Source organism: Arachis ipaensis, chromosome B3, assembly GCF_059453495.1.
Source record: "Arachis ipaensis isolate K30076 ecotype BB chromosome B3, ASM5945349v1, whole genome shotgun sequence".
Classification (NCBI taxonomy): domain Eukaryota; kingdom Viridiplantae; phylum Streptophyta; class Magnoliopsida; order Fabales; family Fabaceae; genus Arachis; species Arachis ipaensis.
Window position 1 is genome coordinate 38,271,627 of NC_142438.1, and position 60,948 is coordinate 38,332,574.

Below are 60,948 nucleotides of genomic sequence, written 5' to 3' on the forward strand. Positions count from 1 at the left end.
TACATGATTTTATGATGAATTAGAAAATGGAGGCCTAGGTTTCTGGCGTGCTGAGAATGGTTTGACGTTAGGTGAAGGATGATTGATCTATGAGATGAGGAATGATGAACTTTTGATATTTGGAAACTGAGTTATGAATGGACAGTGGTTGAGATGAGTCGAGGACTTGGATTGAGATGATGGATCTCTGTATACTGAAAATGTTTTTTAAAAAAAACCACTGAAATAATGTTTTTACTAAGATTATGAGACGCTATGCGCCCGGCAAGGACGGTGGTTAATCCCGCCTGTCGAGGTAGCGGCGGCGGCGTAAGGATGGTGGTTAATCCCGTTTACGTTGAGATGTGAGGTCTGAGGCAAGAGTATCCCGCTCGCATCCCTTCGGATCTATAGAGCGTGCAGGTGCCGATACTTGGACAATGATCCGAGCACTATATCTCGGGGGTTCCCATATGAGAAATCCGAAGGGTGACATCTCCATGGAGATGTGTCGGGTTGGCAGTTGAACCGATAATGTGATGTCACAGCCAGTAGGGCAGGCATTCATCATATGCATTTTCTACCTGTTTGTTTGCTTTGCCGACTTATAATTGTATGCCTAAATGCATAATATGCCTATTTGCTTACTTGACCTACTTGCTTTGTATGCTTTTACTTGTGAATTACTTGCATTGTTATTAATTGTGCTTTCTACTGGGATTGAGGAGGTTCGGAAGGCGGTGGCGATGGGATCGCACGGAGGATAGGTTGGTGAAGGCTATGGGACAACGGTGTTTGGTTAGAGTAGAAATCCCCTAAGATAGACTGTCCGATTTTAAGTTAATGTTGTTATAATTATGCTTATTTGTTTTAGAATGCTTAAGTTTGAATCTTGTGATGGATATGGAGCTTAGGATTGCCTTTGGCATTCCGGGGTCTTATATCCTACATCACTGGGCACTGTTACCATACTGAGAACCCCCGGTTCTCATACCATATCTTTATTGTATTTTTCAGATGCAGGTCGCAACCCACCTCGATGAGTTGTTTTGGATGGTGACAGAAGTGGAGGATCTTAGATTCTTTTGGAGTCTTTTTGGGTTTATCTTGTTTATACATCTCTCCTTTTGTATTTTGTCTTTGCCTAGAGGCTTATATTACGAGAGAAAAACTTGTATAAACTGTTTTTAAACTGTCATGTTTCTGTATGATTCTGTATACTTGTATATGGCTAGCCGGCTTAAACTCCGCGAGCCGTGGCTAGATTCTTATGATATTACACTACTATCTTTTGATATATCTTATCCATACCTTGTGTTTCAAGCTAGTAGCTTCGTTAGTACGTTTTGCGCTTTTCAAATCCAAAATTTGAGCTATATCCTTCATCGGGCTTCTAGATTATACTATTCCTTCTATATATATATTATGTATGAGCTTAGAACTGTTGTAATCTCTGATTAACCTTCGCTTTACAATGCGAGGTAAAGCTTAGGCTAATTAGGGTGTTACACTCAGCATTAAAAGCTTTACATCTCTTCTCTATCTTAAGGAAGGAGTTTGACTTCGGGTGGACAGAGGACTGCGAAAAGTTTTTCCGACAATTTAAAGAACACTTGGCATGACTTTCGATCCTCTCGAAGCCCAAGGAAGGAGAATAACTTATCCTTTATCTAGTTGTGGTAGAAAAAGCAGTAGCCCCAGCTTTGATAAGGGAAGATGAAGAAGGTAGGCACCCTTTGTACTTTTTGAACAAGGTACTACAGAGGTCTGAACTTAATTATTATAAGATTGATAAGTTGCATATGCCTTAGATCTATCCTCTAGGAAATTATGACCTTTTTTCTAAGCTCACATTATACGAGTTCATACCAACCAACCGATGAAGAGCATACTGCAGAAAACCGACATAGCAGGAAGAATGTTATAATGTGCCATAAAACTGTCTGATTTGATTTAATATACAAAACTTGAACTGCCATCAAATCCCAATGTTTAACTGATTCTCTAGAAAAATTTGCAGGCGAGCTTAATAAAGAAGACTTGACCACTTGGCCAAGGGTGGATACTCTTAATGATGAAGGGTTTTTATAGAGATAACCCCTCTCCGACTCTCCCCCTCTCCCAAATTATATTATACAACCCCTTCTCCAAAAAAAAAAAAATCAGCCTCCTTTTAAAATTATAAATACAATCCATTAATAATTTAGAGTAAGTCCATAAAAGAAAAAGTCCAAATCGTCTCATTATGAACGAACAGAATGCATACCCCGTAACACCTCTTACAGCACCCCAATTGTAACCAACAAGGACTGATTTTTTAAAACCAATATTGAACCCCTCTTGAGATGAAGCTTCCTTTCCTGCTATAAGACCTTCCCGATACCCAATCTATTAAAAATAAGCCAGAGAATGAAAAAAGGGAGTTGTTCACTTTTTAAAGTTAAGCAAATAGGAATAAAATAGGCACAGTTTAGTCAAATTATCATTAGAACCACCCCAAAAATCATCATTCTAAAAGCATAATAGACAATTAGTACAAAGCATCAACACCATGAGTTTATGCACAAACAAAATAAAGACAACAGAAAAACAAAACATTAGCATATCAGAATCAAGAATATCATCAACAAATCAATAATCCTAAACCACAGTAATGGCAACAATAATTGAAGAAGAAAAATCACAAATTAAAAATTCTAAACGAATTAAAACAACAATTACAGCAAAAAATACCTTTTAGAGCACAAAGGTGATGGAGCAGGACAAACAAGAGGTGGCATGGACCATCGTGGAACTAGAGCTGAGGAGGGTGGAACGTGGCAGAACTGGAGCAGAGAAAGTCTGGAGGCGCGGCGGAACAACGGCCTCCGTCGCGAGATGAGTTGCAGTAGGGACGGCGGCTTCGAGCAGTGGCAGAGATGACCGTAGTGGGGCAGTGGCTTTGAGCAGTTGCGACGGCAGTAGTGACATGGCGGTGACTAAGGGAGCGAGGGAGGAGCACGAGTCGAAGGAGATACTGCTGCTGGTGACTGGTCACTGAATGCTGAGCTTGGGGGATTAGGCCATTAGGGTTACCGTTTTCCTTTTTTTATTAATAAATGAAACGGCGTCCTTCAAGCTTCAAATGTAAAAATCGGCTGAGTCTCAGTTCGGTTTGACTGAACAGTTTCCGGCCAGTTCAGCAGTTTGAAAGCGATTTCTAAAACGGGCGGTTATACCTATTGACACTTTTCTTGTCGGTTCTCAGTTTGATCGAACTTCGAACCGATTTTTAAAACCTTGCTCAAAACATCACTTTTACTTTTGCAGCAGTAACGTTTTCTATTTTTCTTCTCTATCTCTTTAATTTTTTTATCTTCTACATATTTTAACTCTTTTTTTTATAGATTAAAAAAAGATTCTAGTTCAATCAGTGGTCCTGCACTTTTCTTTCACAAAAAAGATTCTAGTTTTGCTCTCCTTTCTGCTACAAGAGAATTATTGAAATTGAACTAAAAACCAAGACACATAGTCATATATTACTTATAGGTAAATAATAGAACAGATAAAGCATATTTTCATTTTTTCTTGATTTAAATAAAATAATTTTATCTTTTGGTTGGTCTTGCTTGCTTGTTTTTTTTATATTTTATATATTTGGTTATTTATTATTATTTGTGATGTTTGTATGTTATTATATGTTAGTTTGTTTATTTAGTTTTTTTAATTAACTATTTAATTATAATTTTGTATTATTGATGCTAAACTGTTAGTATTATTATTCTAAATTTTAAATATTTTATTTTAAATTGAAATATAATTGTTATATTTTGTAAAGAATATAGATTGTAATATGCACTTTTTGTTAAGTACCTTTTTAATTATGGAACTTATTTAGCTATTTGAATTACGGGTAAATTTAAAATTATTGATAGTTTTTTTTTTTAAAAAGAGAGATCAATGTAATGAAGATACTTCTACTATTACTACTCTAACACTTGAGGGGCCATCAAATTTCATTACTTTAAGTTCTCTGTTGAATAGCTCAAAGCATGCACGACTTCTTCCTAATCAACTGGATGTGTTTCATTTGGAAAGAGACCATAGAATGCAACCAATAATTTGGAAGTTTCCTCCAAATCAAAGAGATGAAATTCGTTGGGTTTATATTAAAATTTGGCCAAATCAACCAATTCTTGATAACTATCCATTTTCTGGTGATAAAAATTATCGTTGCTTTTAAGCTTTAAATTATTCCTATCTTAGTTAGAATATTCTATAGAAAATTATGCCATATCTTATTTTTCATGCTTTCTTTTTGCTAAAGAATTTTCAATCAACGAGCTATGACTCAAATGGCATAGTCTCCCCATACTCACCTAAGAGGTTGTGGGTTCGAGTCTTCCTATCTTCGATTAAAAAAAAAATTTTCAATCAACTCGGGTTCAAATATTTTTATTGAGAATGATTTCAGGAATTGAAAGAAAGTAAATAGTGGAAAAGAATGTTCTCTTTAAATCACATTGGCAAAGATCCAACTCTTTCCATCATAAGGCGTTAAAATTGTGTGATTATTTGATGAAATAATTATAACAAACAGACAAAATTCTTCGTAAGCAAATATTAGAAGAGATTGAAAATAATCAAATTCGACTATAAGCATCTATAGATTGCCTTAAATGGTTGATAATTCGACTATAAGCATCTATAGATTGCCTTAAATGGTTGATATTTTAAGATTGCGCATACAGAGGACATGATGAAAGTCAAATTAAAGTTCAAGCAACTGGTGTAACTTTATGAAAAATGTTAAAATTTTTGGGATCTTACAATGAAAGAGTGAAAAAGAATATCTTAAAAAATACTCCAAAAATTACTAAGTATACTTCAAATAATATCCAAATATTGCTACATATTCTTGCTACTAAGATGAGAAATTCAATTAAAGAAGAGATTGGAGATGCCAAATTTTATATTATTGTTAATGAAGTTAGAGATGAATCTAAAAAAGAGCAAATGACCATTGTTTTGAGCTAGCTTTATTACCCTAGATGGTTTTATTAAAGAGAGATTCTTTGATCTTATGTATGTCGTTGATACTAGTACAATAACTTTAAGACAAATTCTTTAGTGTAGATACAGAAATTCTATCTACATGTGTAGATGAGTGTTGCACGTGTATGAGTGTTACAAGTATTTACATGATGAAGACATGTTCTGCAAAGTTGCAAGTTGTTGCAGTTGGTGTACTGGTCTAGTCAAATACAAACATAGTAATTACTAATTAGTATCATGTTAATCACGGATTGGTAATGTGGGCTTTTTTTTTTTGTAATTTTTATTATATGAAATGCATGGATATTGAACTCATGGATATTGGGCTTACTAATAAAATGGATACAATTAGTACTAGTAAATAATAACAAAAAACAAAAAAGTAGTACTACTAAGGGAAAAGAAAAAGACAGTACTGCTATGAATACAATTAGTACCATACCGTTTCACAATATAGAATAAGAAAAACAAATTAGAAAACATGCTGCCCCAGTAATACTCCACTACAGGTACAAATAATAATAATAATAATAATAAATAATAAGTAAGAGTAGTAAATAATTACATTATAAACTAATAATAAATAAATTTAATGCTAATTTTACTTAGTAGTGATATTGTTCATATGTATCATATTAGTAACATTAATTTTTACTATAGTAGTAATACTAATGTTATTAGTAACTAATAGTAATTTTAATTCATTATAATATTATTGTTAGTAATAAAAGTCATAAGATTATTAACAATATTAATGTTAATAATACAACGTAATAGAATAATAATATAACCACTATTTTTTTTATACTATTGACACATAAATTTTTTATTTTATATTTTTTAGTTTTATCAGAATTCAATTTGTAAAAAATATTTGATCCAACAACTTAATCTTGAACAAATTTTAATCACTAAATTAGTGTATTACCCTTTATTTTGTTACACAACTTAATTCTCAATTTATTATTAGAATATTTTGCTAGGACGTAATTTTCAATTTAGTATTAGAATTTTTTTGTCTATATTGATAGAAGTAAATATTTTTTTATAACAAATTTTTAATAATTTTTTGGTCTTTAGTTATTTTTTTTGGTATAGTGTAAAAATATTTTTAAATAACTTATTTATAAATTAAAACTTTATAAAAAAGAATTAATATTCGTGATTTAAATGATATAAACAATTTCATCAAAATATTATTTTAAGCATACAAATTTTAGTAGTTATTCATAGTTATATTTTTTCTTTTTTTTTTCATTTATATCATATCTTAATAATAGTATGTTTAAATTTTATATTCAAAAAATATTTTTGTATTTATTTACAATTATGTGTTTTTTTTTTATCTTCTTTCACTTATGCTATGTGTATGATAATGTGTTCAAATGATATTTAATAATATATAGAATCTACAGTCCTATAAGTTTGCCTTATTTTTTTTATAAATTTTATATACTTGGGTTTTTTAGATCCAAATAAATATAATAGAAATCACACTTTATTGTTTGACTGTGCTTTAAAAAGATTTGTTAAATTAACATAATTAAAATTAAGTATAAATTATTTTATGGTCAAATTACGTAGATAAATTAATTAAGGATCAAAATTACATAGATATCCTAAATTGAATTTGATTACATACATGTTTTGTTTGATCTTTTATGAAAATTGGATCAATTACCTTTTTCTCTTTCTTTAGCAGTACCATTTTTTTGGTTTTTGTTACTATTTACTAGTACTAGTTGTATCCATTTTAGCAGAGAGCCCAATATCCATGAGCCCAATATCCATGCATCTCATACAATAAAAATTACAAAAAAGGTCCACATTACCAAACCGTGATTAACATGACACTAATTAGTAATTACTATGTTTGTACTTGACGGACCAGTACACCAACTGCAACAACTTGCAACTCTGCAGAACATGTCTCCATCATGTGAACACTTGTAGCACAAATACACGCCCAATACTCATCCACACATGTAGATAGAATTTCTATATCTATATTGGAGAATTTGCCTAACTTTAAAGAAAGAATTGATTTCTGTCCTTTTTCATTATAATTTTTAAGTTAAAAATATTAGGGGTCAAGGGTATGATGGTGCTAGCAACATGCAGGGTGAGTGAAACAATTTGCATGCTTTGTTTCTAAAAGATTTTCCACAAACATATTATATACATTGTTTACTCATAGATTACAATTAGCACTGATGGCAACTTCAAGAGAGGTACTTGATAAACTCATATTTTATGATATATTTTGTGCTTAATTTGAGTGATTTATTCAATCCTTCACCCACTTATTCATATTAATTGCATGGTTTTATTTCTCCTTCCTTATTATGTGATGTATGTGAAAAACATGTTTCTTATGCTTTAAAATTAATTATTTTAATTACCTTTATTTCCATTTGATGTCGTGATTAATGTGTTGAGTAGTTTCAGATCTTCTAAGGCAGGAATGACTCAAAGGATGGAAAGGAAACATACAAAAATGGAAGGAAAGCACAAAACGGAGTTCTTGAAGAAACTGGCATCCACGCAATCGCATGGACGACGCGATCGCATGCCAAGCGCGAAGAAGCAGCAACGCGGCCACATGACTGACGCGACCGCGCGCCTTAAGCATAACACATATGACGCGGCCGCATGACTGACGCGACCGCGTGACAAGAAAAGCTCCGAATGACACGACCGCATGACCCACGCGGACGCGTGACAGAGGCCACGCACCAGAAATTGCAGAAAACGCTCATAGCAAATTCTGAAGCCCTTTTTGTCCCAAATCCAAGTCTAGAAGGCATAGGCCAGAGGTTATGAAGTGAGGGAATGCATCTATTCAAATGGGAGCTCGCCAATTTTTACTTTCCATGATTTAGATTTAGTTTTGAGGGAGGCTCTCTCCTCTCTCTTTAGGATTAGGATTTAGATTTAGGATTTTTATTCGCTTTCAGGATTACCTCTTTTGATCAGGTTCAATATTCCTTTTATTTACTCTTGCAAGCTATTCTATGAATTCTTCTATGTTCCAGATTATTTGAATTAATGTTATTTGAGGTATTTCAGTTTAATATTGCTTTCTTTCAATTATGTTACCATTGCTTCCCATCTGAATGCATTTTTATTCCAGCAGATTTACTTTTCCCCTTTTGACCTTGGTTAAGAAATCAGTAACTCTGGAGTTATCAAACTCAAACAAGATTGATAATTGTTATCTTTGTTAATTGAATTGAACTTCAATAATCCCAACCTTTTCTTAGGAAATAAATAGGATCCGAAGATCAAACCAATTAATCCCTTGACCTTCCTTTATCTTAGTAAAGGTTAACAAAGTGGAATTAAGATTCAACCATCATCATCATTGATAAGGATAGCTAGGATAGGACCTCCAATTTCTCATACCTTGCCAAAAAATTATTTACAGTATTTGTTTATTTTAATTTCCATTTAAATTATTTGTCATATTTATTCCTCACTCTCAACCCCGAATTACAACCTTTATAGCCAATAATAAGAACATACTTCCCTGTAGTTCCTTGAGAAGACGACCCGAGGTTTAAATACTCGGTTATCAATTTTAAAGGGGTTTGTTACTTGTGACAACCAAAACGTTTGTACGAAGAGATTTTTGTTGGTTTAGAAACTATATCTACAACGCGACTGTTTTATTAAAAATCTTTACTGGCAAAAATCCTAACGTCAGTACTTCAGATTCATAATTATTTACTTAGTTAAACTCTATTATTATTATTGTTAGTGCTTCTTCTAAAAGACATGATCAATTATAAGAAGCTTAAACAATTAAAAATGAAAACTTGGTTGTTCAAAATGAATTAGAAATAGACAAAGGTGCGAATTAAATAAACACTTTACAAAGAGTTAGAGATACTCAATGGAGCTCTCACTTTAATTCTATTTGTAACTTGGTAAAAATATTCACTGCTATTAACATTGTTCTCAATAATATCATTAAAGAATGAATAACTTATGCACAAAGAGGTGAGACTTATAGTATTAGTAAAATATTATTGTCATTTGAATTTGTTTTCACTTTGCACTTGATGAAGAAGATATGGGAATCACTAATGTTCTTTGTCAAGCACTACAACAATAATCTCAAGACATTCTTAATGCAATTCATATTGTTTCTACATCAAAATTACTTCTTCAACAATTAAGAGATGGTGGATGGTGCAACTTTCTTGCGAATATTAAAGATTTCTATGAAAAGCATGAAATTGAAGTCCCTAATATAAGTGCACAATATATTTTTGGAAGAGGTCGATCTCGTCAACCAAGTGTGACAGTTGAGCATTATTATCGAATAGATGTATTCTTGACAACAATTGACTCTTATATACAAAAGTTGAATAGTAGATTTAATGAGCAAACAATAGAGCTTTTGATTTGGATTGTGCTTTGGATCCTAAGGACAATTTCAAATCATTTAAAATTGAAGAAATTAGTAAGTTAGAAGAAAAATTTTATCCCCTTAATTTTTCTTCTAATAAACTAAATATTTTCAAATTTCAGTTGCAACATTATCAGCATGATATACAAATCATTTGAAAGGCATTGGTACATTTTTTGAGTTGTGCAACAAGTTGTAAGAAATAGGAAAATCAAGAACTTATCACATGGTTGATAGATTAATACGTCTTGTTTTGACTCTATTAGTGTCTATAACAACAATAGAAAGAGTTTTTCAGCAGTGAAAATCGTTAAGACAAGACTCCAAAGTAAGATGGCCGATAAATTTCTTGCAAACAATTTAGTCATTTACATGAAAAAAGAATTAGCAACTATTTTTGACAAATAAATGATTTTGAAAATAGATAAAAGTGTCGAATAACTTTTTATGATATAAAATTATAAGTGGTAAGTGGTAACTTTTATATATTGTTATCTTACTTTATTCATGATATGTATTGTTATTTACTTATAGATTATTTTGTTATTTTGCAGAAAAAAAGTGTAATATATAAGTATTGTATATACATGTCAATAAAGACAAAATTAGTAGTTTGTCTTTTATTTAATTAGATATTAGATACATATATGTGTATCTTTGTATAAATATTTGATTAAAATTATATATTTAGCTTTTATTTAAAATTTATCATTAGAAATAACAATATAAAATATTTTTAGTAAATCATTAAATATGGCCTCTCTAAATAATTAGTCTAACACTGCCTCTGCACTTGGCACATCTATGTCAATAGGTCTTCGAATAAGGTTGGTAGCAGAGCTGGAATTATCCTCGAAAACTCAAGAGGAACAGGTTAGAATTATCCTTGAAATTTAATTTATAATCTTCTAACAATCAAGCAAAGTATGAAGCTATGTTGGTCGGACTGACTTGCTAGGGAAGCAGGGGCTAAAAAAGTTGTGATCCACAATGACTCATAAGTTATTACCTCACAGATCAATAATAGTTACGAAGCCAAGGATCCTTGCATGAAAAGGTATTTATAGGTAACTTTAATTTCTGGAAGTCGAAGTCCAACATATATCCCGAGAAGAAAACAACAAAGCAGGCACCTTATCAAAATTGGCGAGTATTGATCCCGAAGGCAATAATAGAAACCTGATAAAGGAGACACTACAGGAATCTTGCATAAAAAAAGAGAAGCTGACTCAGAAGTCTTTGCAGTATCAAGACAAGAGTTGGGATAGATGACGCCATATATTAACTTTCTCAAGTTTGACATAGTCCCAAATGACTCAAAGAAAGCTAGTAGACTCATTCGAGAAGCACAACACTGCACAATGATTAAAGAAACTCTCTACAGACAAGGTATTTTGCACTCCTTTACTTAAATGTGTCTCGACTTGCAAAATAGGTGAAGTTTTGGAATAAGTGCACACTAGAATGTGTAAAAATTACCTAGGTGCCCATTCTTCAACAAAGATGGTCTTGAGAGCAGGATTTTACTAGCCAACTATGAAAAAGTTGCTACCTATAACACACAAAAATGTCCACCATGCCAGAAGCATGCAAACTTTTCCATGGCCATTCTCAAAGTGGAGGATGGATCTACTCGGACTTTTTCCATAAGCGTCGGGCATGTAAATACTTAATAGTCGGGACCGATTACTTCACAAAGTGGATAAAAGCAGAACCGCTAGCATCCATTAAGCTAGGTGAAGTCGGAGATTTCTATGGTAGAACTTTATAACCCGATTTGAAATTTCTCATTTGATCACCGTGGATAACGGAACCCAATTCACCGACTCATGCTTTTATATTCTGGTGTCTGAGTTAAAAATGAGGCAATAGTTCACCTTAGTTGAGTGCCTGCAGGCGAATTGGCAGGTCGAGGCGCCCAACAAAGTCATCCTTAATGGACTCAAGCGACAGCTCGACTCGGCGAAAGGGACATGGGTAGAACAGTTTTTGCATGTACTCTGGACATATCAGACAACACCTCAGTCCACCACTTGGGAGTCACCTTACCGACTTGCATATGGAGTAAAGGCCATGATCCCAGTCGAAGTCGGAGAAGAAATTCCAAGGGTGATTTCTACAATGGAGCGGGAAATATGAAGATCCTCTAAGAAGAACTTGACTTACTCCCTAAAGCTAGAGACAAGGCTTAGATACGAGAAGACACCCTTAAGCAGCGAATGGCAGCCAAATACAACAAAAAAATAATCAAAAGAAGCTTCTGCGAGAACGACCTCGTCCTCATAAGGAATGACATCGGATTACCACCTCCAAAAAAAAGTAAACATGCTGCTAATTAGAAGGATCCATACAAAGTCAATCAAGTATTAGGGAAAGGCTACTACAAGATTGCAACCTTAAAAAGCCATGACATGCCAATATCATGGCATGGAAGTAACCTTATAAGATTTTATAGCTAAATAGCGAACTTCACTTCCTGATGTATTTTTTTTCCTACTTCAAAGTTTTTTCCACTAGGTTTTGATGAAGGAAAATCGTCGGTTAGGAATTTTCACAAAATAATCTCGTCGAAGTATAGATCCAAACCAATAGACAACCCTCAATCAAAGTTTAATTTATTTGTCACTTAAGCAAACCAATAAAAATCGAGTATTTAAACCTCGGGTCGTCTCTCAAGGAATTGCAGGGAAGTGTGCATATTATTGGTTATGGGTGTATATTTTGGGATTTTGGATTTGATAAAAAAGAAATATAAATTGCAAGAAAGTAAAGCTAATAACTTAGAAAAGTCTTGGCAAGGGATGAGAATTAGACTTCCTATCCTCATTATCATCCTTAATTGTGACGGTAACTGGAAATCGCTCTCACTTAGTTAACCTCTAACAATTGAAGGAAAGTCAAGTGAGTAAAATTGACTCTAATTCACAAGTCCCAATCAAAGATTAGCTTTAGTGGAATTCAAGCCAACTAGCAATCCTTAATCACCAATCCACAAAAGAGTTTGATAACTCAAGAGTCTCCAATCACTCAACCCAAGCCAAGAGCACAAAATTCTATACTAAAATCCAACCAAGCATTTTATTAAATACTTAGAAGGTATAAAAATAGAGCATGGTAAATTAACAAGAAATATAAAATCTAATAACTACCAATGCAAGAAAACAATAATAACAATTCAATTAAATAATAAGAAACATAGAACATAAATTGTATTAATGGAAATTAAAATCAACAAAGAGTCATGAACATAAAGGCAACAAAATAAAGGAAATAACAAATGCAACTAAGAGAACAAAGATGTAAGAACAAGGAATTGAAAAGAAAATTAAATTAAAGCAACAATTAAAGCCTAAACCTAAGAGAAATCTATCCTAAATCTACCCTAATTCTAGAGAGAATAGAGAGCTTCTCTCTCTAGAATATTATCGGGAATAAGGAATATGACCACAATCCAATCAATCATGTGTCAAATAATTTGTTATTGTTATTATATTAAAATATTAATATAATAAGGTCCTTGATTAAATTTAGAGATTTATCATTGTGATAGTGATAATAATATTGAGAGATAAATCTTTTATAATTTAATCTAAATTGTTCTTGGTCATAGGATTATTAAAAAGGACAGATCTCATTTATTAAATTATATATATATATATATATATATATATATATATAGATGGTGCATATATAGATATGACCATTGAACTGACTCACTTTGAGAATTCCTAATGGTTATAATTACCGTATATTTGTCAATAGGATATTCTCAAGATGAATATAGTAATAGAGTTTCCTTTGACCTGTGATTGTCATAGTAATTAACAATGTATTTATTATACTTTGATTCCGGACACCTAATATCCTAGGATGCTAGTTGAATAGATATTGGGTATGATTTAAATACTTGTAGAATTAATGATTAGTCAATAAGGAATCCGTCAACTCTCGGTAAAGAGTTTGAGCTCTATGATTATAATGACTGAGATGAATAAAACTTTGGCCAAGGGGATTGAATGAATGAAGAAATGAGTTTCTTAGGTCATTCACAGTTCATTATAATAATGTTAACATGCTAGAGTTTGACAATTAAAACCATACTCTAAAGGTTAACCAAGAGTTGGAAAGATGGAAGGAATTATACCTTATTCTTCTAAGGTTCTTAGTAAAAATATATTACTTCATACTATCGGGTTGTTGAGGAGTGTTGCTAGACGCCAACCTTGATTAGTAAATTTAGTATGACTAATTTACTACCCACTTAGTATTGAACCTATGGGGTCACACACTAACGAGTGTTCTAATCTTTGCTATAGAATTATTTAATTATTATTTTGATTTGATCAAATAAATAATTATATTAATTGAAAAGGGAATATTATTATATTCTTTGCTAGTACCAAGAATATAATAATTGTAACACCCTAACTACCAAAGCTCACGCTTCCGGCTGCGCGACTCTGATAGGTCGGACATTACGACGACACTTATCTTATTTAATACTAAAATATGAGCCTGTTTGAAACTTTAAACCGCAATACCGCTCCCAAAAACTTTCATCCGATAACATCGTCCATAAATACCATACAACTTACAAAACTCATAAAGAGTACATCCATATATATACATAAATATATATAAATAATATTACAAACATAATCCAATACAATTCTTATCCCTCTTACAGAATATCTCAAGATAAAGGCGAGGGTACAAATAATAGTCTAAAGCAATACAGAGCATTTCAACCACAACTAAAAGAACTCTTCGTAACTTCTGCGTCCATATCCTGAAAGGGGAAAAATGTAGGGGGGTGAGAACATCATCCTCGAAAGGGTTCTCAGTAGAGGGTTTTTGGGAATTACTGTAATAGGATACATGAAGATAAACCGTACCAGTGATTAATAACCTTCTTATGCCTCTTTTCAAAAACACGGTTTTCAATAAAAGTAAAGTAAAAAATCTTTACTGAAAGAGGAACCATTCAATTCTCAAAACTCAAAAGCCTTTCAAAACGGTTTATCTATGCGGAACCAAAATAGCCTTTCATAATTTTATTCCAAACCAGAAGTACAAAACCGAAATCAACCATCAGTTCATCTCTTTCCAACCACGGCCCTAGGCCCAAACAATCCAACCACAACCAGTCACCACAAATCCAACAGAGTCCCAGATGCAAACACAGATAGGAAGTTCAAGCACAAACAAACATTTATTACAAGTAGAACAGTTAGCAATTAATCACATAGGCAAACCAAGTATAATATGCACACCCAACCAATGTCACACAAATGCATATGATGCATGCCTGTCCCTAGTGGCTGATGATATCATCTGTCGGTTATAGAGCCAACCCGACAAGTCCTGGTAGCTAACCATTGGACTGTCCCTCTGTCGTGCATCCCCAACTCGAGTTATACTCATCATAAACTTGATCATAATCATGATCCATATCCATCACCCTCACTGGTGAATATTTACGGGGGCGAGCTCATCCGGGCCTTTCACAGTGCCCGGCCACACTTACGACATAGGGTCAACAGAGTATCAAGTCTCGACCCGGAGCACGTGGTGGCTAGCCACTGCTACTACCCAGGGAAACTCGTATCTCAGATAGTGGAAGTGCAACATTCACATTTATCAATGATTCAGCATAAACATGCATTCAATCTCATCCATGGATCAACATCCATCCCATCCGGCTCGCGGTTCAGTCTAGAACCAGCCAATATTCATATCATACACAGTCATTTCGGCTCACGGTTCAATCCAGAACCAACCAATATGTATAATCATACACAGCCATTCCGGCTCACAACAAAACAGCACTTCCACCATTCAACATCATTAAATTCATAAAGTCGGCATTTAAGCCATAAATCATTTTCTCAATTCATTTCACTTTGAAATCGAGTTTCAACTCTTTTCAGCCCTGGCTTTAGAAATCTCATTTCTCAAATCATCTCATGCTCATAAGCCGAATTTACTCAAAGTGAGTTCCCTTTTTAAAACAAAGCCACTCTCGGCATTCTCTTTCCAAAACTTCCAAAACCATGGCAAGTTAAGGATTTGTTTCACAGTATTCAAAATCATCCATCCAACGATGGGATTTTATAACAAAAGTTTTTCGGTAGAGTCCCAAGTCTTTAGGGGAGAATAATAAAACTCAATTTTGCCAAGTTCATTTAAATTCATTAAAAACCTTGGCTTCCTGATTTGAGTAATAAAATAGAATCTAAGCCAAACCGAGTCACATAATCATTTACTTCTTTCAAAGGCTTTTCCTTTTACTTAAACAAAAACCAGCTTCAACCCCATGAGGGATTCTAAAGCATTTCAACTGCTCAGAAACTGTTTTAGTCTTGCTAAAATTCAAAACTCGAGGAGTACTTAAACCTTTCCGAAAACACTTTAAAATGAGACTTGTCAATAGACACTCGGGTCCTTTCAAAACCATTGAAACTTCTTTAATTGAAAACCCCAAGTCAAATTCGAAGGCATAAACCTTTTTCACATTCCAACGGCCTTAAGGCATAAGTTTCGTTTAAATAAATTGTTCACAAAGGAAATGTAATACCTTTCTTGAGAAACAAGACTAAATCACAGTTTCCTTTTTAATAACTCATTTCAAAGGCATGAATCATCCTTTTCTTGATAATTCAAATAGAATAGTAGAAGTCTTTAACTCATCATTATTTCAGACAATATTTCAATAAAGACTCGGATTTTATAAAAATTTCGACAGCATCTCCCCTAAAACTTGGACTTTTGCCACCCGGTTCGGGTCCCCACTAAACCGTTTCTCATTTCTTTTCAACAGCTCAAAACCAGAAATCAATTCAAAGCAAGCTAAATCCAACAGTCGCCTCAATGGCATATCTCAAGGAAACCATTTCAAAATCAGCTCAATATCAACTGATTTAACTCATTTCCAAAGCTTTAAAGAAACGGCTCACTAACAAATCATTTGTCCAAAACCGAGTCGATTAAAGTAAACCAGGCTAAATTCAAAAGTGCATTCGACTTCTCCAATCATCAAAATAATTAACTCAAATCAAATCAATCCTCAACGGATTAAACTTAGATTTCAAATCTTTAAAGAATCAACTTCAAACATTACAATTCACAAAGCCGCACAACAATTCAGCCAAACCAACATCCATAATCATTCGAGTCAACCAAATAATACATAAAGCAGATACAATCACCAAATACTCAATATCTCACATCAGTATCCATATGTAATAATTCCAATACATAAAACATAGTTTTTGGAAAGCGCCCCTACCTCAAAACGCAAATCCATAACTCAAACGCGCCAAAAAGTCCTTTCCGCCTCGACCCGAAATCCATAACCACAATTCCGGCAGCCAAAACCTCAGCTTCCAGTCACGTTCGCAATAACCATAGCAACACTAATCGTAACATACAATAATCAGGACTCTACCCCACGTTATCAAAACTCGTATTCATTAACCGAACACAACAGAATACTAACGCGAGATCATTCGAAACATAATTTCTTACCGAAACAACACAATGAGGCAACTACGATTTCGAACCGGCCCGGCAACAGCTCCGGCGGCGGCCAGAAGCTCCGGCGGATCAACTGGAAGAGCCGTACAGCATCAAAACCTTCTCGAAACTCAAAATGACCGAAGCCACAAATTTAAAACCCTTACCGGCAAAGTTCTCCAGCGACGGCAGTGAAGTTTTGGGCGGTAGGAGCGGCGACTTGAACGGCACCCAGGAGCTGGCAGCAGCGGCAAAGCCTTGGAACAACCCCAACCAGCTCCATTAACGGCGAACTGAACCATTTCTGATGGCGGCGCTCAAGAATGTCAGCGACGACAATGACAGCACAGGCAGCGGCGGCGGCACGGTGCTTCTGGCAGCGTCCACCTCCCTCGCGCGTCTCTGCTTTGGTGATGGCTGAAGGACGACGACACGGCTCCACGGCGAGGAGCAACCGCGGCCACAGATAAGCCCCGCGAAGACGGCGGCGGATGCAAGGCTACCTCGCGACGGCGCCTGCACGAGGGTGACAGCAACTGGAGTCTGAACGGCGGCGAGTTGAACGCGGATTCTGGGTCGCGCAGCAGCTTCTCCGGCGCTTCTCCTGGACGACCGTGGTGGCGCGATCCTCTCCCTCTCGTATCTGTTTGCTCGCTCACTCGCCCTCCCTGATGCAACATGGCGGCGCGGCGGCAGTGACGCCCGCCGGCGCCGTGCTTCCTCCCTTTCCCTCATCTCTCTCAGAAGTTCTCCTCCCCTGTTTTGTGTGCGTGCTTTTCATTTTGGGGGGGGGGGGGAAGAAGGGGCTTGCGGCTGCTACTGCAGCTTCTGATGGGAAACGGTAATGGGTTAGGGTTTTTAGGGTTAGGATTTTATTTTCAAAAATTAGGGTTAGGGGCATTTTAGTAATTTCACTTAAAAATAGGGATAATATAGTAATTAGAAATAAATTCTAATCCATTAATAATAATGTATAAAAATACTATTTGCTCATCAATTTCATAAATTATTTTCAATAAAATGTCCCCACCAAATAATAAGAAATAATATACTTATTTTCTTCATTTTCCAAAATAGTAATATCAATATTCTAAAATATTAATCATTTAGTCCAAAATCATATAAAAAAATCCTTTTTATTTCACAACTACCAACTATATGATTTAAATATATAAAAATAATCCAATAATTGTAAAATTGGATAATACCCATAACTTATCTCAAATTCAATAAATCAAAACTTGCCTTAATTATTTTTAATAAAATAATCTCTGAAATTAAGGCTATAAATAACTGTAGGATTTGAGACTTGATCATAATAAGACTTTTCAAAGATTCTGGGTCTTACATTCTACCCACCTTATAAAAATTTTTGCCCTCGAAAATTGATACAAAATGAAAGAAATTCCATAACAGTTCACCCTTGAACACATTCAAGGAAGAAGCAAAATATCTCAAAATATAATCATATATACGATTTTCAAATATTTTGATTGTCATAAACATAAGGATGTAAAGGTAGGAGTGTGATTGCAAAGCAAACGTTACAAGGTAGGCTCAATGCAAAAGATAACATGGGTCAATCATGTGATAGAAGGGCAAGGTATCAAAGGCTATAAAACAGGATGGAGTTAAAACGACGTGCCCAACATCCGCACACTAATCTCATATCAACCTCAAAGCTTCAACTTTCCAACTCCATCAAGCACTTTACAATCCTCATATCCGATCATAAGCCAGACAACTGCAAGCCCGTTCGCAAGGAACGAAACACCCAAAATTCATAACGTTGCACACCTACCGCTTCAACTTCCGTATACACATATCACGTCTTAAAGAACTAACGCATCGCGTTACTACGTCTACAAGTCGCACGTGATATCAAAACAATTCTCGAGTCTACTCAAAAGAATACAAGACTCAGAAAGGAGAGACAAATGTCAAAGATATTACCCATATGTTTGAAAGAGCGTATGCAATACCAGGTAAGCCAAGATGCTCAAGCAGCGAAGTTTGCCAAAAGTAAATCAATTGACAACTTCGAAGACAACCTTGGATCAAAAAAAGTCCAATAGGATCAATAAGAAGAAAATCAGCGCATTATTTTGAAACAAATTCAAGCTGAGTCGAAAAAGTATGAGGTCTACAGAAAAGAATATCCCAGACCCAAGACAAAACTCATAGAACTCAAGAGCACGATTAGAAATACTCCCGAACACATTGTTCATAAAAGAATCGAAAACTTGCGGAAAAATCACTTCGCGGTTTAGAAGAAAGTTAAGTAATAAACATTCTTCAACAGAGTAACAAAAGCATAAACGTGGCTTTGCTGTAATACAATTTCATGTCGAAACAGATCATGTAGAATTTTTTTTTTAAAAAAACAAACCCTACGCAGGTTTGGTTAAGAGCAGAAATATTTCCTCAAATATTTTAGAAAGATAGTCAGGCGCACAATCTTAACCAAAAGTAGTTCAGAAAACCCGGAAGAAAAATCAAATGCTTGTTCATAACTTATCAAAGTCCATATTCAAACAAGCGTGCATAACATTTATAGCAAGGACAAAAGAGAAAGTTAAACTCTATTTAAAAGGAAAATCCGAGGTAGAAGTTTGCTTATAAATTGGTAAAGAAAACAAGTGGTGCATTACATACGAACCGGTTTCCACTAAACAAGGAAGCGTTTCCAAAACCTCATTTAAAATAGCGCACGCCAACTTTAAATTAACTTCGTCAAAATTGAACAATGGTTTCAATCTCAATCAAGCAACAGAAAATAAATTCCGTTTAATAATTCTTCAAAGAGAATTCAAAACTTCTTTAAAAGTTCAAAACAAGACTCACAAGTGTTCTTGAAATCACCATCTTAAAGGGGTATTCAAGAAAATTAGAATGTACTTAAAAAGAATCAAGCCATACAAGAAAGGATCTTAGACCAAAGTAGTTCAAACAATATTCACTAGGCATGAGTCATCAAACAAGCTTTCAATTGATCCAAAAGAATAGAAAAGTCATAGGAAAAGACAACTCAATTATTAGTAATTCCTCAAGGATAAATCTTTGGCTAAAAACTCTTGTAGAGACAATAAGAGGATAAACGATGCACAAATTTTGAAATGAATTAAACTGACTCATATAAGAATTAGATCTACACGAGAGAAAAAACCAAGATCAATGGCATTATTCACAAGATGTAAAAGATCAGTTAAAAACAAGGTCAAACATGACATTCATAGAGATGGAAGATTTAATAGAGAATTTAGTCCGTCCATAGGAAGAAAGCTATGAGTCCAACACTTTCAAAAGAACAACAATGGCATAAACCATGTAGTATGCTAAATCAAACTCCAATCAAAATGAATTAAGTGAAGTTTACCAAACGAAACTCAACCTAAGTAAAAGCAAAAAATTCTTTCTTTCCGGAATCTTGAAGAATAACCAAATACATAATCAAATGAAGATGTCCATTGAAACTATAGTAAAGTTACTAGAAAGTCAAATTGTATTTTAAGTAGGTGCAATTCTATAAACCAGTAAAAGTACGGTCGAAGTATTAGGAGTAAATAATTGTTAAACTGTATAAGAAATCTTCAAAGTTCATATATAGATAAGTATGTATCTAATCAACAGCAATTTTTATAAAAATCTCAAAATCAGCCGTAATCACTGTCAAATAAGAGGAAAACTGAATCAACAAGTTCTCTAAGAATGAACACGGAACCCGGAGTTAAAAGTCACAGCACATTAAGACAAGTTCAAGACTATATCAAAGAATACTTGAATCAAGAAGAACTCAAACAGAGAAAGATAGATACAACAAGGAGTTCAACCAAGCATATGCACTTAAGATCAAACAAGAATGCATATGAATAGGGGAATAGAGTTGAGAAAATCAAACTAATTTTCAAGAAGATTAGCAAACAAGAACTTCAGGTTAGGATATAAAAGAATAGATCGACTCGAATAAAATTCAAGACACACAACTGAATAGCCTCGAGAAATAGTTTTTAACGTTCCCAAAGCCCGCGATTCGCTTTACTCAACTCGTATTTCATCTATGATAACCCATCAGTGCTTTCATATACATAATTCACTAGTATTAAGCCGGCCAAACTTAATACCAAGAATTATGCAATGCAAGACTAACAGCATTAATCAATAGATCGTCATGTGCATAAAGCTCTAATTCTCGTCATTCAAAAAGGCCTAATACATGACAAACACTCAGAGTATGCAACTGAAGCATAGTCAGTCCATTCCTCAGGCTCTACAGAAAGAACTGCTCTGATACCATAATGTAACACCCTAACTACCAAAGCTCACGCTTCCGGCTGTGCGACTCTGATAGGTCGGACATTACGACGACACTTATATTATTTAATACTAAAATATGAGCCTGTTTGAAACTTTAAACCGCAATACCGCTCCCAAAAACTTTCATCCGATAATATACGTCCATAAATACCATACAACTTACAAAACTCATAAAGAGTACATCCATATATATACATAAATATATATAAATAATATTACAAACATAATCCAATACAATTCCTATCCCTCTTACAGAATATTTCAAGATAAAGGCGAGGGTACAAATAATAGTCTAAAGCAATACAGAGCATTTCAACCACAACTAAAAGAACTATTCGTAACTTCTGCGCCCATATCCTGAAAGGGGAAAAATGTAGGGGGGTGAGAACATCATCCTCGAAAGGGTTCTTAGTAGAGGGTTTTTGGGAATTACTGTAATAGGATACATGAAGATAAACCGTACCAGTGATTAATAACCTTCTTATGCCTCTTTTCAAAAACACGGTTTTCAATAAAAGTAAAGTCAAAAATCTTTACTGAAAGAGGAACCATTCAATTCTCAAAACTCAAAAGCCTTTCAAAACGGTTTATCTATGCGGAACCAAAATAGCCTTTCATAATTTTATTCCAAACCAGAAGTACAAAACCGAAATCAACCATCAGTTCATCTCTTTCCAACCACGGCCCTAGGCCCAAACAATCCAACCAACAACCAGTCACCACAAATCCAACAGAGTCCCAGATGCAAACACAGATAGGAAGTTCAAGCACAAACAAACAGTTATTACAAGTAGAACAGTTAGCAATTAATCACATAGGCAAACCAAGTATAATATGCACACCCAACCAATGTCACACAAATGCATATGATGCATGCCTGTCCCTAGTGGCTGATGATATCATCTGTCGGTTATAGAGCCAACCCGACAAGTCCTGGTAGCTAACCATTGGACTGCCCTCTGTCGTGCATCCCCAACTCGAGTTATACTCATCATAAACTTGATCATAATCATGATCCATATCCATCACCCTCACTGGTGAATATTTACGGGGGCGAGCTCATCCGGGCCTTTCACAGTGCCCGGCCACACTTACGACATAGGGTCAACAGAGTATCAAGTCTCGACCCGGAGCACGTGGTGGCTAGCCACTGCTACTACCCAGGGAAACTCGTATCTCAGATAGTGGAAGTGCAACATTCACATTTATCAATGATTCAGCATAAACATGCATTCAATCTCATCCATGGATCAACATCCATCTCAGCCATCCGGCTCGCGGTTCAGTCTAGAACCAGCCAATATTCATATCATACACAGTCATTTCGGCTCACGGTTCAATCCAGAACCAACCAATATGTATAATCATACACAGCCATTCCGGCTCACAACAAAACAGCACTTCCACCATTCAACATCATTAAATTCATAAAGTCGGCATTTAAGCCATAAATCATTTTCTCAATTCATTTCACTTTGAAATCGAGTTTCAACTCTTTTCAGCCCTGGCTTTAGAAATCTCATTTCTCAAATCATCTCATGCTTATAAGCCGAATTTACTCAAAGTGAGTTCCCTTTTTAAAACAAAGCCACTCTCGGCATTCTCTTTCCAAAACTTCCAAAACCATGGCAAGTTAAGGATTTGTTTCACAGTATTCAAAATCATCCATCCAACGATGGGATTTTATAACAAAAGTTTTTCGGCAGAGTCCCAAGTCTTTAGGGGAGAATAATAAAACTCAATTTTGCCAAGTTCATTTAAATTCATTAAAAACTTTGGCTTCCTGATTTGAGTAATAAAATAGAATCTAAGCCAAACCGAGTCACATAATCATTTACTTCTTTCAAAGGCTTTTCCTTTTACTTAAACAAAAACCAGCTTCAACCCCATGAGGGATTCTAAAGCATTTCAACTGCTCAGAAACTGTTTTAGTCTTGCTAAAATTCAAAACTCGAGGAGTACTTAAACCTTTCCGAAAACACTTTAAAATGAGACTTGTCAATAGACACTCGGGTCCTTTCAAAACCATTGAAACTTCTTTAATTGAAAACCCCAAGTCAAATTCGAAGGCATAAACCTTTTTCACATTCCAACGGCCTTAAGGCATAAGTTTCGTTTAAATAAATTGTTCACAAAGGAAATGTAATACCTTTCTTGAGAAACAAGACTAAATCACAGTTTTCTTTTTAATAACTCATTTCAAAGGCATGAATCTTCCTTTTCTTGATAATTCAAATAGAATAGTAGAAGTCTTTAACTCATCATTATTTCAGACAATATTTCAATAAAGACTCGGATTTTATAAAAATTTCGACAGCATCTCCCCTAAAACTTGGACTTTTGCCACCCAGTTCGGGTCCCCACTAAACTGTTTCTCATTTCTTTTCAACAGCTCAAAACCAGAAATCAATTCAAAGCAAGCTAAATCCAACAGTCGCCTCAATGGCATATCTCAAGGAAACCATTTCAAAATCAGCTCAATATCAACTGATTTAACTCATTTCCAAAGCTTTAAAGAAACGGCTCACTAACAAATCATTTGTCCAAAACCGAGTCGATTAAAGTAAACCAGGCTAAATTCAAAAGTGCATTCGACTTCTCCAATCATCAAAATAATTAACTCAAATCAAATCAATCCTCAATGGATTAAACTTAGATTTCAAATCTTTAAAGAATCAACTTCAAACATTACAATTCACAAAGCCGCACAACAATTCAGCCAAACCAACATCCATAATCATTCGAGTCAACCAAATAATACATAAAGCAGATACAATCACCAAATACTCAATATCTCACATCAGTATCCATATGTAATAATTCCAATACATAAAACATAGTTTTTGGAAAGCGCCCCTACCTCAAAACGCAAATCCATAACTCAAACGCGCCAAAAAGTCCTTTTCGCCTCGACCCGAAATCCACAACCACAATTCCGGCAGCCAAAACCTCAGCTTCCAGTCACGTTCGCAATAACCATAGCAACACTAATCGTAACATACAATAATCAGGACTCTACCCCACGTTATCAAAACTCGTATTCATTAACCGAACACAACAGAATACTAACGCGAGATCATTCGAAACATAATTTCTTACCGAAACAACACAATGAGGCAACTACGATTTCGAACCGGCCCGGCAACAGCTCCGGCGGCGGCCAGAAGCTCCGGCGGATCAACTGGAAGAGCCGTACAGCATCAAAACCTTCTCGAAACTCAAAATGACCGAAGCCACAAATTTAAAACCCTTACCGGCAAAGTTCTCCAACGACGGCAGCGAAGTTTTGGGCGGCAGGAGCGGCGACTTGAATGGCACCCAGGAGCTGGCAGCAGCGGCAAAGCCTTGGAACAACCCCAACCAGCTCCATTAACGGCGAACTGAACCATTTCTGATGGCGGCGCTCGAGAATGTCGGCGACAACAACGACAGCACAGGCAGCGGCGGCGGCACGGTGCTTCTGGCAGCGTCCACCTCCCTCGCGCGTCTCTGCTTTGGTGATGGCTGAAGGACGACGACACGGCTCCACGGCGAGGAGCAACCGCGGCCACACATAAGCCCCGCGAAGACGGCGGCGGATGCAAGGCTACCTCGCGACGGCGCCTGCACGAGGGTGACAGCAACTGGAGTCTGAACGGCGGCGAGTTGAAAGCGGATTCTGGGCCGGGCAGCAGCTTCTCCGGCGCTTCTCCTGGACGACCGTGGCGGCGCGATCCTCTCCCTCTCGTGTCTGTTTGCTCGCTCACTGGCCCTCCCTGATGCAACACGGCGGCGCGGCGGCAGTGACGCCCGCCGGCGCCGTGCTTCCTTCCTTTCCCTCATCTCTCTCAGAAGTTCTCCTCCCCTGTTTTGTGTGCGTGCTTTTCATTTTGGGGGGGGGGGGAAGAAGGGGCTTGCGGCTGCTACTGCAGCTTCTGATTGGAAACGGTAATGGGTTAGGGTTTTTAGGGTTAGGATTTTATTTTCAAAAATTAGGGTTAGGGGCATTTTAGTAATTTCACTTAAAAATAGGGATAATATAGTAATTAGAAATAAATTCTAATCCATTAATAATAATGTATAAAAATACTATTTGCTCATCAATTTCATAAATTATTTTTAATAAAATGTCCCCACCAAATAATAAGAAATAATATACTTATTTTCTTCATTTTCCAAAATAGTAATATCAATATTCTAAAATATTAATCATTTAGTCCAAAATCATATAAAAAAATCCTTTTTATTTCACAACTACCAACTATATGATTTAAATATAGAAAATAATCCAATAATTGTAAAATTGGATAATACCCATAACTTATCTCAAATTCAATAAATCAAAACTTGCCTTAATTATCTTTAATAAAATAATCTCTGAAATTAAGGCTATAAATAACTGTAGGATTTGAGACTTGATCATAATAAGACTTTTCAAAGATTCTGGGTCTTACATTCTACCCACCTTATAAAAATTTTTGCCCTCGAAAATTGATACAAAATGAAAGAAATTCCATAACAGTTCACCCTTGAACACATTCAAGGAAGAAGCAAAATATCTCAAAATATAATCATATATACGATTTTCAAATATTTTGATTGTCATAAACATAAGGATGTAAAGGTAGGAGTGTGATTGCAAAGCAAACGTTACAAGGTAGGCTCAATGCAAAAGATAACATGGGTCAATCATGTGATAGAAGGGCAAGGTATCAAAGGCTATAAAACAGGATGGAGTTAAAACGACGTGCCCAACATCCGCACACTAATCTCATATCAACCTCAAAGCTTCAACTTTCCAACTCCATCAAGCACTTTACAATCCTACAGAAGAGAGCATCATCAAGCTTCCTAGACCAGTCCTTTCTTGAAACACTGACGATCTTCTCTAAAATCCTTTTGAGTTCCCTGTTGGAAACTTCAACCTGTCCACTTGTCTGAGGGTGATAAGGGGTTGCCACTTTATGACGGACTCCATATCTCTGCAGAAGAGAGTCCAGCTGTCTGTTACAGAAGTGACTTCCTCCATCACTAATGAGTGTCCTTGGGACACCAAACCGGCTAAAGATATATCTCTGAAGGAAGCTCATTACCACCTTGGCATCATTGGTGGGTAGGGCCACAACTTCCACCCACTTGGACACATAATCTACAGCCACTAGAATATAGTTGTTTGAATGTGAGGGTGGGAAAGGTCCCATGAAATCAATACCCCACACATCAAACAACTCAACCTCAAGGATCTTCTGCTGTGGCATTTCATGGTTGGCAGGGAGATTTGTTGCTTTTTCACATCTGTCACAGTGTTTCACAAATGCTCTTGAGTCTCTGAAGAGAGTCGGCTAGTAAAACCCGCTCTGAAGGACCTTTGTAGCTGTCCTTTCACCACCAAAGTGGCCTCCATACTCAGAACCATGACAGTGCCAAAGAGTCTGCTATTTTTCTTCATCTGGGACACATCTCCGGATGATTCCATCTGAACACCTTTTAAAAAGGTATGGTTCCTCCCAAATGTAGTACTTTGCATCAGTCAATAGCTTCTTCACTTGTTGCCTACTGTACTCCCTTGGAATAAAATTCATGGCCTTATAATTTGCAATGTCTGCAAACCATGGAGCCTGCTGAATGAGGAACAACTGCTCATCCGGAAACGTCTCAGTCACAACTGTGGGTGGTTGTACTCCTGCTTCAGGCTCAATTATGGAGAGATGGTCAGCTACTTGATTCTCTGACCCTTTCCTGTCTTTTATCTCAATATCAAACTCCTGAAGGAGCAACACCCATCTGATTAATCTTGGTTTAGAATCCTCAATAAACTTTTCAATCATATCAGAAAAAATTGAAAGCATACACCTCTGAAAAGTTGCTGGAGCATTGCAAAGTCCAAAAGAAATTCTTCTGTAGGCAAATACTCCAAAGGAGCATGTGAATGCTGTCTTCTCTTGATCTTGAGGGTCTATTGCAATTTGGTTATATCCAGAGTATCCATCTAGAAAGTAATAAAATGCATGACCAGCTAACCTCTCAAGCATCTGATCAATGAAAGGCAAGGGGAAGTGATCCTTCCTTGTAGCAGTGTTGAGCCTCCTGTAGTCTATACACATTCTTTATCCGGTGATTTTTCTTGTAGGAATAAGCTCATTCTCTTCATTCTTGATCATTGTCATCCCTCCTTTCTTGGGAACTACTTGCACAGGACTTACCCAAGGACTGTCAGAAATAAGGTAAATAATACCTGCTTCCCATAGTTTAATTACCTCTTTTTGGACCACCTCTTTCATAGTTGGATTGAGTCTCCTTTGTGGTTGCACAACTGGTTTAGCATCATCTTCAAGGAGGATCTTGTGCATGCACTTAGTTGGACTAATCCCCTTCAAGTCACTAATGGTCCACCCAAGAGCTGTTTTATGGCTCATGAGCATTGAAATAAGCGCCTCTTTCTCTTCAGGTTTCAGGGAGGAGCTAATAATCACTGGATAGGAATCATTTTCACCCAAGAACACATATTTCAGAGAAGGAGGTAAAGGTTTGAGCTCAAGCTTGGGGGCTTTGTCCTCTGCTTTAGGTGTGTAAACTAGTGTCTTCTGGGGTGGTGAATCATCAACTTCAACTAACTCATACTCAGAAATATGATCCAGAATGTCATCAAGTACCTCATCTTTTAGTACTTCTTGAATAAGTGGTTCAACAACATCAATTCTCATACACCCTTTAGAATCATTAGGGTGCTTGAGAGCTTCAAAAACATTAAGGACCACCTGTTCTTCATTGACCCTCAGGGTTAATTCACCCTTTTGCACATCAATCAGAGCTCTAGTTGTAGCTAAAAAGGGTCTACCTAGAATAATAGAGGATTTTACATCCTCTTCCATGTCTAATATAACAAAATCAGCAGGAAAGATAAATGGTCCTACTTTCACAAGTAAATCCTCAACACCCACAGGTAATTTAATAGAAAGATCAGCAAGTTAAAGAGAAATACGAGTGGGTTTTACCTCCTCAATTTGAAGCTTTTTCATCACTGAAAGTGGCATGAGATTGATGCTAGCTCCAAGATCATATAAAGCTCTCTGAATGGTGACATCTCCAATGGTGCAAGGAATCACAAAACTCCCTGGATCTTGCATTTTCTCAGGAAGTTTATGTTGAATAATAGCACTGCATTCCTTGGTTAACACCATGGTTTCTTGCTCCTTCCAATTCCTCTTGTTAGTCAACAATTCTTTCATAAATTTAGCATAGAGTGGTATTTTCTCAAGAGCCTCTGCAAAAGGAATGTTGATCTGTAGCTTCTTGAAGACATCTAAAAATTTAGAGAACTACTTTTCTTTGGAAGCCTTCTGAAGTCTCTGAGGATATGGCATTTTTGGCTTGTATTCAGGAGCCTTTGGCAATGTAGGATACGTGCCTAGAGAGTCAGGGAACGGGTTGTCTGCACGTTTTGGAGGGGCGTGCTCCACTTCTTCCTTTTTCTCCTCTGGAGCTTTCTTTTCAACTAGCTCTTCATTGGCCCTTGTCTCAGAGCCAGCTGTTTTACCATTTCTCAATTGAATAACCTTGCAGTCTTCTCTTGGGTTTACCACTGTATCACCTAGAAATGTACTTGCAGACCTCTCAGGTATTTGCTTGCTCAGTTGGCCCATTTGCACCTCTAAGTTTCTAATGGAGGCTCTGGTTTCCTGCATAAAACTCCTCATCATCTCCCAGTTAGAATCTTCTTGGGATTTAGGGTTTTCCTACTGAGTTGATTGTTGCTGCTGAGACCGAACTTGGCGGTTATTGTGATTGTTCTGTTGGAAGCCGCCCTGAGAATTATTGTTGAAATTCTAAGGTCTCTGAGGTTGGTCCCTCCACCCAAAATTTGGGTGATTTCTCCATCCCTGATTGTATGTCTTAGAATATGGATCATTGTTGGGATTTCTAGGACCACTTCCCATGTAATTGACCTGTTCAGAAGTGGGTTGAGCATAATCATAATTATCATTTTGTACAAAATTACCTGTCATGTCATAAGAAATCTCTTGAGATGGGTTTTAGGTGTTGATAGCTGAGACTTACATTCTACCCATCTGTTGAGTAAGTAGACTTATTTGCTGAGACATAAGCTTATTCTGAGCAAGAAAAGCATTAAGAGCTTCTACTTTTATAACACCCTTCTTCTGAGGAGTCTCAGAGTTCACAGGATTTCTGTTAGATGAATACAAATATTGGTTGCTATCAACCAATTCAATCAGCTCAATAGTCTCCTTCGGTGTCTTCTTCTTGTGCAATGAACCACCTGCAGAATTATCTAAGTACATCTTGGACATTTCACCCAAGCCTTCATAAAAGATGTCTAGTTGGGTCCATTTAGAGAACATGTCCGGAGGGCATTGCCTAATCAGTAGCTTGTATCTCTCCCAAGCTTCATAAAGAGTTTCACCATCCTTCTGCCTGAAGGTCTGAACCTCCACCCTAAGCTTAGTAAGCTTCTTTGGTGGGAAAAATTTAGTGAGAAACTCAGTAACAACCTTGTCCCAAGTATTCAAACTCTCCTTGGGTTGGAAATCTAGCCATAGCTTTGCTCCATCCCTAAGAACAAACAGGAAGAGCATGAGTTTGTACACCTCTTGGTTCACTTTATTTGTCTTCATAGTATCACAAATTTGCAGAAAATTAGAAATAAACTGATTTGGGTCTTCATGAGAAAGACCATGATACTGGCAGTTTTGTTGCACCAGGGTGACCAATTGTGGCTTCAACTCAAAGTTGTTCGCAGTTATAGGAGGCACCACAATGCTTTTACCATAGAGATCTGCAGTAGGAGCAGAGTAAGAGCCAAGCACTGTCCTTTGTTCTTCATTCCCGTTCGGATTTGCCACATTGGCATTAACAGCATTATTGTGATCCATGATGGATTCTGCAGGCTTGCTAAGTCTTGCTTGTTGTAAACGTCGCCTACAAGTTCTTTTAGGTTCTGGATCAAAGTCTAACAGAGGTTCCTTGTCTCTGTTTTTGCGCATAAACAAACAGAAAATAAGAAAAGATGGAAATCTCTACGTTAAAGTGTAGAGAGTTTCCAGTGAGGTATCCTGTGTAAAATAATAAAATAAAAATGTTAAATAAAATAAATAAATAAATTTCGAAAATAATAACTAAAATTAAATAGAAATTTTCGAAAATTAACAGGAAAAATAAATAAGACAATTAAAATAAAATTAACTAGGTGACACCAAACTTAATTTCAGAAATTAAGGAAAAAGATTAGTGTTATTTAAAAAAAATTCGAAATTAATAAACAAAATTTTAAAAAAAATTAAAACTAAAACGCCTAATCTAAGCAATCAAACAACTGATAGTTGTTAATCACAATCAATCCCCGGCAACGGCGCCAAAAACTTGGTGCGGTATTTATAACTCACAAACTAACCGGCAAGTGCACTGGGTCGTACCAAGTAATACCTCAGGTGAGTGAGGGTCGATCCTACGAGGATTGAAGGACTAAGCAACAATGGTTAATTGATTTAGGGATAAGTATGATTTTGGTCCTCAACGTAGAAGCTGAAAATTTATTTCGTCCCCGATCTTTTTTCGCTCCAAAATAGTCCCCAAGGTTTCAGTTTATTTTAAAATCGTCCTTCGGACGAAAATACACTTCTCCCTTCATCCCAAAATCAACCAAAATCAACCACCACCACTACCAGTAGAACAGAACCACCACCACCACCACCACATTATCATCGTGGTCATCATCATCATCATCATCATCATCAGAACAGAACCACCACCACCATAACAGAACTACCACCACCACCAGAACCCACCACCACCACCACCAATTTTAAAATCATCATGGTCATCATCATCATCATCATCATCAGAAATCCACAACAAAATTCCACAACAAATTTCAGCAACAACAATATTCCACAACAAATTTCACAAAAAATCCAAAAATTTCACAAACAAATCCAGTTCACAGAAGAAGAAGAAGAAAAAAGAAGAAGAAGAAGAAAGAAGAAGAAGAGTTAGTGGTGCGGTGGTACGACGGAAGAAGAAGAAGAAGAAGAAGAAGAAGAAGAAGAAGAAGAAGAAGAAGAAGAAGGTGCTGTGCGGCGGGGGTTAGGTGCTGTGGTGCGGCGGGGGTGAGGTGCTGTGGTGCGGCAGAGTGGCGGGGCGGCGGGGCGGTCGTGTGGAAGAAGAAGAAGAAGAAGAAGAAGAAGAAGAAGAAGAAGAAGAAGAAGAAGGAGGTGGTGGTGTGGTGCGGTGGTGCGGCGGAAGAAGAAGAAGAAGAAGAAGGTGGTGGTGGTGTGGTGCGGTGGTGCGGCGGGGTACGGTGCGATGGTGCGGCAGAGCGGCGGGGCAGCGGGCCGGTGGTGCGGTGGTTCCCCTCCTTCCCCCCCTTTTTGTGCCCCCACCCCTTTCTGCGTCCCCCCTTCTCTCTCCCCACCCCCTTATCTGTTCCCTTTCTTTTTTTATTTTATTTTATATTTATTTTATTTTATAATTTTTTTACTGAAGGGTAATTGATGAGCGGATAATTTATACGCTTTTTGGCATTGTTTTTAGTATATTTTTAGTAGAATCTAGTTACTTTTAGGGATGTTTTTAATAGATTTTATGTTAAATTCACATTTCTAGACTTTACTATGAGTTTGTGTGTTTTTCTGTGATTTCAGGTATTTTCTGGCTGAAATTGAGGGACCTGAGCAAAAATCAGATTCAGAGGTTGAAGAAGGACTGCTGATGCTGTTGGATTCTGACCTCCCTGCACTCAAAGTGGATTTTCTGGAGCTACAAAACTCAAAATGGCGCGCTTCCAATTGTGTTGGAAAGTAGACATCCAGGGCTTTCCAGCAATATATAATAGTCCATACTTTGCCCAAGTTTAGATGACGCAAACTGGCATTCAACGCCAGCTCTCTGCCCAATTCTGGAGTTCAACGCCAGAAATGGATCCAAACCTGGCGTTCAACTCCACAAATGGCCTCTGCACATGGAAAGTTAAAGCTCAGCCCAAATACACACAAGTGGGCCCCGGAAGTGGATTTATGCATCAATTACTTATTTCTGTAAACCCTAGTGACTAGTTTATTATAAATAGGACCTTTTACTATTGTATTAGACATCTTTGGACGCCTGGTTCTTAGATCAGAGGGGCTGGCCATTCGGCCATGCCTGGACCTTTTACTTATGTATTTTTAACGGTAGAGTTTCTACACTCCATAGATTAAGGTGTGGAGCTCTGCTGTTCCTCAAAGATTAATGCAAAGTACTACTGTTTTCTATTCAATTCATCTTATTTCGCTTCTAAGATATTCATTAGTACTTCAATCTGAATGTGATGAACGTGACAATCATCATCATTCCCTATGAACGCGTGCCTGACAACCACTTCCGTTCTACCTTCAACTGAATGAGTATCTCTTAGATCTCTTAATCAGAATCTTCGTGGCGTAAGCTAGAATGATGGCGGCATTCAAGAGAATCCGGAAAGTCTAAACCTTGTCTGTGGTATTCCGAGTAGGATTCAATGAATGAATGACTGTGACGAGCTCCAAACTCGCGATTGCGGGGCGTTAGTGACAGACGCAAATAGATAGTAAATCCTATTCCAGCATGATCGAGAACCGACAGATGAATAGCCGTGCCGTGACAGGGTGCGTTGATCATTTTCACTGAGAGGATAAGATGAAGCCATTGACAAGGGTGATGCCTCCAGACGATTAGCCGTGCCGTGACAGGGCATTGGATCATTTTCCCGAGAGATGACCGAAATTAGCCGTTGACAATGGTGATGTATCACATAAAGCCAGCCATGGAAAGGAGTAAGACTGATTGGATGAAGATAGCAGGAAAGCAGAGGTTCAGAGGAACGAAAGCATCTCCATTCGCTTATCTGAAATTCTCACCAATGAATTACATAAGTATTTCTATCCCTATTCTATTAATTATTATTCGAAAACACCATTATCAATTTATATCTGCCTAACTGAGATTTGCAAGGTGACCATAGCTTGCTTCATACCAACAATCTCCGTGGGATTCGACCTTTACTCACGTAAGGTATTACTTGGACGACCCAGTGTACTTGCTGGTTAGTTACACGGAGTTGTGAACCATGGTCTTGGCATCATGTTTTTGGCGCCATTTCCAGGGAAAGAAAGAGCAATGAATTTTACATAATTAAAGTGTAATCACGATTCCGCGTACCAAGTTTTTGGCGCCGTTGTTGGGGATTGTTCGAGTTTGGACAACTGACGGTTCATCTTGTTGCTCAGATTAGGTAATTTTCTTTTTGTTTTCTTTTCAAAAATTTTTCAAAAATCTTTCAAAAATTTTTTTCTTTTATTTTCGAAAAAAAAATAAATAATAAATATAATAATAAAAATAATGTTTTCAAAAAATAATTTATTCTATGGCTTCAAAATTTTTAAGAATGAATTCTAGTGTTTCATGAAACATGTTGAATCCTATCTAGCTGTAAAGCCATACCCAAACTGCTTTGGGATTGGTATTCAACTAATCACTCCAGTCCATGTAATTATATACTAAAGCTTGGTTGGCTATTAAGCCATGCCTGACCCTTTGATTGGAGCTTTAGAGCATAAGATTCCTGGAATTCATATAAAAAATTTTGGAATCCTTATTTTTCTTTTCCAAAATAGTTTTTCGAAAAATATAAAATAAAAATAAAAAAAAAATTTAGAAAATCATAAAAATCAAAAATATTTCATGTTTCTTGTTTGAGTCTTGAGTCATGTTATAAGTTTGGTGTCAATTGCATGTGCATCTTGCATTTTTCGAAAATTTCATGCATTCATAGTGTTCTTCATGATCTTCAAGTTGTTCTTGGTAAGTCTTCTTGTTTGATCTTGATGATTTTTTTTGTTTTGTGTTGTTTGGTGTTTTTCATATGCATTCTTGAATTCCTAGTGTCTAAGCATTAAAGAATTCTAAGTTTGGTGTCCTGCATGTTTTCTTTGCATTAAAAATTTTTTCAAAATTGTGTCTATGATGTTCATCTTGACATTCACGGTGTTCTTGGTGTTCATCTCGACATTCATAGCATTCTTGCATGCATTCATAGTTTTGATCTAAAAATTTCATGCATTGCATCTTTTTAGTGTTTTTCTCTTGCATCATAAAAAAAATTCAAAAATAAAAAAAATATCTTTCCCTTTTTCTCTCATCAAATTCGAAAATTTGAGTTGACTTTTTCAAAAATTTTTAAAATCAAGTTGTTTCTTATGAGTCAAATCAAATTTTCAATTTGAAAATCTTATCTTTTTCAAAATCTTTTTCAAAAATCAAATCTTTTTCAAATTTCTTAGTTATTTTCGAAAATTCCAAAAATATTTTTCAAAAATCTTTTTCTTATTTTTATATCAAATTTTCGAAAATAACATAATCAATTAATGTTTTGATTCAAAAATTTCAAGTTGTTACTTGCTTGTTAAGAAAGATTCAAACTTTAAGTTCTAGAATCATATTTTGTGATTTCTTGTGAATCAAGTCATTAATTGGGATTTTAAAAATCAAATCTTTTTCAAAACTAATTTCAAACATATCTTTTCAAAAATATCTTCTTATCTTATCTTCTTCAAAAATTTGATTTCAAAATATCTTTTCTAACTTCCTAACTTCCTATCTTTTCAAAATTTGTTTCAACTAACTAACTAACTTTTTGTTTGTTTCTTATCTTTTTCAAAACCACCTAACTAACTCTCTCTCTCTCTCATTTTCGAAAATCCCTTCCTTCTTTTTCAAAATTTCTTTTTAATTAACTAATTATTTTTATTTTTGATTTCAAAATTTTTCGAAAATTACTAACTCTTTTTCAAAAATATTTTTCGAAAATTCTCCCTCTCCCATCTTATTCTATTTATTTATTCATTTACTAACATCTCATCTCACATCTCAACCCTCCTCACAGTTGTGTTTTTTCCATTACATTACATTCTTTGTCTCCTCCTCTTCTTCTACTCACACAGGGATCCCTATACTGTGGTATAAAGGATCTCTATTATTATTATTATTTTTTCTGTGCCCTCTTCTTTGTCATATGAGCAGGAGCAAGGACAAGAACATTCTTGTTGAAGCAGATCCAGAACCTGAAAGGACTCTGAAGAGAAAATTAAGAGAAGCTAAATTACAACAATCCAGAGATAACCTTTCAGAAATTTTCGAACAGGAAGAGGAAATGGCAACCGAAAATAATAATAATGTAAGGAAGATGCTTGGTGACTTTACTGCACCTAATTCCAATTTACATGGAAGAAGCATCTCCATTCCTGCCATTGGAGCAAACAATTTTGAGCTGAAACCTCAATTAGTTTCTCTGATGCAACAGAACTGCAAGTTTCATGGACTTCCATCTGAAGATCCTTTTCAGTTCTTAACTGAATTCTTGCAGATATGTGATACTGTTAAGACTAATGGAGTAGATCCTGAAGTCTACAGGCTCATGCTTTTCCCTTTTGCTGTAAGAGACAGAGCTAGATTATGGTTGGATTCTCAACCCAAAGACAGCCTGAACTCTTGGGATAAGCTGGTCACGACTTTCTTAGCCAAGTACTTTCCTCCTCAAAAGCTGAGCAAGCTTAGAGCTGATGTTCAAACCTTCAGACAGAAAGAAGGTGAATCCCTCTATGAAGCTTGGGAAAGATACAAACAGTTGACCAAAAAGTGTCCTTCTGACATGCTTTCAGAATGGACCATCCTGGATATATTCTATGATGGTTTATCTGAGCTATCAAAGATGTCACTGGACACTTCTGCAGGTGGATCCATTCACCTAAAGAAAATGCTTGCAGAAGCTCAAGAACTCATTGACATGGTTGCTAATAACCAGTTCATGTACACTTCTGAAAGGAATCCTGTGAATAATGGGACGCCTATGAAGAAGGGAGTTCTTGAGATTGACACTCTAAATGCCATATTGGCTCAGAACAAAGTATTGACTCAGCAAGTCAATATGATCTCTCAGAGTCTGAATGGAATGCAAGCTGCATCCAACAGTACTCAAGAGGCTTCTTATGAAGAAGAAGCTTATGATCCTGAGAACCCTGCAATAGCAGAGGTGAATTACTTAGGTGAACCTTATGGAAACACCTATAACTCATCATGGAGAAATCATCCAAATTTCTCATGGAAGGATCAAAAGCCTCAACAAGGCTTTAATAATGGTGAAAGAAATAGGTTTAACAATAATAAACCTTTTCCACCATCCACTCAGCAACAGACAGAGAACTCTGAACAAAATACTTCTAATTTGGCAAACTTAGTCTCTGATCTGTCCAAGGCCACTGTGAGTTTCATGAATGAAACAAGGTCTTCCATTAGAAATTTGGAAGCACAAGTGGGCCAGCTGAGTAAAAGGATCACTGAAATCCATCCCAGTACTCTCCCAAGCAATACAGAAGAGAATCCAAAAGGAGAGTGCAAGGCCATTGACATAAGCAAAATGGCCGAACCCAATGAGGGAGAGGAGGACGTGAATCCCAAGGAGGAAGACCTCCTGGGACGTCCAGTGACCAATAAGGAGCTTCCCTCTGAGGAACCAAAGGACTCTGAGGCTCATCTAGAGACCATAGAGATTCCATTGAACCTCCTTATGCCTTTCATGAGCTCTGATGAATATTCCTCTTCTGAAGAGAATGAGGATGTTACAGAAGAGCAAACTGCCAAGTTTCTTGGTGCAATCATGAAGCTGAATGCCAAATTATTTGGCATTGATACTTGGGAAGTTGAACCTCCCTTGTTCATCAATGAACTAAGTGATCTGGATCAACTGACATTACCTCAGAAGAGACAGGATCCTGGAAAGTTCATAATACCTTGTACTATAGGCACCATGATCTTTAAGGCTCTGTGTGACCTTGGTTCAGGAATAAACCTCATGCTCCTCTCTGTAATAGAGAAACTGGGAATCTATGGGGTACAAGCTGCTAAAATCTCATTAGAGATGGCAGACAGTTCAAGAAAACAGGCTTATGGACAAGTAGAGGACATGTTAGTAAAAGTTGAAGGCCTTTACATCCCTGCTGATTTCATAGTCCTGGATACTGGAAAGGAAGAGGATGAATCCATCATCCTAGGAAGACCTTTCCTGGCCACAGCAAGAGCTGTGATTGATGTTGACAGAGGTGAACTAGTCCTTCAATGGAATGAGGACTCCCTTGTGTTTAAAACTCAAGGATCTTCCTCTGCAACCATGGAGAGGAAGCATGAAAAGCTTCTCTCAAAACAGAGTCAACCAGAGCCCCTACAATCAAACTCTAAGTTTGGTGTTGGGAGGCCACAACCAAACTCTAAGTTTGGTGTTGAACTCCCATATCCAAACTCTAAGTTTGGTGTTGGAGAGTTTCAACAATGCTCTGAACATCTGTGAGGCTCCATGAGAGCCCACTGTCAAGCTATTGACATTAAAGAAGCGCTTGTTGGGAGGCAACCCAATGTTTATTTATCTAATTTTGTTTTTGTTTTTTATGTTTTAATAGGTTCATGATCATGTGGAGTCACAAAATAAATATAAAAATTGAAAACGGAATCAAAAACAGCAGAAGAAAAATCACACCCTGGAGGAGCATCTGTCTGGCGTTCAGCGCCAGAACAGAGCATGGTTCTGGCGCTGAACGCCCAAAATGGGCAGCTTCTGGGCGCTGAACGCCAGAACAGGCATGGTTCTGGCGTTCAACGCCAGAAATGGCACACAAATGGGCGTTGAACGCCCAAAATGGGCACCAACCTGGCGCTGAACGCCCAGAGTTGTGTGCAAAGGCATTTTTACATGCCTAATGGGTGCAGGGATGTAAATCCTTGAACACCTCAGGATCTGTGAACCCCACAGGATCCACTCAGGATCTGTGGACCCCACAGGATCCACTCAGGATCTGTGGACCCCACAGGATCCCCACCTACCTCCACTCACTTCTTCTCACCACTCTCTTTCACACAACCCCATAAACTCTCTTCCCCCATCACCTCTTCACCACTCACATCCATCCACTCTTCCCCATAAACCTACCTCATAAACTCCACCTACCTTCATAATTCAAAACCAATTTTCCACCCAAACCCACCCATATGGCCGAATCTTAACCCCCCTCCCTTCCCTATATAAAGCCCTCCATTCTTCATCAAATTCACACAACACACCCCTCTTGGCCGAAACACTTCCCACTCTCCCTCTCCTCCATTTCTTCTTTTTCTTCTTCTATTCTTCTTTTTTTGCTCGAGGACGAGCAATATTCTAAGTTTGGTGTGGTAAAAGCATAGCTTTTTTGTTTTTTTTCCATAACTATTGATGGCACCTAAGGCCAGAGAAACCTCTAGAAAGAGGAAAGGGAAGACAAAAGCTTCCATCAAGGGTCTATAGCTCAGTGGTAGAACATTTGACTGCAAATCAAGAGATCCCTGAGATACCTCAGGGGATACATTTTCTTCCACACAATTATTGGAAGCAACTAAGGGTGGAACATCAAGAGCACTCCATCATCCTTCATGAAATCAGAGAAGATCAAAAAGCAATGAGGGAGGAGCAACAAAGACAAGGAAGAGACATAGAAGAGCTCAAGGACATCATTGGTTCCTCAAGAAGGAAACGCCACCATCACTAAGGTGGATTCATTCCTTGTTCTTATTTCTTCTATTTTTCGTTTTCTATGTTATGTGCCTATCTATGTGTGTGTCTTCATTACATGATCATTAGTAGTTAGTAACTATGTCTTAAAGTTATGAATGTCCTATGAATCCATCACCTCTCTTAAATGAAAAATGTTTTAATTCAAAAGAATAAGAAGTACATGAGTTTTGAATTTATCCTTGAACTTAGCTTAATTATATTGATGTGGTGACAATGCTTCTTGTTTTCTGAATGTATGCTTGAACAGTGCATATGTCTTTTGAAGTTGTTGTTTAAGAATGTTAAATATGTTGGCTCTTGAAAGAATGATGACAAGGAGACATGTTATTTGATAATCTGAAAAATCATAAAAATGATTCTTGAAGCAAGAAAAAGCAGCAAAGAACAAAGCTTGCAGAAAAAAAAATAGGCGAAAAAAAAATAGAAAGAAAAAAAAAAGAGAAAAAGAAAAAGCAAGCAGAAAAAGCCAAAGCTCTTAAAACCAAGAGGCAAGAGCAAAAAGCCAATAACCCTTAAAACCAAAAGGCAAGGGAAATAAAAAGGATCCCAAGGCTTTGAGCATCAGTGGATAGGAGGGCCTACAGGAATAAAATCCTGGCCTAAGCGGCTAAACCAAGCTGTCCCTAACCATGTGCTTGTGGCGTGTAGGTGTCAAGTGAAAACTTGAGACTGAGCGGTTAAAGTCAAGGTCCAAAGCAAAAGAAGAGTGTGCTTAAGAACCCTGGACACCTCTAATTGGGGACTTTAGCAAAGCTGAGTCACAATCTGAAAAGGTTCACTCAATTATGTGTCTGTGGCATTTATGTATCCGGTGGTAATACTGGAAAACAAAGTGCTTAGGGCCATGGCCAAGACTCATAAAACAGCTGTGTTCAAGAATCATCATACTGAACTAGGAGAATCAATAACACTATCTGAACTCTGAGTTCCTATAGATGCCAATCATTCTGAACCTCAATGGATAAAGTGAGATGCCAAAACTATTCAAGAGGCAAAAAGCTACAAGTCCCGCTCATCTGATTGGAGCTATGTTTCATTGATAGTTTGGAATTTATAGTATATTCTATTTTTTTTATGCTATTTTGATTTTCAGTTGCTTGGGGACAAGCAACAATTTAAGTTTGGTGTTGTGATGAGCGGATAATTTATACGCTTTTTGGCATTGTTTTTAGTATATTTTTAGTAGAATCTAGTTACTTTTAGGGATGTTTTTAATAGATTTTATGTTAAATTCACATTTCTGGACTTTACTATGAGTTTGTGTGTTTTTCTGTGATTTCAGATATTTTCTGGCTGAAATTGAGGGACCTGAGCAAAAATCAGATTCAGAGGTTGAAGAAGGACTGCTGATGCTGTTGGATTCTGACCTCCCTGCACTCAAAGTGGATTTTCTGGAGCTACAGAACTCAAAATGGCGCGCTTCCAATTGTGTTGGAAAGTAGACATCCAGGGCTTTCCAGCAATATATAATAGTCCATACTTTGCCCAAGTTTAGATGACGCAAACTGGCATTCAACGCCAACTCTCTGCCCAATTCTGGAGTTCAACGCCAGAAATGGATCCAAACCTGGCGTTCAACTCCACAAATGGCCTCTGTACGTGGAAAGTTAAAGCTCAGCCCAAATACACACCAAGTGGGCCCCGAAAGTGGATTTATGCATCAATTACTTATTTCTATAAACCCTAGTGACTAGTTTATTATAAATAGGACCTTTTACTATTGTATTAGACATCTTTGGACGCTTGGTTCTTAGATCAGAGGGGCTGGCCATTCGGCCATGCCTGGACCTTTCACTTATGTATTTTTAACGGTAGAGTTTCTACACTCCATAGATTAAGGTGTGGAGCTCTGCTGTTCCTCAAAGATTAATGCAAAGTACTACTGTTTTCTATTCAATTCATCTTATTTCGCTTCTAAGATATTCATTAGTACTTCAATCTGAATGTGATGAACGTGACAATCATCATCATTCCCTATGAACGCGTGCCTGACAACCACTTCCGTTCTACCTTCGACTGAATGAGTATCTCTTAGATCTCTTAATCAGAATCTTCGTGGCGTAAGCTAGAATGATGGCGGCATTCAAGAGAATCCGGAAAGTCTAAACCTTGTCTGTGGTATTCCGAGTAGGATTCAATGAATGAATGACTGTGACGAGCTCCAAACTCGCGATTGCAGGGCGTTAGTGACAGACGCAAAAGGATAGTAAATCCTATTCCAGCATGATCGAGAACCGACAGATGAATAGCCGTGCCGTGACAGGGTGCGTTGATCATTTTCACTGAGAGGATAAGATGAAGCCATTGACAAGGGTGATGCCTCCAGACGATTAGCCGTGCCGTGACAGGGCATTGGATCATTTTCCCGAGAGATGACCGAAAGTAGTCGTTGACAATGGTGATGTATCACATAAAGCCAGCCATGGAAAGGAGTAAGACTGATTGGATGAAGATAGCAGGAAAGCAGAGGTTCAGAGGAACGAAAGCATCTCCATTCGCTTATCTGAAATTCTCACCAATGAATTACATAAGTATTTCTATCCCTATTCTATTAATTATTATTCGAAAACACCATTATCAATTTATATATGCCTAACTGAGATTTGCAAGGTGACCATAGCTTGCTTCATACCAACAATCTCCGTGGGATTCGACCCTTACTCACGTAAGGTATTACTTGGACGACCCAGTGCACTTGCTGGTTAGTTACACGGAGTTGTGAACCATGGTCTTGGCATCATGTTTTTGGCGCCATTTCCAGGGAAAGAAAGAGCAATGAATTTTACATAATTAAAGTGTAATCACAATTCCGCGTACCAGTAATTTGGTAACAAAAAAAATAAAATTGGTAAAAAGGATGATTTTAAAACAAACTGAAACCTTTGGGACCATTTTGGAGCGAAAAAAAGGTCGGGAACAAAATAAATTTTTAGCCTCTAAGTTGGGGACCAAAATCATACTTATCCCATTGATTTACTTAGTTAGGCAAACAGAAAAGAGTGTTTGAATATTCAAAGAGCATTAAACAATCGTGCAGAAAGTAAAATAGTAAAGTAAATGAATTGGGAATAAAATATGGAGAGGCATTTAAGGTTTCAGAGTTATCTATTTTTCCGGATTAACTTTTCTTACTAACTATTTTAATTATGTATGACTTAATTTATGGCAAACTATATGTGACTAGACCCTAATTCCTTAGACCTTTCTAGTCTCCTCTAAAATTCGTCAACAGCCAATTCCTTGGTCAATTAATTCCAATTAGAGGGTGATGATCAAATTCTAGTTTATATGCCACAAAAATTCTAATTACCCAAAAATAAAAGGATTATATGTTACGTATCCCGTTAAATCCAGATAATTAAAATTTAGGAGAATATATTTTCAAGCTGTTGTTCAAGTAAAGAGCTTTTCCAAGTTATACAAGAACTCAAATAGAAAGAGGGACATACTTCCGTTCCACCCAAATTCATAAGATAAAGAGCAAAAACAATTCTTAAATTATAAATCTATACATGAATTAAAATAGAAAAAGCAATAAAATCAATCCATACAAATAGACAGAGCTCCTAACCTTAACAGTGGAGGTTTAGTTGCTCATGGTTTAGAGAAAATAAGAATTGTAAATTGGAATGGAATAATGTTGTGTTGAGGTGGAATGAAAAGTTAACTAATTCCAATCCCCTTTCATACCTAATCCTAATAAATTTAAAATCTATCTTCTAAAACTAAAATAATATCTTTTCCTAAAAAATAATATTTGAATTTAAATTAGAATTAATTAACAAGTCTTCAGTTGATGGGTGGGGACCACTCGTTTTGTCCATTCTGCAGCTTTTAATCTGTGTTTTCTGGGCTGAAAACTGAGTCAAAACAGCCCAGAAATCGCCCCCAGCGTTTTTTTGCGTTTTTTGCACGTGGCGCATGTCACACATACGCATCAGTCACGCGTACGCGTTGATGATCTTCTTCGCGTGTCACGCGCACGCGTCAGTTACGCGTATGCGTCGCTGAGCAAATCTTCAAATCATGCGTACGCATCAGTCACGCGCACGCGTCGCCATGGAAAGCTCCAAATCACGCGCACGCGTCAGTCACGCGTACGCGTCGCTCCTCGTTGCCATCTCCTTTGGTTCTTGTGCTGCAGAAACTCCATCAAATCCAGCCGAATGCTACCTAAAATAAACAAAAATTTGTAAAAGACTCAAAGTAGCATCCATATTGGCTAAAAGATAATTAATTCTTTATTAAACTCAACAAATTAGATGCAAATTCACTAGGAAAAGATAGGAAAGATGCTCACGCATCTGTTACTACCTACACGGATGTTTGTATTTCATTTTTCCTTTTCTTCGAAAGTACTCACTGAGTTACTTAGATCCATAGTACTAAAGTTTCTCCCTCTCCCAATCAGGAACGCAGACACTTAATTCAACTAGTCTACTCATTGTAACTGTTTAAGATGTTAATAAAATACCTACAAAACGCAAAGGAGGGGACCGCTTAATGCTAACACATCCACAAGAACTATTAACTACCTATAACTAATTCGAAAAGATTCTATGAGCTATAAATCATTTTCAAAAATGAAAAATCTCTTCGAACTTAGAATTAGACCATACATATGTCAACGGTACTATTTTCTAAAAATTCAACTACATGTAGAAAGATACTACACTACCAGTAAAAATAAACAACTACTACGATATAAAAAATGAAAAAATTTACTGTGCATGGTGACATCACAATTGTACAAAATACCAAATATGGTGGTACCATAGTAGCGAGAGCCACTAGTCATAGTGGTATCATTGATGCTTCATTTTTAAACAACATAACACACTCAAGCAAGCATTGAATATTACCAAAAAGAACAAGGAAAAACACTAACATTAAGTATGAAGACAAAAAATGAAGCAAATGGTAGGAGCGAAGTTATAGAGAAATACGGAAAGTTTAGATGATGATGATGATGATGAAATGAAAGAAATGATTATTTATAGACTTTTAAGGATAAGAGCATTAAGATAAAATTACAGTTATTTAAATGGTTTTAAATACTGGTACGGTAACCAATGAAAACTGAAAAGATGCAAAAAGAAATGAAGCGACACACATCCCTTCAAAATCATATCGAGTTTTAGCCCGATCACAACTTTGACATTACGACTTCACTAACGATCTACGCACTACTATTTGATAAACTTGTTATCCGAGCTCTGGCCTAAGAATCTGAACTCGGGTAGGGTCACTATTCATACCTGGGCCTACATGATATGGGCCAAGCCCACTTCACTCCTGACATACAAGCTACGTTTGAGATTGGGCCTACCAAGATCGGCTCAATAACATAAAGTCCAATACAGAAAGCCTAGTCCACTTGGATCGGATTTATTTGAACACAGGTTTCCAAAGGCCGTAATCGGCCCGACTTAGGGAGCAAGAAAAGCGCTTCTGCCCACTACTTTGGTTATCACCCCAGATGATAACCACCCTGAAAATGGGGAGTAACCTCTCACTCTATAAGAGAGTAACCACCCATGATCTTCAGAACTCATCCCCAAGGAATCACTAAGTCCAACATTACTTTTCTATAAATACCCCAACACATAGGCATTTTTTTAATTCAATCTGACCTAAAATCTACTTCATATCTTGCTGACTTAGGTATCAGAATCTCTTGTAGGTATCCCCACCACCGTCCAATTCGAAGACGTTGGATAAACTACTATCTCAATGTCCAAGTCGAACACATAATCATTTTTCCAATTCAATCTGACCTAAAACCTGCTTCAATTCTTGCTAACTTAGGCATCGGAGTCCCTTGTAGGTACCCCCACCACCACCTAGTGTAAAGATGTCAAATAAACCACCGTCTCGGTGTCCAAGTCGGATTTCTTCCCAAAGGCTTTTGGACCTCACTTCCAGGCCCAAATTCATCTTGGTTTCAAGTAACACCTCGGAACACACACATATATGAATGGAGGAAAATTTCTAAAAAAAAATATAAAATGATATGGATGATGATCAATAACATGATATATGATAATATTAGTTATATCAAATTGTGACTTTCAAATAATGTTTTTTCACATCTATTTAACGAATAAATAAAGATTACTACATTACATTAATTATTCATCCAACTAAATAATTGATGCATTGAAGGCAACGTAGCGTACCTACCTTTCTAAGCTTCCTCTTTCGTCTTCATTCAGGCTGCAACTATACCCAAGGCACTCTTCGCACTAGCCATCACAAGAGGACCATCTCAACATTTTTCTTACTCAACTTAACTGTGACATAGCTCGAGTCAAGTCCATCACAGTCAAGCCCAAACTTGCCATTAGCCATGCCAACAAATCGGACATCAGACCCGAATATCTATCCTCGCCAATGACCTACAACATAAGCCAAGGAAGCGGTGAGTACTTCTCCCAGATCAAAGTGGGATAACCACCACAACAATACTACTTGGTCATGGACACAGGCGGCAGCTACCTCACGTGGATCCAATGCAAGCCATGTAACCACTGCTACAAGCAATCCAACCAAATTTTCTCCTGTCCAGGTCATCCTCTTACGCCCAAATCACGTACGAGGCCCCACAGTGCCACCAACTTGACAAGGCCTCCTGCACAAAAGTGTCAGTATCAAGTTAGTTACAGCGACAATACAATTTCAATCGGTGATTTCATAATAGAAACGATGTCGTTTAGACAAATCAGGTCAGTTCCACGGGCACCCATGGGTTGTGGACACTTTAACGACGGTTTGTTTACTGGATCTGTCGCAGTTCTTGGACTCAGACGCGGGTCCCTGTCGCTATTGTCATAGATCAAAGTGACGTCGTTTTCATATAGATTGTCCATTCTCGATTTTAACTCAGCACAACCCGATGACTCGGTCATGACTCAGATGTTAAGTAACCCAAAGTTCAAATTGTTCTACTACGTAGGGTTCATTAGAGTTAGCATTGGGGGACGAAGGGTTCCCGTTCTAGTTTGGATGTTTGTGATAGATTCGTCGGAGAAGGTTGGGGTCGTAGTAGACTCGGAAACCGTCTTGACTTGGTTGCAGTCTCAAGCATATGTAGCGATGAGGGACGCGTTTACCGCGTTGACTCAAACTTGCCGCAGATTCCCGAAGGCGTGTTGTTGTTCGACACATGCTATAATTTCTATGGGTTGTCGAGGATAAGGGTGCCGACATTGTAGTTTAAGGTGGAGGGTTGGAATTCATGGAGTTTGGCACCAACGACATACCTGATTCTGATGGACCGAAGTACAGGATCAGCTACTTTGCCATTATGCCAATAGAAGCGGCTTTGTCAATCTTAGAGAATGTGCAGCAGCAGAGAACACATGTTACCTTTAGGAAAAGTCTAGAAGGCCATCAACTTTATTAAATTCTGGCCAACATGTAACCAGCAAAGAAAAATGAAACATTGGATATAATCTCACACCATTAAAATTATCTTTGATAACTATTTGATGGCTACAAATCACAAAGTTACTGGCTCCCTAGCATTCCTCTTACCTTTAATATCGCACTCTTTGATTGGTTTCTCACAAGACAAATGCTAGAATGTGTGTATTTATTGTTAGAATTTTTTGCAGTGGGCTTCTATTGATTGTTGTCTTTTATCTTTGTGAAAACAGTTTGAATGTTTAAGCCTAATATTCCTATAAACCCATAAAGTGATTGAGTGATTCACTTTGGATTTTGGATGTCACTATGTATTATTGGGCCTTGAGCCTAATGATTAGTGTATATGATAAAATAAGATAAGATAATAGTATTAAATTCTTGTGATTTAAGTCTTTGATGGCTAAGACTTGATCACTAATCACTATATATTCATGTTATAAAGGAAATATCCACATTTCCAACTAACGGATCCATTACATGTCACCTATGAGAAGATTAGACAAAATGTGTGTTCTCAAGTACCAAACCTTCACACAAATATTATCCTTCAATTATTTGACTTCATAAATGACAGAGGTATGTATATAATTATTCTTTATTTGGTATTCTAATTCTTAGTATATATCCAACAAATTCTAACATTTATTTCACTTGCGTTCTTACCCCTTTCCAAATATCTAAACAGAACTTTATACTATGACTTAGAGTAATATAATTTTTTATTTTCTAAAATTAAGAGTAAATTAAAGAAAGGTAGTTGAGATTAATAACAAAAAAAACAAGTTAAATCTGTATGCATGCATGCTTTTTCATGTAAATTTGACTTAAGTTTCGTACTGAAAAAAGAATAATATTTTGTACTAATTATTTCGACCGTCAGAGACGGATTTAGTTGAAAGAGTGTGGGGGTGGATTTTAAAACATTTCTATGTTGTATACAGTAATAAAATTTATTTGTTCTTATTGTATAATTAAATTTGATTCTATTATATTATTGAATTATTTTATTAGATCTAATTTTATAAATATATAAAATTGTTGTGTTAAATTAATTTTAAATTAAATAAAATTATTTTATTAAAATTGTTTTAAAAAAATATTAGAGAACTAATTTTTTTTATCAATATTAATCAATATTTTGGACTAATATTTTATTTTTATAATATTAGAATTTAGAATTTAAAATTTAAAATTTAATATTTAAAATTTGGTACAAAATAATAAATTTTATTAGTCGTAGCATTACTCTTATTTTAATATTAAATTAAAAATGACTAATAAAACTTTTAATACTATTTGACTATTTAATAAAAAAAAGTCAAAATAAATAAGTAATTCTAATCTTAAATTCTTAATTATCCCAAAGGTCCAAATCCATTCTTTGTTGGTGCTACCTTTCTCTAGGGCTCGTAATGGATTTGGTAGGGTAGGGTACCCGCGGATTGAGAATCTCTCAACCGTAACCCTACTCGCACCCTAAAATTCTAAACCCTACCCTATCTTATCCTACCCGTAGAAATATCAAATTTTTTAAAGTAAATATAAAATTCAATTATTTTGAATTTTATACGTATTAATAACATAAAAAATAAAAAACTAATACTCTAAATTACTAAATTAACTAATTAGTTTAGTGGTTGTTCACTTATTATAAGTCATTATATAAGAGAGGTTGTGGGTTCAACTTTTACTTTCTTTCACTATATAGAGAGATTTTTATAAAATATGTGATATATATGTGGTGCGGGTTACCCTACCCTACCCGCAGGCATACCCGGATCGTATCCTACCCTATCCGCAGCGGGTAGGATAGCCTACCCTACCCGAACGAATTGGATCGGATTGGATACCCGCGAGTAGAGTATGAATTGCCAGTCCTACCTTTCTCTACTCTTTTACTTTTTGTACGTTCTAATTTATTTAATTGTTCTGCATTTTGTTTAGTTATTATATTATTGTGTACTTTTTTATTGTTTGGTTCATGGTTATTTATAATAAAATTTTATTAATATTTTTTTCTACCATTTGTTTGCTGTATATTTTGTATTTATATTGTACTTTTAAATTTTTATAGAATTGTGAATTGTATTTTTATAGCAATATTATATTTATTAATTAATTATTTAGGTTTATAATTCTTTTAATAATAAAAAATATTTAAAAAAAATATCACCATTGAAAACCAATATATTTTACAATAATAAAATATAGGGTTAAGTATTATTTTCGTTCATAGGGTTTGGACCAAAATCAAAATCGTCTCCGAGCTTTTTTTCTTATTAAAATCATCTCCAACGTTATAAAACGTTAAAAAATCGCCCTTTTGTCCATGAACAGTATTTTGTGGACAATTTTATCCTTAAACAAAAATTAAAAAAAATTCCTTTAATATAAAACAGCAAACTAGGACTGTACCCTTCATCTTCCTTTTTTTGTCTTAAAACCTCCAAGGCCTCATCAAACCTGCCACCCATCAAACCTGTCACCATGCACAAGGTCCCTTATCCAAACCCCATAAGCATAATCCAAACTACCTAGCAGCCTGAATCCCCAAACTCCTTAACCAACCTAACAGCATGAAGCTCCTTGCCATCATCCACCATCCACCAAGCCAAACAAGAACCCTTCAGCTTCATCCAACCTCCCCTGCTTGCACAAACTCTTCATAACAAGCGTATTGGTATACTGATTCTCAAAATCCCTTATCCTAAACAAAAAAATTCCAATTCTTCTTCTCTCCTTTATCAACAGTAACAACCAAATTCAACAAATTCAACAATAGCAAATTCAACAGCAACAACAACCACAAAATAAATCAACAGCAACATCCACAAAATAAATCACTAGAAATTTCAGATTTAATAACAATTCAATAATCATCAATGACAACTTCAGATCCAAAATCAGCAACCACAGAAAATTAAAAAGAATTAACAAAATGATATTTATGTTCTTCAAAAAAAAGGAAGAACGAAAAGAGGAGGAACGAAGATGAAACGATTGAAGCAGGAGGAAGGATTGGGGGTTCGGAGCATCCGATGAACTGAAACGGGTTGGGAGAATTGGGATTCGGAGAGGTTGAGGATTATGTGGTTAGAGAAGGAGGATAGAGGGAGTAAAGGGTTGGTGATGCCGTTTTCCACTATTATGAGAGTACAAAAACACCCAGAAAATTATAAATCATCCCCAAGTCCTCTCCTTGCTGCAGGTCCTTCACCACTCGCTTCAGTTCCACCAGTGCCTCTTTCTTCTTCGCCTCCGCCTCATTCTGCAGATTCGCGAGCTTCTCTGTTTTCTGCTCTGGCTGGTTCTCCGTGTCGAAGTTGCGGCGGAGCTGAAACTTGCGGCGGAGCTGGAACCTATGTCGTCGTCGTGGCATGGAAGTTAACCGGAGCATTAGGTGCCGCAGCTAAGGGAAGGACTTGCAGCTTCTGAAGGAAGTAAGGGAGTATGGCGTGGAAAGGGGGACGGATCTAGTGACTGGTGGAACCCTTTCTTTTGAAGTTTTTTATTTTTTTTATTTTTATGTAAGGGTAAAATTGACTAAAAAATGTTGTTTCTCGACAAAAGGACAATCTTTTATTGTTTTGTAACGTTGAAGATGATTTTAATAAGAAAAAAAGGTCGGAGACAATTTTAATTTTGGCCCAAGACCTTAAGGACGAAAAAATACTTAACCCTAAAATATAATTATAAAAATTATTGAAATATTATATATACTTTGTCGAGTTAATAGTCAAAATTGTCCCTGAAAGATACCCCGATCTCCATTTTAGTCCTCGAAAGATAAAATTAATCAAAGTCGTCCTCGAAAGTTATTCACGTTGGTCGAGTTTGTCCTTCTGTCATGTGAGGTAGTGACGTGGCTAACGTTTGGTGAGGTGGAACGTTAAGTGCCAGCGTGGAGAGGTGCAAAACGACGTAGTTTCATACCCTCAGCCCCAAATCAGTGGAACGACGTCGTTTATGAGCCACATGTGGATATTCAAACGTTCTGCCCTTCTCTTCTCTTGTAACAAACCTCTTCCACTTTCGCTCCAAAACCCCTCGTCTTCTCTCTACCCTGGTACTCTGCACAAAGATCCTTTGATCAGAACTTGGTGGCGTTATCGAGCATTCGTGTGTGCGAGGCTTGTAGAAGAGTAGGCCCTGCTACGTTGGAGGAGGTCGCTGAGGAGTTTCGTAGTTGGAGGAAGGAACAGTAACTGCCATAGGTAAGGCTTAATTTTTTTCACAGTTTCTGTTGATTTTGCAATGTTGGTGTCCGTTGGTTTTGGGTGTCTTAGTTCTAAGAACCATCTAGTGAGGCTAGGGTTTGGACTAGCTACACAATATTCTGTATGCGTTTGTTAGGGGTTTCCTGGTCCTTATGTGGTGGGTTTTTCTGGTAGTTGAGGGTTTGCGATGGTTATGATTATGTAGTTTGCTGTGTGTTTACATGCAGTTGTAAGAGAGGAGTTGTTTTAGTCTTTAATGTTGACTACATTTATTTGCACTTGTAGATGGAGGGTCCTCCGATGACTTTTGTATTTCACCATGGGGGGAAGTTTAAAAAGGATGAGGGTGGATATCTGTACTATGAACCAGATCACACAGAGGTGTTAATGGGAGTTGAAGCTGACACACTTGACGTGTTCTTTGTGAGGGGGTACTATGTCGAACTGGGATATGCTGAGGCTAGGGAGTGCTAGTGGAAATCTCCAGGAGTTCCCCTTGAATATGGGCTGAGGAGGCTGGCCACAGATGATGATTTGGTTGCAATGGTGAAGGATTGCAGGAGGAACTTCAACTTGATCAACCTGTATTTCGAGCATGGTGTTTCAGAGCCATGTGTGGTTGATGAGCAGGAAGGAGATGTGCCTAAAATTAACCCAACCCAGACCAAGAGACATCAGTCTCAACCCACTAAGTTACCATCCCACCAAAAAGCAAGCTCTGAGTCCACGAAGGCATCAGCTGAAGGAAGCAGATTATCTCAGCCTTCAAAGTTGCCTTCTCAGTCCAAGAAATTTTCTACCAAATCCACAAAGGAACCAAGTCAGCCCAGTAAACTGCCTACCCAGCCCACTAAGCAACCAATGCAGCCCACTAAGGAGCCCACTAAGCCCACTGGACCATCATTGAAGCCCACGGGTCCATCAGCTAAGCCCACTAGACCAACCACTAAGCCCAGTAGACCATCATCTCAGCCCACCAAGAAGTCACATGAACCTGTGCAAACTTCATCACAGCAGAGAAAGGCCTATAGTCAGCCTACCAAACCTACCCCTGCTACAACTCAGCCTAAAGGTAAGGCCAAGGTCACTACCACCACAAGGGCAGGCAGGCATGTGAAGGCAATAGAGGTTGAGGAAGACAGTGACTCTCATGACTCCTATGAGAGTGCTGAAGACAGCCTTTACAAACCTCCAAAGGTGCTAGGAGATGATGAATCTAGCAGTGACAGTGATGATGGTGTCAACTCTACAAGGCTGAACAAAAAAAGGGAAGTTAAGGAGAAGCACAAGCCTGCTAAGACCAGATTGGCAGAGAAAGAAATAGAGACTGACGATTCAAGCTATGAAGCTTCTGAGAGTGAGGATGAAAGTGACTCAGGTATTTGGTTAAATCAATTGGTTTGTAGATGTTGATTTAATTTTGGTCACATGACTGATTACTTGATTTGTGGTTTCTATTTGGCAGACCTAGAGGATAATCCCCTTGAGGACAATGATTCGGATCTCAACTCATGGCACTCGGAGGACTCAGGCCAGGAACTAGACTCTGATGAGGAATCACCAACTGTCTATCCCCAGTATAATGACAAGGCAAAGTTCGGGGACCTCAAGTTTGAGGTTAGTATGATATTCAAATCAAAGGAACATTTTATGCATGCAACTAGGGACTACACAATCCAATTAGGTAGAAACATATTGTTTACAAAGAATGACAATGTTCGGGTTAGGGCTGTGTAAGGCTAAGGGTTTTCCTTGGGTAGTTTACTGTGCACGAAGTAAGCAAGACGGGTCGTGGCAGATTAAAACCCTGGTTGACAACCATATCTGTCCTAGAAGGCAAAAAAACAGGGCAGCCACCCAACAGTGGACACTAAGCAAACTTGTTCCAAAACTTAGGAAGCATCCTACAATGAGACATCGTGAAGTGTATGAGTGGTTTGTGAGGAAGTGTAACGTAAACCTGAACAGCACCTGCATCACTAGAGCATTGAAAGCTGCTAGGAAAGTGGTAGAGGGTGATGAAGTTGCTCAGTATGGACTTATCTGGGATTATGCGAATGAGTTGCTTACAAGTAACCCTGGGTCTACAGTTCAAGTTGGTGTAATCCCAATGCCACAGGGTCCTCCTCAGTTTGAGAGGTTCTATGTGTGTCTTGATGCCTGTAAAAAAGGATTTAAGGCTGGGTGTAGACCGATGATAGGTTTGGATGGGGCTTTTCTTAAGACCCTGCACGGTGGACAAATATTGACGGCGTGTGCTTAGGATGCCAATAACCACATATTTGTTGTTGCCTATGCAATTGTGGATGTGGAAAACAAGGACAACTGGAAATGGTTTCTGGAGCTCCTGCAATCAGACCTTAGCAACTTCCTTGGCAAAAACTTGTGCCTCATTTCAGACATGCAGAAGGTCAGGACTAAATTGATTTAATTAGTTATACTTCTAGGACTAAATTGATTTAATGATCATAATTGAGGGATTCTTTTGACTAACAATCTTTTCGGGTTTCTTTGTATCTGGCAGGGACTCATCCCAGCAGTGAAGGAAGTCATGCCCATGGCCCAGCACAGGTTCTGTGTGTGGCATCTGTGGCGGAATTTTTCAAAACAATGGGGTAGCACGGAGTTGAAAGATCTGGTTTGGGAGTGTGCTCGATCAAGGACACGTAATGAGTTCGAGAGGAACATGAAGAGAGTAAAAGTGATTAACGAACAGGCTTGGCAGTATCTTGAAAAGTGGCCGAAAGAGGCTTGGACTAAGGCTTACTTCAGTGAGGACCCTAAGAATGACAATATTTGCAACAATGCTTGCGAATCATTCAATGCTAAGATAAAGCATGAGAGGACCAAGCCGATTTTAACTTTTGCTGAAGAGGTGAGGAGAATAATCATGAAGAGCATGGTCGATAACAAACTGAAGTTGAGCACTTATCAAGGAATTTTACCCCCGGTTCAGCAAAGCAGACTAGAAGCCATGACAAAGTTATCTAGTCATTGGGCTCCCCAATGGTGCGGGGATGAAAAAGAGGAGCTGTTTGAAGTACATGGCTGGCCCACAAACATGGTGGTCGACCTGGGAAAGCACACTTGCACCTGTCGATTCTGGCAACTCACAGGTAATTCATTCGGACCCTATAGATGCTTCCCTTAGCATGAATTAGTCAGAGTTGCTTTTGGTTTTCTCATTAACTTTGTCTGTCTACACTTGGCACAGGGATGCCATGTATGCATGCAATTTCAGCAATTCAAGACAAAAATGGTAAGAGAATTGAGGAGTATTGCCATGAGTTGTTGACAATGGAGGCGTATAAAAGGACATACTGTTTCAATGTTAACCCGGTTAAAGGACAAGATTTGTGGGAGAAAACATCTTCACCTGCCCCTGTCCCACCCCCAATCAAGCCTAAACCTGGGAGGCCTACCAAGAAGAGGAGAAAGGACAAAGGAAAGCAGCCAGTTGGGTCAAGCACTAAGATGAAGAGGAAGTACAACCCAATTAGGTGCATGTTTTGTGGTGAAGTTGGACACAACAAGAGAAGCTGTGCAAAGAAGAAAAAGGAGGATGCTGAGGATCAAGCTAGGCAAATGCAACTTCAGCTTGCCCTTCCTAATGGGCCTGCTCCCCCTACAGATGACCCAAATACCAACAATGAAGTTCAATCACATTCTCCCCCTCCTCCCCCAGTCCAGCCAGAACCTGCTGTGGAAGTCAACCAACCAGTGCAAGATACCCAACTGCCTGTTCAAGACATTCAGGTTATTTATTTGCTGCTTTTTATTCTGCCCAATTGAATTTGTTTTATTTACTTGAAATTAATTGGTCTGCAACTGGCCTATGCAGGGTGAAAAGAGAGGCAGGCCACCCAAACTGCATGTAATAAAAAAAACAGGCAAGATCAAATGCCTCCACCCAGTCACCTGTGGCCATATCTGCTGAGACATTGAAAGGAACAACTTCTGCCACTGCAAAGAAGATGCAAACCTTCATGATATTCGTGCCTACTCCAGGGTTCAAGCGTCCAAGAAAGAAAGATTAATATGTTTAACTAGGAAATATATTTTGTATGTAGTTGAAAAGTTTGCTTTTTGGGAACATGGCTCTGTAAACTGCCTCTGTGTTCAGGATCATTTAAATTAGGCCTAGTATGTTTTTTTGTTTACATGAACAATGTTGTCTCAACAATGTTGTCTGGATCCTTTCTCACCTTTGTGGTGTGTCTACTAAGACATTATGATATCAATATAATTATGATGTTTGTTATGGATTACAATTACTTTGTCTACTGTTATATATGGTTCTATTTGGTGAAAAGATACTTATAATAGTTCACACATCACCATCATGTATTCTCAGTGAAACCCATCAAGCTTAAACAACAAGTTTATGTTAAATTAAAGACAATTAAACCATACTTTCATTCATAATTAACATCATCATTACATATCAACTAATTCAATTTCTCTGATCTAACAACACCTCTAACACACAAGAACATAACACTCCAATTGTGGCTTTACTTGGAGATTAATGTGACCAACAGTGATACACACAATACAGTAGCCACCACCACTGCAACTGACAAGAACATTATCAGCATCTTCATTGCTCTAACCTCACCCTCCAAGCTACCCAATCTCCATGACACATTCAGTCTCCATTCATCATAGTCCCCACCAACCTCTGCATCAGTTTCCGCCCCTGCTACATACCCATCTTCCTCAACCCACCTAAAGAAGTTGCAGTGACTTCCCTTCTGAATTTTTCCAAAAAAAATAAAATCAATTTCAACAACCCAGTGTAATAGACAAAGGAATATTGAAAACAAGCTTAATATATCATAACCTAACTCACCGGGTATCTAGCACAGGTGTGGAACAACCTATCCGGATTCTCTCTTGTGCCGGATTTCTTAATTGTCGTCTTCAACCCACAAAAGCAAGTCTGGTCCTTCATCTTCCTCCTCCGTCGCATGGCAGAGTTCGACTCATGGCTACCGATAGACTGCGACGGCAGGTCACCACTCCGGCTTCCACTCATCATAGCAGCGACTCCTCAAAGATACATCGCCACCTGAGAATCGCGCACATATATGCTTCAGATTGGGGGTTAGGGTTGTAACATTAGGACTAATTTGACCTAACTAATCAAACATATCTTATCAGCATTAACGGTTGCCATGCTGGACCTCTCCACGCTGGCACTTAACGTTCCACCTCACCAAACGTTAGCCACGTCACTACCTCACATGACGGAAGGACAAACTCGACCAACGTGAATAACTTTCGGGGACGACTTTGATTAATTTTATCTTTCGAGGACTAAAATGGAGATCGGGGTATCTTTCAGGGACGATTTTGACTATTAACTCATACTTTGTCCCACAAATAAATTTTTTTTTGAATCATCATTGCCGACAATCATACATATAAAAGAATTAAACTAAATCAAATTGTAAATATTGGTGTAGAAGTATTAAAATTAATGTCCTTATTGTTGCTAATTATAAGCTTTATTAATTCTCGCACTTGAACATTGAATTGTTGGTGGCAAATTAGGCGCGACGCAAATGATTTTTACATGAGAAAATTCTATACTCAAGGAGTAGATGTTTCTCTTCCTCCAGAATGCATAATTACCTTTTGATGATTATGCAGGACCGACGAAAGTACTCAATTCGTAATTATTTTTGAGGATGGAAGTCTTTTCTCCTTAGAGGAATATAATAAGGATAAAATGTGAAGTGAATTTGGACGCCAAAGAAAAAAAAAACGGAATTTGACAGAGTAGATCCCTTTTCTATATTGAATTATTGATAAAGATATAGATTGGTACATATGTAAATGGAAGTTAAGACATTAGCCGAAGAGTGGCAGTATCCCCGAAACCAATAAACAGACAAGTTACTGATGAATACATGATCTTTACTAAAAAGTTATACAAAGAACTCTGTACAACAAATGCAGCTCAGAAAGACTGGTTTCATTGGCAGCCAAACAATTTGGTTCTAACTTCTATGTAACAAAATTTACCATCAAGTGCCTAATAATTTATTGCGCTGGAGCTGCTAAAAAATGACCAAATGTAACAGAAGCATACTTACGAAAGAATGGATGAACTTGCTTAAACATTGTATATTGTAGCCACATGCTTCTGTCTGTTTCAACTTGCCAAAATGATTTTTAGATTCAGCAATCACTCAACCCATTTGCTCTATCTTTTTGGCACTATTAACAAACGTTGCACTTTTATCAAATCCCTCTAGCAAAAGAATCCGCATTGCTTCTAATCCATCTTGTAATGTAAAGTCCAACTGAAAGACGTGTTTACCAACATTATGAAGAAAATTCCACATACCAAAGGTCCCTTTGTTCCCAAAAGTAGAAATGCAAAATAATTACCTCTTCTCTTTCCTGCTTAGTGAAAGGGCGAAGAACAAATGCTGCAGGATCCATTTTCCCAGGAGGCCGTCCAATGCCTAGTAAAATCAACAAGTATGCAAATAAGTATTGCAACGCAAACAAAAGTAAAGAAAATAAATCTTTAATCTTAGGCAGGTTATGCATTTACCGATTCTTAAGCGGGGAAAACCAGTGTTCCCTTTAAAGTGATTAATTATACTTTTCATTCTGCCAACAAGCAAGAAGAAAAATAATATTAATGCTTCATTCAAGGGAAACACTTAGCAAGAAATAAGATCAATGTGTATTGTATAACCCATATAAATCAGCATAAGAAAGATAAAAATAAAAATCATGTACAAATACCAAGCCCTTGTTGAGGCTTATGACAGTTCCTCTGGCTCCCCCCATGCCCATCCCCACCCCTCAAATTGGCAAACCGGACAAAAAACCAAAACCATAAGAATTAAACAAGTTGGGCTCTTTCCAAAACATAAAAATAGATGAAGATTATAGTTACCCGTTGTGACCTCCATGTCCCCCCTTTGGTAGCAGCCGCAATTTAGCAAAAGGCAAATCCATGTCATCAAAGATCTGTGTAAAAAGACTTGCTACTTAAATGATCTTCCCTCTTCTTTTCTCTCATCACTTGTAAAACAAAGGGACTACATTATCATAACATAGATACTTTACCACAACTACTTGCTTCAATGGAATCTTGAAATACGAAACTATGGCCCCAACCTTCCAAATAGATTTGAACAGCAATCAATCAGCACCAAAATGAAAGAATTTAATACAGTAAACCCACTGACCAAGAATACAAAGCAATTAGTACTTCAATAAGGCTACCCTAGAGGTGCCAGGTGCAAAAGTGGAAACAGTCACCAAGGATAGATATTTGATCACTCAAAATTGACAACACCTGCGAATTGTGTCATTCTTTAATCTTTTGGAATCTTCGTCTGGCAGTAATTCATATCAAAGAACTTGGAAATACATGGTTGTCCATGCTCAATGTAGACCCAATTATTTAAGTGTAATAAAATCATCTGGATTCTTGTGATTTTATGATTTCAGCATGGTATTCTAGTTCAAACTGAAGCTTAATTTGATTGAATTTTGTTGGTCCAAAGAATTGTAATTTATCATTCTAAAAGGACTGAAAACTTCAAGTACTAATCAATTTTCTTTGACATTTACAATCAAGTGATGGAATGTTTTTATCCAACACATTCTGTATCATTAAACCTGAATATTATAGGTATCAGACTTACAGATTCCCCACTTGCATTCATAAAAGTTTGTGGTTTTGCAAGTATAACTGGTACATCACCTATAAAACCTGCAATAAGAAAACAACGAGAACCCTACATTTTTAACATTGATTGCTATAATGTCTCTGAAATTCAATTAGACAAAACTAAAACCCTTTTTTGTACCTTTTCCAAAGGAGGCTTTAAAGGAAACGCTGCTCATAGGTATCCCCTCAGCTTCAGCAATAGTATCAACCATCTCAAAACCAACCTAAAACCAATCAACTCATATAAAGGACACTGAAACTTGTCTCAATTCCAATTCCAACAAGTTGCTTCAATTTAATTTTATTACAAAAGCCTTTTTTTTTATTTAAAATATCGACAATTCACAAATAACAAAAATAAAAAGGAGAGAAGAAGAGCATAACTGACATTGTGGCGGGTGGCAGAATACTTCTTGCCGGGATTGCCGAGGCCGACGATAAGCCAAGGGTCCATCTGTTTGGGCTTCGAAGTGTCAGTGGTGATGGAAGCTGCCATTGCGGTGGACGAAGAAGGATTCTGATGGGAGAACAGAGACACCGTCAAAGACGCAGAGATTAGGGGTTTTGACAAGCGCAAGCAGCGCCGGCAGCCGGGGAAGTTGAATTTGAAGGAAGACGCGCAAAGGTTCATGTTTTGTGGTTTAAACTTTCAACAACATAACAAGTTGAAGCAGTCACGCATGAACCCTAAAAGCGAAGAAGGTAGGAAGCTTGGAGAGGATGAGTTAAAAAAAAAAAAAAAAAAAAAAAAGAGAAGAGAAAGAAACAAAATAGAAAATTAACGCCGTTGCCGGGGATCGAACCCGGGTCACCCGCGTGACAGGCGGGAATACTCACCACTATACTACAACGACGAGTTGCTTCATTAAATGCACATACTCAATTTAGTTTCGGAATATACATTTAGATCTTGCCCCTCCCCATTCTTCCTGTTCTGCCATCTTAACTTTCCGGAAAGAAACTATTCATATCTTAACCCAAAAATATAGCTAATCCAAAATGAATAAAAGTCTACTTAAAAATGTTGACTTCATTTACACCAATCCAATATCTATGAGATTTGATGCAATGACTTGTTTAAATAAGTAACAAACTCATAAAATATTTTTTATTTATTCAGAAGGCAACTCTCAACAACTTTTCTAAAAAAAAGAATGATCATCCACCGTCAAAGGTGAAACTATTCTAAAAAGTAGTTATCTACTCTAATATAAATACACTAATACCCTTAGATATATTCAAAATCCAATCTACTAAAAAACCTGCTTTAAACCCTTGCTAACTTAAGCATCATAGTCCTTTGTAGGTACCATCCCCCACCTCTTCACGAGAAACTCGGACGGTGGCACATCGGCACCAACAGAAGTCAGATGCTGCCTCAAAAGGAGTCTGGACCTCACATTCAGGCACAAAAGCAACACAATTTCACGTAACCTTCAGAACATTGCCGTCGTTGCCGGGGATCTGAAAGTCTACATCCAATCATGGCAGACAATCAATTTGAAGACAGACATACGGAATCCGAATCTGAACCAAAGCACCATAATGACGACCGAGCACTCGTGATACCTCCACTACCAAATAGAACAAGTAATCATCACGTGGAGAGAATATCAAGAAACCCTCAGCCTAGGCGAATCAATTTAGAGGTACATCCACCTGAGAATGAGAAGCCTCTACACCCAACAGAAATTATGGGACTTGTACATGGATATCATAGCCGACTAGAGCAACTTGACCAGGAGATAGAGCGACAAAGAGAAGTTGAAAAAGACCTGCAAAGAGAAGTACGATGTCGAAGAAAATTAAAAGAAAAGCTTTTGAATTTAGAAGCTGACTTACGAAATAAGAGCAATCATGCAGATCGGGAAGAAAGTTCTTTTGGTGGAGAAGATCCGTTCATAGAAGAGATCATGCGGGCTAGAGTTTCAAGAAATTTTAAAAGCCCCGACATGGACCTCTATGATGAACAACTGACCTAAGACATCATCTCAGTAGTTTTAAAAGTCATATGTATTTGGCTTATGCGTCCGATGCAACCTGTTGCAAAGCTTTCCCGACAACATTAACTAAAGCGGTGATGAAGTGGTTTGATAGCTTACCTCCTAGGTCGGTGACTTGTTTTGTCAATCTCGCAAGAAAATTTCTCATCCGACTTTTTATTCAAAAGGATAAAGTCAAGCACGCTCTAAGTCTTCTAGGGGTCAAACAAGAGGTTGGGGAACACTCCAAGCTTATATGGAAGGATTCAAAAAAACTTGCTTGAAAATTCAGAATTTACCTCCAAAAGTTGTAATAATGGGGTTAGTTAATGGCCTCAAAGAAGGGTCATTCTCTCAATCTATATCAAAGCGACTTCCGACCTCACGAAGTACAAGAACGAACAGAAAAGTACATCAACATAGAGGAGAATTTTTGACTTAGAGAACCAATTCCAAGACAAAATCTTACTTATCAAGCTCGGGATAAAGATAAAAAAAACTAAGAAAAAGGATAAATACAGCTCGGACAAGTCTCAAAGATACCATAACTAAACCCCGCTCCGAGTATCTCTTGTCGACATCTACAGGGAGATTTGCCACACTGAAAAACTTCCACCCCATTGACCCATCAAGAAAAAGAAAGCTGGAAGTCGGACGGAATACTGTGAGTATCACAAACTATATGGGCATTTGACTAATGATTGCTACAATTTGAAAAACGTGATACAAAAACTGGCCAGAGAAGGTAAGTTAGAAAG

General features: G+C 37.2%; 2 protein-coding genes, 2 non-coding genes and 1 pseudogene across 4 annotated transcripts; 1 reads left to right on the forward strand and 4 right to left on the reverse strand.

Annotated features, from left to right (window-relative positions):
* Positions 1-35,813: 35,813 nt before the first annotated feature.
* LOC148570335 (small nucleolar RNA R71) lies at positions 35,814-35,921 on the reverse strand. The gene has a single exon (XR_015908102.1). It is a non-coding gene; the product is annotated as a small nucleolar RNA R71 (small nucleolar RNA).
* Positions 35,922-50,791: 14,870 nt separating this feature from the next.
* On the forward strand, positions 50,792-52,243 carry LOC148570336 (uncharacterized; annotated as a pseudogene).
* Positions 52,244-54,875: 2,632 nt separating this feature from the next.
* On the reverse strand, positions 54,876-55,577 carry LOC110269650 (uncharacterized). Its single transcript, XM_021117561.2, has 2 exons — positions 55,359-55,577; positions 54,876-55,260 (listed from the first exon to the last, which is right to left on the reverse strand). Exons 1-2 carry the CDS (start codon positions 55,545-55,547, stop codon positions 55,021-55,023), a joined length of 429 nt encoding a protein of 142 aa, XP_020973220.2. The 5' UTR covers positions 55,548-55,577; the 3' UTR covers positions 54,876-55,020.
* A 704-nt stretch (positions 55,578-56,281) lies between these two features.
* Positions 56,282-59,085, reverse strand: LOC107630319 (Peptidyl-tRNA hydrolase family protein). Its single transcript, XM_016333414.3, has 8 exons — positions 58,597-59,085; positions 58,348-58,432; positions 58,183-58,250; positions 57,599-57,649; positions 57,426-57,499; positions 57,075-57,133; positions 56,906-56,982; positions 56,282-56,817 (listed from the first exon to the last, which is right to left on the reverse strand). Exons 1-8 carry the CDS (start codon positions 58,837-58,839, stop codon positions 56,704-56,706), a joined length of 771 nt encoding a protein of 256 aa, XP_016188900.1. The 5' UTR covers positions 58,840-59,085; the 3' UTR covers positions 56,282-56,703.
* Positions 58,991-59,062, reverse strand: TRNAD-GUC (transfer RNA aspartic acid (anticodon GUC)). The gene has a single exon. It is a non-coding gene; the product is annotated as a tRNA-Asp (tRNA).
* Positions 59,086-60,948: the final 1,863 nt, after the last annotated feature.

Bases quoted from the DNA above. Each gene is read 5' to 3' on its own strand.
- LOC110269650 (XM_021117561.2), bottom strand. From the start codon at position 55,547: ATGATGAGTGGAAGCCGGAGTGGTGACCTGCCGTCGCAGTCTATCGGT. The intron at 55,261-55,358 runs GTGAGTTAGGTT...GGAAAAATTCAG, and splicing joins ACACCTGTGCTAGATACCCG to AAGGGAAGTCACTGCAACTT.
- LOC107630319 (XM_016333414.3), bottom strand. From the start codon at position 58,839: ATGAACCTTTGCGCGTCTTCCTTCAAATTCAACTTCCCCGGCTGCCGG. The intron at 58,433-58,596 runs GTCAGTTATGCT...GATTGGTTTTAG, and splicing joins ATTCTGCCACCCGCCACAAT to GTTGGTTTTGAGATGGTTGA. The intron at 57,134-57,425 runs GTAACTATAATC...GCTTGTTGGCAG, and splicing joins GGACATGGAGGTCACAACGG to AATGAAAAGTATAATTAATC.